Source organism: Pararge aegeria, chromosome 23 (assembly GCF_905163445.1).
Source record: "Pararge aegeria chromosome 23, ilParAegt1.1, whole genome shotgun sequence".
Taxonomy (NCBI): domain Eukaryota; kingdom Metazoa; phylum Arthropoda; class Insecta; order Lepidoptera; family Nymphalidae; genus Pararge; species Pararge aegeria.
The window spans coordinates 5,123,194-5,195,282 of NC_053202.1; the positions used below are offsets into that span (position 1 = coordinate 5,123,194).

The following is a 72,089-nucleotide window of genomic DNA, read 5'->3' on the forward strand; positions in this document are numbered from 1 at the left end:
AATTGTGATAATAGTTGTTTAAGCCCACCAACCTACAATGGTGCGGCGTTTTGGGTCTCTACTCTAAAACCTTCTCTCCTATCAGAGAGGAAGATTATCATCATTTGGTGAGGATTTGGAAAAAAATATAAAACGCGGTCGCGAATGCAGGCGACCGGTAGTATTTAATAATTTAACCTGACAATAATTTATAGGATAATTCTAATACAAGGCATTGCATAATAATTGTCCTTAGTTACTTATATCTCGTTCGAAAATGTAATTTAAGCTATAAATATCGTATTAATTAACTATAGTTTATGGAGGCGACGCTTAATTTATTACTTATATGTAATTATCACATATTTAGCACATATTAATTAAAATTAGTACATATTATATGTCTTTCATCCTCGAGATGGACATAGTTAGGTACTTTTTATCCCGGAAAGGTATCATACTAACAGTGGCGTGCATAGATGGTATGCACAGGGTATGCAGATGATATAAAATGAAGAAAACCTCCAGTAAGAGCTATAAAAAACTTACTTACCTTAACTACCCTTAAGTATTTATAACTCCTCTTGGAGATTTTCTAGACCGATCTTGTCGAAATTTATCATAGAGATAGCGTCCTATGCTAAATTTCCGCAAGATCGGTCGGAAATATGATCGGTCAGGATCGGTTGGATGCAGACATAGGATACTTTTTATCCCAGAACAAATCACGGTTCTTTCTGCGTCCAAGACTGTGGGATCGATTCCCACAACTGGAAAAAAATGTTTGTGTCATGAATATGAATGTTTTTCAGTGTTTGGGTGTTTATCTGTATATCATAAGTATTATATTCATTATTATTCGCTCCACCCAATAATTTTTGGGAGCTCTGCACTCGAAATTGTAGACGAGTATATATACCTAGGACACATGATCCAGTTAGGTAGGTCCAATTTCGAGAAAGAGGTAAACCGCCGAATCCAACTCGGATGGGCAGCGTTCGGGAAACTTCGTGACATCTTCTCCTCCAAAATCCCCCAGTGCCTGAAGACTAAAGTCTTCGAACAGTGCGTGTTGCCAGTGATGACTTACGGATCAGAGACATGGTCGCTAACTATGGGCCTCATAAGAAGGCTCAGAGTCACTCAGCGGGCGATGGAGAGAGCTATGTTAGGAGTATCTCTACGTGATCAAATCAGAAATGAGGAGATCCGTAGAAGAACTAGAGTTACCGACATAGCTCAGCGAGTTGCGAAGCTGAAGTGGCAATGGGCGGGGCACATAGCTCGGAGAACCGATGGACGTTGGGATCTTAAGGTGCTGGAATGGCGACCCCGCACCGGTAAACGCAGCGTAGGTCGGCCCCAAACGAGGTGGACAGATGACATCAGGCGAGTAGCTGGGAGCCGTTGGAGGCAAGCGGCCCAGGACCGTGCATTGTGGAACTCCCTACAAAAGACCTATGTCCAGCAGTGGACGTCAATTGGTTGAGATGATGATGATGATGATGATATTCATTAAAATATTCATCAGCTATCTTAGTACCCGTAACACAAGCTACGCTTAATTTGGGGCTAGATGGCGATGTGTGTATTATTATTTTTAAATGATCGAAACACGATCAAAATATAAGCATATTAAGTATGTCTTTGTTGAAATTTAGCGTATACTAGTGTCAAAGAGGCAGTAGGAGTTTCTGGTTGCGGAGGTCAAGATACTCTTTGGGTTACCAAGCCGCCGAAATTAGCAAGTATGGTCTATTTTTCCTAAAAGGCCAACAAACCGTAGGTGTTTCAGCGCTGTGACGCGTAAGGCTAAGATTTATAGTGTTCTTTCCTAAGAACTTCTTACCTAAACTTGATACAGTTATTCTGTCTATCATCAACATCATTACCTTATAAACCCATTGCCGGTCGACTACAGGGCACGGGTCTCCTCTCACAATGAGATGGGGTTAAGGCCGTAGTCCACCACGCTGGCCCAGTGCGGAATGGCGGACTCCACACACCTTTGAGAACTTCATATAGAACTCTCAGGCATGTAAGTTTCCTCAAGATCTTTTCCTTCACCGTCGAAGCAAGTGATATTTTTAATTACTTAACTCACATAAATTAGAAAAGTTAGAAGTGTGTGCTGGGATTCGAACTCGGTCCCCCGAAATGAAGTCAAGCTTCACCGCGCTATCAACGCTTTAAAGTTAAAACATATTGGGTGTTAATTAATGTATGACAATTTAAAAATAAATTATTTTGTATTATTTTTGATAAACGAAACTCCAGGTCTCTTAGCTCCTGTTTACGTTTAAGATCTTCGCGATTAACTGAAAACTTACTACATTTAACATAATGACATTTTTTGTCAAGTTAGTAAAGATTTCAGCCTGCATGTCTTGGACAGTGACGTGCACATGGCCTTAGACCAGGGTATGCATAAAGCAGGAATCTGGCATTAAATGGAAATTTTTACCTCCAATACGAGTTATATAAAATAATTTAGGTATGCAGTGCTTTTGTGCATGTATGGAGTGCACGCCACTGGTCTTGGATGAATAATCTTTAGGCGCATGACAGTTCAGCCATCTATCAAATTGATACTAATTTGTGTCAATAATCCCAAAAGCAAAAAAAAAGTTGGATATCTGAACTTGTAATTACAGATGAAATCAGTTTTTTTCAAACTCCTACTTTATTCGATTAAGTAAATCTTCTTAGTGAATGAAATCAAATGAATCTTATCATTTATAGGTGTTTCTTTACTTCTTTTCTTTACTTACATTTCTTCGGGCATTACATGCTATTTCAAAATTACATTTCACTGAAAATGTCGCAGTTTTAAGTTTTGTTTACTTAATCCGGGATGTCCAAGCGATATTAATTATTTATTTATTAATTTCTCATAATCTATGGCTTCGACGATTGCATAGTATTTATTGTAAACCAAGAAAGTGTTCGCGTTCTGTTTTTAAGTTTGATACCAAAAATCAAAAATTAGGTTAGGTAAGAACTTATTTATAGCAAACCAAGAAAGATAGCGTTCTATTTTTAAATTTTATACCAAGAGAAAAAAAAATAGGTTAGTCAACATATATACCTACCTCCATGTGCTAACAACAAGGTTTTAATAGGTTTAGGTAAGTTAGGTATGGGGATCTTATCTTAGTTACTAGAAAATAGCACATGTAACTTTTTTTTATTGTTTTCAATCCTTTTATTCTACATAAATAGTTAAACATTTAGTTATAAGTCTGGAAACTTAAATGTTCCCACAATTTTGCCGCTGGTCCCGAAACATAACCTAATACTATCCCGCATCCCTTATAATCTTACATAATCACCTATAATCGCTTGAAAGAGCAACCGCAAAGACAATACAACTTAACTCTTAAGTTGGTTACAGTTAAAAGTTAATCCCGCAGACCAGCAGGCATCGCTAGTGACATTATTGCCTGTAATATTGCACTTGGGTTTTGTGAAAGCCTTTTAGGCCTAGACCGGGCCCCCATGTCTGCTATTATCTATAATTGGCATGATGACAGTAACAAATAAACGCTAAAATACTACATTTATAAAATGATATATGATTCAAGTATGTATAACGTATTTTTATTTACATTCTAAGATAGATTGGTGTTTATTTTTAATAAATAAAACTGCAAAATATAGCGATCCGCCATGACAGATAAAATGCTGAATTTAAAATTATGACGTCACGTCTACACAATTTTGTACCGTTTGAAGTTCGAAAATCTCTGCGTATATCTAGATTTCAAACTATCAGTTGCTAAGTTTTTAGTAATTGATACAAAAATAAATAATATTTAAATTAATAAATAATAAATAAATATACTACGACAATACACACATCGCCATCTAGACCCAAAGTAAGCGTAGCTTGTGTTATGGGTACTCAGATAGGTGATGAATATTTTTATGAATAATATACACTAGCTGACCCGTGCAACTTCGTTGCACCAAATTGGTTATTACCGGAAAAATGACATTTTCTAAAAATGAATCCTAGCTAGACCCCGAAACCCCCTGTATACTAAATTTCATGAAAATCGTATCGTATATATATACAAGAATTGCTCGTTTAAAGATATAAGATAAATAGTTATAATATGCAAATAAACATCCAGACACTGAAAAACATTCATGTTCATCACACAAACATTTTCCAGTTGTGGGAATCGAATCCACGGCCTTGACTCAGAACGCAGGGTCGCTGCCCACTGCGCCAATCGGCCGTCAAATCTTTAGCTATGGGACAAGGACTTTTTAAAGCACTAATTTGCCTATGACTCTGATATATCTGCCTATTCAGCTGGCCAGCTGGTGGACTACGCTTGAGGAGACCCGTGCCCTGTATTGGGTCGGTAATAGGTATAATGATGAACCGAGGTGGTATTTTTTAATACTGCATTTTCTTATTGATTGCATTGTTGTAATAGCAGACGTCCTATGGGCACCCGAGCGATACTGTCACTTCAGCATCGCAGCTCTATGTCGATAAGAAACCGAGAAAATCATATAAATATCGTTTTATTTTTTTTATTCCTGACGTCTCACTGACTACCCAAAAACCCCATATTTCTTGAACATATTATAATCTTTTAATACTTAGGTAATTCCTACAAGAGACCGCTATGTGAAACCGATACAAAACCCCTAACTTTATGACGGATTTCACTAAATTTAGCATTGATTAACGAATGCTGGGATTAAGATAACATAATAGGGTTTCCGTCGGCCCACACACACTCTACTTTGATAGTATTTAGTGACGAATGTTTTTGAATTTTATCTCTTTTAAATTTTAATCCGATTTGAAGGAATACGGATGCGGGTGATCCCATTTCGGTATACTGTTAAGATACTTGTAAACAGATGCAATTGTTTTCTTATAACTGAATTTTGGAATGGGATGAATTATGGAGACTAAAACTGCCGCTTAGTGGAAAGTGGCGATAAAGTCTAAGATGGAAGCGGGAAATTAAATAAAACATGATGATAAACGTTACACCTCCCTTGGAGAAAAAAAATACGAAAATTAAGGCATCGAATATAATCTTAGCCTGCTTTGCCCATAACAGCTCATCTGTAAGGGTAGAAGGTTGAGGTTATAGGCGTGCACTTCATAGATGCAGAGAGGCACTGCTTTTGTTTTAAATAACTGATAAAGGTGGAGAATTTTGCCATTTAAAGATGACAAGTCTTCCTGCTTTATGCCTGTTCGAAAACCCTGTGTAACCTCATTTATTATCATACTTTATTTCCAGAATCAGCTGGTGATGGAGAGAGCTATGGTTGGAATATCTTTACGTGATAAAATCAGGAATTAGGCAATCCGTTACAGAACCAGGGTTACAGACATGGCTCAAAGCTAAAGTAATAGTGGATGGAGCACATAGCTCGGAGAACCGATAGACGTTGGGATCCCAAGGTGTTCGAATGGCGACCTCGCACCGGTAGACACAGCATTGGTAGACCCCCCACGAGGTGGACGGATGACATCGAGCGAGTCACAGGGAGCCGCTGGACTCAAGCGGCACAAAACCGTGGTATTTGGGACTCCGTACCAAAGACCTATGTCAAGAAATGGACGTCGATTGGTTGAATTGATGATGATGATTTAATTTCCCACTGCTAGGCATAAGCTGGACAGAAATTTAAAGGTGACTACCACGTTTGAATCACAGCAATTGCACATATATGTTTAAATATTGTCTTACTTTTACGCATAGGGTACAGTAGTCACGTCATTGACCCATCTCCTTCAGTGCTTTGTATATAGCGACATATCTTTAAAAAAAATCATGTACCAATTACTGGGGGAGGGGGACCTCCCTTCAGCCTTTCAGTCTGTTTCGGACATTACTTCTTATTAATAAAAATGTCGCTATGAAACATCATGATCAAAAAGACTTCTTTGACAAAAGAAAGAGATCCTTCAGGAGCTATAATACATGACATCACAGCCACAGTAACATGACTTTAAAGTTAAATACGTTATACCCCTATTCCACGTTAGGGTATGAAACTAAACAAGTTCGAACGTGTACATACAGCTAAAACTACAATTCAGGTAGCAAAACTTAGCAAAACAAATCTTAACTACGAAATACACCGGAATCCCTCAGACAGATTAACGACAGCCATTTTATTAATATATTTTAATCGGATCACAGATATAATTTACAAGATTTAAAAGAAAACAATAAAATGTTTGTTATTTATTACATACTGTTTCATTACTTCCAAGTTAATAAGAAATTGTCATAGCTTACTACGGACTACAAATCTGTTTATTGTTTAGCGAGTATTACAGGATTAAAAATAAGTCTCTTATTAACAATGGAATTAGTTTGCGAGTGGGCACCAGTAGCAATTTGAGAGACAATTCCAACCATATCTTTGCACCTTTTAGATAATATTGGTCACAGCAAATATACCTAATACTATTCTATTGTGCAGTGCAGTTGTCAGAAATTTTTGAGGACACTCTCTCTAAACACCCTTTTAAAGGCGTGTGACTGAAGACTTTTTTACACACGAATGTAAAAAAGTCTTCAGAAAATATACTCAATTTAAAATGTGTATCGTACTGGAGATTTTCTTCATTTTATATCATCTGCATACCCTGTGCATACCCTCTATGCACGCCACTTTTGCTGTCCGTTCTCTGTAATTTTTTTTTTTTTTTTTTTTTTACTACGACAATACACATATCGCCACCTAGCCCCAAAGTAAGCGTAGCTTGTGTTATGGGTACTAAGATGACTGATGAATATTTTTATGATTAATATACATAAATACTTTAGAATATATATATAAATACCCAGACACTGAAAAACATTCATGCTCATCACACAAACATTTTCCAGTTGTGGGAATCGAACCCACGGCCTTGGACTCAGAAAGCAGGGTCGCTGCAAACTGCGCCAATCGGCCGTCAAATTATTATATTCGCACAACACCCGCGAGAAAAAACTAGGAAGAAAAAAACATATCTAACTTTTTAAAAAAACTTTTATTTCAAGTAGGCCTCATTATAAATCCAGTTAGAAAACAAATAATAATAATTACAAACTAACATATCTTACGGCTTATATTTACAAAGAATATAAGCCGTCTAACTTTTCACTGATGGGCGTGGTACCCAAAATACTGGAGCTGTTGCCCCTTTGGGCTGAATAAGCGCCTGCTCACCAGACGACAAGACCAATTTTCGGGACACGATGTTAATAATATTTTTGTTACTTTTTTGATTGTAACCACTTTTTTAATAAGAACAATTGGTGGATCAAGGACATGGCTCACCTGATTGCAATACCATCGTCGAAAAAGTGCCGCTCTGATACCATGAATCTGAGGTGAAGGTGATAAACCCCATATGCATGTTCTTACATCGGACCCCTTCTGACCAATCCAGTTGAAATAAGCGGGGCGGTAGAAGTTCCCCGTGGCAGATCTCCAACCCGGTGGTCAGATCAACTAAGAGAAACCGGTGCCCGTACCTTCTTCAAGGTAGTACAATTGGCCAAGGACAGGAGCCGATCAAGAGAGATCATATATCACAAGTTTACTCACGTCATGAGAGAGTACTGCCCCACAATACGCTCTCCTTCTACTAAACTGACTATAATATTACGTATAACATTTTACTATTTAACATTACTTAATGTTTTAGCGGCGATAGCCTAGTGGTTAGGACTTAGGCTACAGTTCCGGGAAGTCCAGTTAGAACCCCGGCACTTCTAACTTTTCTAAGTTATGTGCGTTTTTTTTTATATTACTTGCTTTACGGACGAAAACAACTCGAGAAAACCTGCATGTCTGAGAGTTTTTTATAATGTTCTAAAAAGCTTGTAAAGTCAACCAATTCGCACTGGGTCAGAGTAGTATACTACGGCTGTAACCCTGCTCATTCTGAAAGGAGACTGGTTGGTTGGTTGGCTTGGTTGGTTGGACTGGACAGGTTTTTTATTCCATTACAAGTTTGCCCTTGACTGCAATCTCAATTGGTGGTGATTCAGTCTAAGGTGGTAGCGGGCTAACCTGTTGGGTAGTATGGTAGTCATACCCATAATTGGTTTCTTCGCGACATCGCACCGGAACACTAAATCGCTTAGCGGCCCATCTTTATCGGTAGGGTGGTAAATAGCCACGGCCAAAACTAGCTAAGCTAGCTCCCACCGAACCAGACCAGAGAAAATTCAGAAATTATAAATTCCCAGATAGCCCCTGCCGGTCATCGAAACTGGGACCTCCTATTTAAATTCATACTAATGATGATGATTACTTTTTGATACTTTTATATGATTACTTTTTACTTACTTTTGTCATTTGACTGGGACACCTGCAATAGCAAAGTTCGGCCCCACATCCCACTATCGCGCCAGAAAATTCGTCAACACATATAAATCTCTCACTTTTCGATGCATACATCCATATTTTAGTTGAGTACGCAAACAATTCGTTTCTCTACAAGTTCTAATAAAAGAAAGCGATCGTGAACTTTTGCTGCCATTTTCTCACGACCCGACTAAATCTGACGTGACGTCTCGCTTAACATACAAGTTCACATCCGAGGCATATTTGATATTTTGTCGCATTATACTTCCAAAAATAGAAACGCGATGTCGTCGAACTGAATCTATGTCGGGATTGTTTTTCATGGTGAAATGCAAAAGTGACTCGTGGGCGGAAACATTAAGTGTTTTTGTTAATTGATACGTTTGCGACTGTTAATAAAATATATTTTTATTATTTATTTAGTACTAGCTGTTGTCCTAGCGTTTGTCATCCGCTTTAATTACCGTTTACAAATCCCGTGTGAACCGTTAATTTTCCCGTGATAAAATGTAAGAATATTCATTACAAAATAAAGTAATAAAAATACGAATGTTCCTTTACACCAATTTCAGGAATTAGATGTTCTTTATGTACTTAAAGTAACCGACTCAACTCGAATGGTTGTTTTGTTAGAACGTGAATGAAAGGACGAACTTATGTACATAAAATACAATTGGTCCTTAAAACCACCCTTGGGAGTTTGATGTTTTTCCAGGACCAAAAGTAGCCTTTGTCCTTGTCCCGCTGTCCTTTCAAATAACTCAGCGTCAAATATCGAGTCGAATGGTTGGTTATAATAGTTAAATCTTGATTGAAGTACGATCAAATATACTACGCATTTATAATTATACTTAGGCGGTCATCATTATGGCTTCTTAAAAAACCTAATGGGAATCGTTGGTTGTAACTCCGTCCTGTTAACTATCTCTATGCCAATATTCAGGCTGATTGGTTGCATAGTTAGGAAGATAAGGAAGGACAAACAAACAAACTTTGGCATGTATAATATTAGTAAGAACTAACTGCTTCCCGCAACTTACTCCGCCTTTTTTACTTTCTTTAGAACTTTTAGCTCCTGTGTCTGTTAATAAGATGCAATATTACGCAACAATCGGCTTCGCTGTGCATAAGCTAATTTTATTTCCCTAGAGCTTTTTCGGTATAAAAAGTATCCCATTTTCGTCTCCAGGATGCAAGCTATCTGTGTACGAAATTTTATTAAGATCAGCTTAACTGAAACTTATTAACAACGAATTGAAGATATAAACAAAAAATACATTTTTGAATTTACAAAATATGTACTTCTAAGAAATAGTAGAAAGTTAGCCCTTACTTTCTAGTCAGTAACAAATTAACAGTTACTATGTAACAATCCGAAATTCAATCATAAAACACCAAAAAAGGCGTAGTTTTTTCCGCAATAAAAATATTAAAAAAGCCCCTAAAACTAAGCAAAGTATTGCAACCTTTACATTTGCACAACTATCTACTCAAAAACAATCAAATAGACATTAAAAAGACCCTTTGCTAATGCAGTGAGTCGTTTTGTGCCGTTAAAATAACGGAATATTTAATAGTTTATATGTTTAGTAAAGAATAAAATCGCATTTGGCGGCTTTTTCTTTGATTGATTGTAAATTAAGTGATTTTCTATTATTAATTAATCACTTAATCTATTATTTGCTATTTATATCGATGATGGTTATAAATTCTAAGTAAGTCTACAACATATTGCGCGCACATATGTTTTTTTTTTATCAAAAATTAGTCCATGACCCAACACACAACAACAAATCACTGTGATAAATTTCACATCCAAGATGGCCGCCATAAAAAATGGCAATTTACATTGTTTATTTCACAAATTCTCCAAAAATATGAGTATCAAATGATAGGTAGAATAACGTATACTATAGTTAAAGTAGTTGGTTTTTAAAATTCATTCATTCATTCTTGTTCATTGTATATCCATTTATTATTCCACTATTTTTTTATTCCACTAAAAGTTAGCCCTTTCCTGCAATTTCACCTGCTGGTAAGTTATAATGCAGTCTATGATGGTAACGGGCTACCTGTTAGGAGAGCTATATTAAATCCATTCCATAAAGCAAGCGCTGCCTGTGTTATGGATACTGAGATGAGTGATGGTATATCTGACTCCCCGAACTGTCCTGATTGTGGAGTAATTGACGACATCCAACATGTTTTGACGGAGTGTGAACGGGACGCCGTGGAACGACAATAAATTTTTACTCAATCTTTGCATGTAGGTTTGTACAATAGCATCTTGGAATTAGAATAATATCATAGATTATAGGTTTAAAATTAATTACGGGAGCGACATAATCACAAAGTGATAAAGCCCCCTTAAAAATAATAAAGATTTAAAGAAAAAAAAAAAGAGATGAGTGATGAATATTTTTATAATATACACAGATAAAAACCCACACACAAACACCCTCCAGCTGTGGGAATCGAACCCACGGCTTTGGACTCTGAAAGCAGGGTCGCTGGCCACTGCGCCATTCGGCTGCCAAACCGGAGATTATCATCCGATTGGCGCAGTTTGCAGCGGCCCTGCTTTCTGAGTCCAAGGTCGTGGGTTCGATTCCCACTACTGGAAAATGTTTGTGTGATGAGCATGAATGTTTTTCAGTGTCTGGGTGTTTATATGTATATTATAAGTATTTATGCATATTATTCATAAAAATAATCATTAGTCATCTTATTACCCATAACACAAGCTACGATTACTTCGGGGATGGATGGCGATGTGTGCATTGTCGTAGTATATTTATTTTATAGCATATTTATCATTGTTTATAATATTCTATTAGCCAAGCCGTTTAATTTAATACCCATTTTGAGGGAGTTAAAAAAAAAATATGTAATACATCATTTTGTTGCAGCGGCCATCTTGCACTAATTTTCATCAAAATCGAGTAATTTACCTCTCAAACAACAAAAAACAAAATCAATATCGGTTCATCCATTTCGTCCGAGTATGGCAGTTAAATTAAACACATACCTACCCTTAAGGAGTTTTATACGCAGCATCGTACCGGAACGCGTAATCGCTTAGTGGAACGTCTTTGTCAATAGGTTGCTAATTAGCCACGTCTGAAGCCTCTAACCAGATCAGACTACAGAAAATTCAAATTATCCTATTTGGGGGTTATTTAACAACTTATATTTTCTGAATTTTCTGCCGGCGATCAAACCGGGCACCTCCCACTTGTAAACTAAAGCGCTTACACTGGTAACCGCCAGGGAGGTTGTGAAAAATTACGGCCACACCAGTGTGCGTTAGCTGGGGTCAATGTACTTTCGCGATCGGATTGTGGAAATTTTTCATTGAGTAAAGAAATACGCGGTAGTGAAGAAATTTTTCATTCATAATCCATACTTCCTTATTCTACTCGTACCTTACTAATATTATAAATGCGAAAGTGCGTTCGTTTAATTGTCCCTACTTTACGCCCTAACTAAGCAATCAATAAACTTGACTTTTGGCATACAGAAGTTGGGGAGCAGAATATGCTTCTTTTTATCCGTCAGTCCAGTTTAACAATCAAATAAAATCAGGCGTTACTTTGCGGAATTCCACGATACTTTGTGAAAATTAAACATAATTTGCTATACAGGACAGTATATGGTGTTATTTATAATTTCTTCAATCTTTTTACTCCACACCAAACAGATCTTCGGCAATGTACTCTCTACGCACGTTTCGCTCCGACACCGGAATATCTTCAGGAGATGTTGACTTCACAATTATTCATTGTTATTTATTATTATAACGTGCTCTCCGAGTTACGGAGGTTGACACCGCCATTTTCCTAACTCCGGGATTGTACTGAAAACTCTTTAAAAGAAAATACATAACACCAATAATTTTTTCGCGGACTTGGCATTCGAATCCAGAACTTCGTATTTGTGCATGCTAACCACTAGGCCATCGAGGGAGTAGTAACAGGTTAATGTGAAATCTATGTAAAACAAACCATTATGCTGGCCGCAATAAAAATCCGTCAAAGGTAATAAGCCGTCAAAGGTTTTTTAAAAAAGGATGACGTTAAAAAGTCTGACCGTTCCTCGCTGGGCGCAATGAATAGCGACTTTTTATATAAGCGGTAATGAAACATGTTTGCATAACATAAAAATGCAATTTAAAATCACATTTGAATATTGGTGTCCTTGAATGACAATAATTGAGGGGTGCCATGCGAAAAAAAGTTGACAAAAAGTGGGGTAAAAAGTTATATGCCGATAACAATAAATAATTTAAAAGGGATAATTTGACATTTATTTTTCGAAGAGTCCATAGCCTTTTTTTTATTTAATGTTTTGGCATCCGGAAAAATAGCATCATATCACAACAATAGAAAAAATATTGTATATTATTCGTATTGAAAATGCATACAAATCTTTTAGGAATAGAGAAATACGTCCTACAAAGTCAAACAGTCGACTTACTAGAAACGGACATAAATTAGTGAAATCTGCATATCGTCTGAGAAAAGTACAAAAATCCTTTGTGGGGATGAGGTATGCTTTTATTACATGATATCGAAGGTAATAATAGATCTACCTTTACCTAAGTTTGAACAATATATTAAAACACATTTAACAAATCGTGGTTACTACACGATTGATGAATTCCTTAACGACAAGGCTGTTTGGAAGCAGGCCACTCCGCTCTCATCTCTCACAAAACAGAAAAAAATCTATAAAATGATGTCGGAAAAGAGCAATCTGCTGAGGTTTTTGCCAGAACACAAGCAATGCGCAGAAATAAGCATGACAGGAGAACTTCGCCGGTCAAGTTTTGAAGACCTCCCTGGTGCAACGGTCATCGCTGTGAATTTAAGTAGGAGGTCTCGGGTTCGAATCCCGATAAATTAAGGAATTTATTATTTCAAAGATGAGACTGCAGTCAAGGGCTAACCTGTAGTAAAACAAAGCTCTCTCAACAAAAACTTTGCTACTACTGCATCAAAAGAAATAAAAAAGATATCAAAGAATATTAATATTATTCATATTATTCCAAAATATGTTTTGAATCGTAAGTCAGTGTTAAGGTAAATAACACTATGTCAGTGTGTACAACTCTCACAGCCACGTTATCTTAGAAAGCTGGCCCTTCCCCGCTTTCTAATCATAAAAGCTCAAAAAAGGTTGCAATTTTGCGCAATACACGAAAAAAAGCAGCTCCAGCTTTGTTTTTCGCAATAAACCTAAAGATTCTTCTATTGTACACCATTTGGTGTATAATAAAGCCCTTAAGATATACTTTTTACCTGCATGACCCGCGCGTACATTTTTTAAAAGTTTTTAGCACAAACATTACAATGGTTTTAATTGCAGTCAAAAAAATGTGAGAATTCTTACTTGTTTTAGGTAGGTAAATCTTTTTTAAGTTTTTTAAATAATGAGTTTTTTATCTCTTTAATGGGCAAATAAGTCGGTAATTTATTTTTGTAATAGACTATAATATATATATAATATACTTAACAAGTATCTAAATACAAATAGGAGGTAATTGTAAATGATTTTATAATAATGGTTCTTTTTAGTATGGGATGACCCAGAATCATTATCAAAAATGCATGGCGGTTTAATATAACTGCTATACTCCCAACCGGTTGCTGCATCGCAGACTGCGTCATCAGTTAAAAGCTGGTGAGATTGCATTGAAGGGCGAACAGGACTAAAAAAATTAAAAATATGACATTAAATTGTTCTTTTCACATTAGAGGAAGTATGGCGTATCAGGTATATGGTTTTTTTATGTCTGTTGTCAGAACGATAGTTATTTAGTACCTACTTTCTTTTGTTTTTGCATTCATGGTTCTGAAAACGGCATTGGCTTTCTGAATAATGTATCTTTATGAAAGTGTGATTCACAGAAGTTGTACGGAAGTCTACAATCAATTACTTATATGAAAAAGGAAAGAATGCGTCAACAATCGCGACACGAACTTTCTTAAATCTCTTTGGTAGTGGTTAGCATTTTAGATTAAAGATAACAAGATCCTGGGTTCAACTTCTGGACCGGGTCCAAAAATTTGTACTAGATTTTTCAGTAAAAGAAGTCTCAGCACTAGCCAGGAGTTAGGAGATTGGTGATTGATGACCACTCCTGTGCCTTTAAACACAAGTGCTGGAAAAATATAAAGACGGAAAAAATGTGTATATGTGTGTGTGTGTGTGTGTGTGTGTGTGTGTGTGTGTGTGTGTGTGTGTGTGTGTGTGTGTGTGTGTGTGTGTGTGTTTGTGTGTAGCTTCGTGTTTCCCAAACGGATGAACCGATTATGATTTTGTTTCTTTTTTGTTTGAAAGGTGAATTAGTGTAAGAGTAGATGTTTAATGCAATATGGGTATTAAAGAAAGGGTTTGACTAGTAGAACACTATAAACTAAGATGGCCGCCACCTGTTTTCCCACAACAACCTAACTAAAGTACATTTTACAACTACCTAACCAAATCAAAACTTACTTATAATGACACTCTAACACCTAATACACAAAAATGGCACGAACAGAATAACACTTCAATAAAAACTTATAAAGTTTGGCCAACTTACAGTTAGGATAACTTCACCCCTTTCACTTTGATTTACAATCGAACGCATTTACAGTCATCCCTCAGTTCTACAAGTTGACATAACTTTACCGTTAGTTAGTCCAAAAGGTTTAATTATACATTCATAACATGACACTGTCTGTTTAGCTACCGGCGGCAAGCATTGTTTTATTTTATACCTGTCACTCACAATGATCTAATTGTTTCTTAATTCCAGTGTAAGAATTTGCTACTGGCTCTTTGTTGTAGTGAAAAGTCATATTATTCCCTAGTGCAGTTTTTTTTAAGTCAATTTCTCGGTTTGGTTTAATGACTCACTTTGGGATGGGAAATATCGCACGATAGAGAGACATATCGTATCGTACAATATATATCGTAGAATATTTTTCTATTATCCTAGGTTTTTTAACTTGGTAAAAAAGTTATAGGATATATTGTTACGGTAATTTTATAAAGTGGGTAAATAATTAAACTTTTGATAACTATAAATTCATATCGGCACGATATTTTATTAAATTTTTTAGGATATTTAATAATTGTTTTAATTAAATTAATTAATAAATAGTGTAGCGGGCCTGCTGGCGTCAGCGGTTTCGGCGAAAGGCTTGTAGGAACGTTTGTTACCGGCGACAACACTAGCCCACCTTGTACGTTGGTTTAACTGTAAAGTTATTAAACATTTAAAGTTAATCTCCGGTATGCGGTGTCCCTATGCGAAGAAACGTTGGGGTTAACATAGACCAGAGAGAGACCCCCCTCAAAAATTTTTCAAGGAACCATTAAAATTACATTTGATTTTAATACAATTACGGGAGCATTTTCGATACACTTCAGTCTTGTATGAGACTCTAGACGATGCGCAGATACCTCACTGTCTCTTAGTAGTTTTCACTGAACAACAAGTTCAAAAACGTGTTATTTTTTGGACACTCTCCTAAAAATAAGAGCAATGGCTCATTCCTTTCGGAAGGTCATCTAGATAAATGTAATTAAAGTTTATTTTCAATTGTTAATTAACAAGATAAGTTAGAAAAAAAAAAAGATTTTTTCGTTCGACATTTCATTTTGCTTTAAACTCTAAATCCACAGAATCCGTGAACACGACTAATAACCGCTATTGAAGCATTAAAAACCATTCCACTTTAGTAGTGTTTCTCGAATAGATGTTAAGTCACTTCATTCATTTCGCAGTTTACAATAATCATTTTCGCGGTCTGATCTGGTGGGGAGCAAAGGCCGTGGCTAGTCACCACCCTCCAGTCAAAGACTTGTCTAGCTAGCGTTCCGCTACGATGTCGCGTAGAAAGCTATTAACCGGGATGGGTATAATATAATTGCTATACCCTTAACACGTTGGCCCGTTACCATCTTAGAGGGCACTTTGGGTATGTACTAGAAAAACGATAAGGTGGTTATATAATACCGCTACCAATTTAAAACGCATTTTCCGTTTGTTTTCCAAAAAAATAAATTGACATTGATGTCGTAATTTCTATCGAAGTCTAAACTTAGATTAAGATAAATAGACCAAGAGGTGAATATAATTTTTTAAGTTGCTAACTTTTTGTTTTATATTTTGCAAGATGAGTTCCAAAAAGCTTAACTTTATCTAAAAAGAACAATATAAGCATGTCGCTAATGACCTTAATTCTAGATTTTAGATTTGCCTACAGACATCGATAGAGGGAGTTTACTCCAAACCTATCTTCCTATATTTTTTGTGAGATTGTCCCTCATATCTTACATAATAAAAGGTGAAAAAATTTACTCACACGATGGAATATGTGCTTGAATTTCTGTTCGATTTGCCGCAAAATTCTAACCACGCTTTGCCACGTTTTAACTTAAATAGACAAGTCTTTGTAGCTGGTAGGGAATTAAATATTCAAATAGCTGTCAGTTTAGAAACTGTGAACCTAAATATCCAAAAAGGACACGCAGAGGTACCGTTATTTATGATTTACGATTCCCAGCTACTTAAGAAAAGGATTTGAATAGGACTTTTAAGAAATGGCCACCGTTCTTGCCATAAAAGTATATTCAAAACGTTTGTTTTACGGAAAAAACTGTCAAAGTTTTTTTTATAAGTCTAGCGGTTCCGTGAGTACCGCACAGTGGTCCCACAGTGTCGTAAATTAAAAGAAATATAAATGAACCGGGATCATTTGTAAAACTATACAGAGGCGTTTTTTTTATGATTTTGTCTCCTAACGAAAACAAGACGCTGTTGAGACCTTATTTTAAAAGCCATAAGGAGTATAGCTTGGGGTTTAAAATTATTTTTTTCAATGCACACAGATTTGTCAGATGAATTGTTTATTGCTATAAATAATGTTGTTAACTCTTTATTCCAAAAGTATGTTTTCAGTTAATGCCATATTGGAAGGTTTTAGAACATAACTAGAATTTATAATACCTTGTTGGTTTTAACCCGTCAGGCCTAGCAGTTAGCATGCATGACTTCACAAGGTTCTGGGTTACTTGAAATTTGTAAGGTATTTGGGTTTTCTGGCAATAAAAGCACGTGAAGCCGTTGGTGTCGGATCGATGACATTTTTATGTTAATAATCTATTGGCGGTGTCACAGAAAACCGCAAGATGCTCGATTATGCCGGCATGCCCCTCTACGCCAACTACGCAACTCTTTTTGCGAGTATTTATAGCACTAAAAACGTCACTAAAAACGGCATAAAGCCCTCTAATGCCGTCATCCAACTCTCTGTATGAACGTATTTGCAGTAAAATCGACCCACGTGCCGTCACGGAAAACGGCATGACGACCTCTATGAAACCGCTTTCGACTTATATTGATGTTTGACATCTACTTGGCGTTCCGGGGCGGCTGTACTGTTTCTATTAATAATACAGCGACAATATAGTCGAAGCTAAAACAATCAAAATTAGTAATTTTTTAATTGTCACATTATTATGTACTGGATTACTTTTTTTTTATTTGATTGGCCAGCGCTTGACGACAATCATGTCAGTTAGAATGCAATGATGAGGTCTAGGTTGCAGCACGGTTACCTAGTAAATGCTTCTAAGAATGCTAATGCTTCTTAAGAGAGCTTCTGAAATATGTTTAGATATACTCGTATAAGTTCTCCTTGTGCACGTCCTGTCCTTTTCATGTTAATTTTAATTTTCGATACTAAATACATAAATACAATGCATATTCACTCTCGCCTTGAAGGTACTCAAGAATTACGTGGCTGGAGGCACAGTTGCCGGGCGTTCCGGATCTTACTTCCAATATAAATAATGTTCTTTAGTAAGAGACAAATTATAACCTATTTAAATCATTATTTTTGTACTGTAGAGGTTATAATATGTGTTTAATTTTGTCCAAACTGTGGTTCGAGATAGAGGACCGAACTCCTCAGCGTACAGCAGCAAATCCCTCATTCAAGGCTTAGCGATACTGAGTACTTTAATTTTTTTTAGAACTACAACTAAATTTAATGCCAAATCAAAAAACAAAATCAAACGAAGTCGCGGGCAAGAGCTAGTAGTATAAAACATAACCATACTGCACTGTATACTGTCTATAAAGTCTTAGGATATGACAGATTGTTAAGTGAAAGCAATGATTGTAGCTGTTTAGTTTCAATGATGTGCGAAAATATTACAAATTAAGTGTTTAGTTTTAAATACATTGAATACGTTTAATGACCATTTCGAAAGTAGCAGTGGATTATTCCATTTGAAGAGCTTTGTAAATAACGATTTAAAAAAAGTTTCATTCGCGATTAGTGTTGCCTCTAACTCCAGTAGGTAGATAGAGAAATATTAAGTGGTATGGCATCATCATAGCCACCGATGGATGTCCTCTGCAACATTAATTTATACTTTTTTTTACTGATTGCCGACCCACCAACCCTTTAGTTATTTTTTTTTTTTTTTTTTTTTTTTTTTTATTTTTTTTTTTTTTTTTTTTTGTGAACAATAACATATCTTAACCACTAATGAATGAAACGATGATCACTGTAAAAGTATGAAACTGCGTAACAGTGATCACGCCCACCTCCAAAACTTAAAATTTACCACTGTTCACTTGATATTTATCAAAAAATCTAAATACATTCAAAAATATTAATTAAAATAAAATAAGATACAAAAAAAGGGATACATGCAACATGTTAAACTTGATTTCGAGTGTGTGTGTAAGAGTGTATGTATTTTGTGGTGTGTGTGTGTGTGTGTGTGTGTGTGTGTGTGTGTGCGCGTGTGTGCGAGCGTGCGTGTGTGTGAGAGAATCTAATCAATTGAACCTATTTCAAAATAATTAAAAGTTTTTCCGTCTCTTCATAAGATAGTGATTGAAGCCATTTTGAACATTTTAACTTACATGAGTGTCTTGGTAAAGGGTAGATATTAATTTCTTTGTTTAGTCTGTTGTACAGTAAGCAACTCAAAAATGGGTAATGGCGTCTTGCGACTGCAGTGCGGGTTGCCTCCATCCTACATACCATATATGATCTACGCTTCGTGTTTGCTAAGTTAGAGTCATAGCGCATCTCGGCATGTTTACGAAGAATCGCAGATAGGACAAATAGCTGCCTTACCGTCAACACTCCAGTGATTGAGTACAGCTCAGTGGTAGGAAAATATAAAGGTTTAATGCACATAACCTTAAGTACCGACCTTTGAGCTCTTTCCAGTCTCAGCATTACAGATATCCCAGAACCGCCCCAACAGGTAATGCAGTATGTAAGGATCGATTTTGCTAGAGAGTCGTAAATTGTTTTTAAGCAGTTGAAATCAACCACATTCCTCATTCGCCGAAACACAAAGATAAGTTTCCTGAGCCGAGGAACAATAGAGTCAATATGTTGCTTCCAGGTCATAGAACCATCAATTGTTACACCTAAGTACTTGGTGCTCATACAGCGTTCAATTGGTTCACACTTGCAAAAAATATAATTATCATTAAAACAGGAGTGGGCCCGAATGGTGAAGGTACTTTTAAAGTTTTAATATATAAATATGTGACGACTATACACACATCGCCATCTAGCCCCAAAGTAAGTGTATATAAGTTTAAAAGGTTAATAGGTTATATTAGGTTTTTACACTCACTTTTACAATGCATCCTGTTGTACTGATACGAAACTAGCAGAAAAACACCCGAACTCTACTAGAATAATAGTTGTTTGCAATCTATTAATACTAGTATTGACGTCGGTAATTTAATGTATAAAATTAAAAAATTGGGACGTTTAGCGGTAGGCGAATATTTAATTGTATTTTATTGATTTTATATGCGCGAGCGATTAAAAATATGTTTAATGTTGAATACTTAATTTAATGTATGTCAAAACCATGACAACCATGGACACATGATTTCCCAATTTTAATCTATATTTCAAAAAATCATAGCCCTAAAACATTGCTTACGTATTTTTAAAGTAATGAATACTAAGCGAAATCTTTACCGAAATTCATTTTCGAAGTTATTTTCAATTTTAAATAGAGCTGATTATGCGGTTCAAGAAACGGTCATCGGTTTAATAAACAGAAATCGTCCGTTGACTAACAAATTTACGTTATCAATAGGATAATGGTGTATCCAGATATATCAGAGTCAAAGCAGCGCCCGATATAGACGACATAGATAAAAAAATAAAGACGGGTTGCACTCCGGGAGTGCCGGCAGAAGTGAAAACTGTATTATTAATTAACGTTGAGCATGTTTGATATTTTGGAATGGTTAGGGAATAATTTTGCACCAATTGCTTTATCAGTATAAAAGTACTATCATTTATGTGGTAGAATACAATTTTCATTTATTGCGCTATCGTACACAAACATGACAATTTATATTACATTAAAAATTTAACACTTTAAAACTATTACAATTATTTTACATTAAAAAGTTTATCTCTCCGAAAAATCAACTTTCATCCAAAAAGTCGTTGAAATTATTCAACGACTTTTTCACCATCATCATTACCAGAACTATCATCGCCAATCTCTAAAACTGATACAAAATAGTAAATAAATAATAAATAAATAAATAGTAGATAGCTGTCTACTCTCCATCCGTCTTACGCTTTTTCGATCAGGTCACGTGTCCTGACGCGAGTTTAAGATTTTATACCCATTACAGAAAAAGTGCTCAACGCCGCTAAAGAAGTTTTCACTTCAAAAAAATATTACGTTAAAGTCATAAGTCACGACATGCATTTATCTGTGACCTAGCAGCGTTCAAGTTTGCGTCCAGCGTGTAACCAGTAATTTATTATCATTACTCTGTGGCCATCGACCTTAAGGGTAGGTGTTAAACCTCATGCGCCTTTACTAACATCGGTATCTGCATTCATATGGGAACACAGTATCGCAACAACCTGGCTAAGTTTGCTGTGGGCTCGTCTTCGACCAGGGCGCGTTTAGAACTCTTTAGCTTTAGTTTTAAGCTAACGAATGCAGTCACCTAACATTAGTGCTAACATATTAAATGTATGAACGCTTCATAAGTGCCTGTGATAAGGTCTACATGAATAAAACATTTTTGAATTTGAATTTGAAAAACAGTTATTCTTTGTGGGAGTCTTTCCCCGGACAAGCTTTGTCACAAACAGCTATACCACTACTCTGAGTTATAATAACAGACTACATCTAGTAGTTAGCATGTGTAACCACGTATAACGAGGCCTTGAGTTCGAATCCTGGGTCAGGCCAAAAATTAGTTATTGTGTTTTTTTTGTAAAAAAAAAAACCAGAATCAGAGTTAGCTTATTCGCGTTGTCAATGCACATGCCTCGGAGATCAACTTGTGGCAATAAAAGTTAAAGCCCACCAATCCACATTGGAGCAGCGTGGTGGGTATTTGATCTTAATGAATTACCCACTGATGTACGAGACAATATTAATCCTCGTAATATTAAGAAAGAAGTCCTTCTTTTTAAGTCACTTATGATCATTTTTATACACAACATGGTAAACTGGCAATAATGTTCTGTAGTTAACGTACGAGTACCTAGACTTAATTATCTGTTAGCATATATAACAAACCTGGGTGGTTACCATATGCTAGCTATAAGTTTTTTTTTACAAATAAATAAATATGCCAGTAATTGTATAAAATTCTATTACTTGTTTTTTTTTTTATTTAATATTTAGCCTTGAACACCGGCGCAAGGTTGCTTGTCTGGCTGTTTTCTACAAGATACATTTCGGAGAGTGTGCTCAGGAGCTATTCGATTTGGTCAAACCATCTCCTTTCTACCATCGAACTGCGAGGCACCGAAAGAATCTGCACCGTTACGTGGTTGAAATACCATCAACACGTACGAAGCGTTTTGCTTCTTCCTTTCTGATCCGCACCGCAAAGGCCTGGAATGCCCTCCCATCTTCCGTCTTCCCTGATACCTATAATCTGGGTACCTTCAAATCAAGAGTGAATAGGCATCTTCTAGGCAAGCGCGCTTCATCTTAAGCTGCATCATCATTTACCATCAGGTGTGATTGCAGTCAAGCACTTGTCTATATACTTAAAAAAAAAAAAAAAAAAAAAATATTTTACTCATTTCCATTTCCATTCCTTTATCAGTTCCATGGAATAACCCAAATAACAAACACAAAAAACGTTTTGCATTGACACCGTACGAATCATTAAATCAGCAGGTAAAGTCATTTAACGGGTGTTTTAAAAACAGTAGGTACCACCTAAATGAAATTCATTGAACTTTTCGTAAGTTAGACGATTTTTGACCACCTGAATGTTTTTTTTTCAGTCAGCTAATGACAGCAATGTTGATGATGCAGTGATATATGGTATCAGTGTATGACAGTTATATTAAACCTCTACAATCGCCCAATTCCCTTTTTTTAGCGGCAATTTGTAGTTTTTGTGTCTAATGAAAACTATTAGTTTAATACTAATAGTTTTCAAAACTATTAGTTTAATACTAATAGTTTTCAAAACTATAAGTTTAATACTAATAGTTTTCAAAACTATAAGTTTAATACTAATAGTTTTCAAAACTATTAGTTTAATACTAATAGTTTTCAAAACTATAAGTTTAATACTAATAGTTTTCAAAAATATAAGTTTAATACTAATAGTTTTCAAAACTATTAGTTTAATACTAATAGTTTTCAAAACTATAAGTTTAATACTAATAGTTTTCATTAACATACACAGTGACAACCATACGATCTGCAGTGTTTGCTAAAAGGTCCTAGATAACATAAGAACAAAAATTTGAATAAGAATACATACGCATACACATACACGTCAAAATATGCAGTTTCAAATCATTACAATTAATTAGGGTTGTCAATTTTTTGTAGTTTTGTAATCTACTAAAACTGAAGCATGTGTTGTTTGATATATTAGGTAGTTACATTATTGGTAGTATCCAGTAGGGCTAGCATGCGCCCTACGAGATAAATATCTCTACTCGTTACTCATGTTTCTATCTAGGGTGATAACGATATAACGGGTAGACATAACTCGCGTATGCTAGCCCTACTTCTTTATCCTTTCTGATTAAAATGATAAATACATATGGAGCTTATGACTCGACGATGCTTTAAAGTTTCCAACTTGCAGGTAAGTTACACCTACAAAACTCACCTCAGTACGTAGGTACATATTGTTTATCACCGCATAATCATAAGTGAACGAACTGCCTTATCAAACTCATTTGTCATCTCAGTGTCCTATCTTTGTCTCGCTTACGCATATAAACAAAACGGGATGCGAGAGCGGGAGGCAATTAAAAAATTCCATCACGTAGTATGGTGCTAGCCAAAACAGTGGATGCGTTAGTGGTCGCTGACCTTAACTGAAAGTACCTAACTAAGAAACCTACAATATCATCTCAAGCCTAATTAATGTCTGATGTCCCTCTGGCGCAGACATCTAAGGTTTTAAGTGCAGCACCCAACACGCTGCTTTATAGCTTGGCAGGCTTTAACGTATCACATTATTGTGATAAAAACCCTTTACAATTATTAATTGTAAAGTCAAAATCTCCTGAGGATGCTCCGGTTTTGGAGCGAACCGTGCGTAGCAGGTACATTGCTGTACAAAGATCTGTTTGGTGTGGAATATAGCAAATTAAGCTTTATTTTCATAATGATAAATGCCGCCTTATTACGATCTCCGAGAGAGGTGAAGAGAGTCAGTTTTCAAAATTTGGGTTCTGACAGAAAAACCAAATGCTCACTAAATTTTTGCCCGACCCGGAAGGCGAGAATCCAACCTCAGCATCCGTAGTTTTTACAACTAGACCAACGCGGTAGTTCCGATGGCTTAGGGTCCGTTCACACAGACCGGCTCGGAGAGGAGAGCAGATTTTTATCACGTTGGAAACAGTGTTTTGAGTGATTGTAGTAAAGTTTATTTTTGCATTTGCACCTTTTTTGTCATTAAAAATGCCTGAACGCGCTTCGTGTGAAGTAATAAAAGGAGCCGACCGGCTCCGCTTGCGTGCTCTTTCTCGCTCGCGCAGCCGATCGGCTCTGATTGCGTGCTCTTTCTCGCTTGCGCAGCCTGTCGGCTCCGATTGCGTGCTCTTTCTCGCTCGCGCAGCCGATGGGCTCCGATTGCGTGCTCTTTCTCTATCGCGTAGCCGATCGGCTCCGATTGCGTGCCCGCTGCGGCCGCGCCGACCGCCATTTTGATAGCAACATTTGAACGTAATAGTTGTGCGTACTTGTACGAAAAGATGAATGATGAAAAATTAATAATACTCGTGTCAAAATATGAGTGTTTATTTGACATAACCAAGCCATCATATAGCGATCGGATAATGAAAGACAATGCATGGGAGGAAATTAGCAAATGTCTCGGAATAAGTGGTAAGTAAGGTTTTCATTGTTTTACACCTACCCCCAGATACTCAAACGAATTTTAAAGCAAGGGCTTCTTAAACTCGTGCTGCAACGTGTTAGATTCAAAGTCAAAATAGGAATAACATGAGTTTAAATGCGCCCTTACTTTAAAAACTCGTTTGAGTATCTGATCGTTAGAATATACTTATGTAGTAGACAATTTTTATTAAATATAACTTAAGAAACTCGCGTAGCCACTTGATCTTGCCAATCTAAAGCACCACTTGATGAAAAATAATCCTTAAATTTATTCCTTGTGGTTAGAACTGCGTCGCTATTAGAACTGTTTTCATTATTATTGTCTGTTATTGCTGTTAATAAATTTATATTGCTGTGAAATTCATTCTCTTGTCCTGGCGTCCGATTTTCTATTAAAAAATTATGTAAACATGTAGTTGCTAATATAATTAAATCACAGTACTTCGGCTGAATTTTCATTCGTTTTTGATAAATTTCAAATCTTTGAGTTAGCATTCCAAATGCACATTCTACGACTTTTCTTGCCCTGCTTAAACGCAGATTAAATACTTTTTTTGATAATTCTGTTCTTGCTTGTTCTCTTGGATACGGCCGCAATATATTATTGCTCAAAGGAAATGCCTCGTCTCCTATAAAAACATGTGGTAAGCTTTCAGTGGTACTAGGTAGAGGTTTATTTGGGGGCAGCTTTAACTTATTGGTGTTGAGTTTTTTCCAAAATTTTGAATTCTGTAAAATTCCGCCGTCGCTATTTTTACCATATGATCCGACATCAACAATTAAAAAACTGTATTTCGCGTCGACCACAGCTAGTAACACTGTACTGAAAAAGTTTTTATAATTATAGTATAAGCTTCCACTATTATCTGGTGCCTGTATATTGACATGCTTTCCGTCTATAGCGCCCAAACAGTTAGGAAAATTCCAAATATTAAAGAAATCACGTGAAACCTTTTCCCACATTTCTTCATCTGGCATCTGCATAACTATGGGCATCAAAACATCACAAATTACTCTGATTGTCTCATGAATAATTGAATGAACTGTAGAAATTCCCATTCGAAAATTAAATGACAAGTTTTTGAAACTGCAACCAGTGATGAGGAATCTGTAAAAATAAAACAAACACACAAAATAGAAATATAAGACTGCCGTACCAAAACGAACTATAAAATAAAAAAGAGTTATGTTATTAATTTTTCATTTCTGTTCTTTCCAGTGACGCAGTGCCAGGATCGTTGGAAGAAACTGCGAGATAACTTCAGAAAAGCCTATTATAACCGAAAAGGCAAGAGTGGCGATGGTGCAACTACGTCCAAATTGATAAAATTTGAAAAAGAACTTTCTTTTATAATACCATTTTTTCGCAATCGAAACCAAATATCTAATGTAACATTATCATCGGATGATTCAGAGCCTGGCACACCAATACCACCACCATCGACATCATCTAAACGTTCTGACCATTCTGAAGTTGAATCGCTTGCAAGTACTTCTGGCTCGAAAAAGAGACCACGCTTAAGCAAAGATGTTGCTACGGTTTTCGAAGAGTATCTTGAAGAAAAAAGAAATACTACACCCCGTGACAAGGCATTACGTAATTTTTTTTTGTCTATGTCAGATACAGTGGAAACATTCCCAAAAGAAGTCCAAGCACGAATTAAAAGGCGCGTGTTTAACATTGTTAATGAAGCTGAATTAAGTCTGTATGAAAATAGTACAGATTTGAATTATTCTTTGTCTATAAATTCACCGCCATCGACTAATCAATCTACTTACCTAGTGTCAAACGAAACCTATATTCCTCAAAACTATCCAGATCAGACTACTTACGGGTACAATACCAGCACACAAAATACAAAATAATAAACAATCAAAAACAATAATAATTATAATAATAATAATTAAACACACACAAATCTGTACTATTTAATTACATTTCATTAACGTAAATAATGCTTAATAAATGGAGGGCTGTGATTTTGTGATCTATTTAGATGTTTGTGTTATTTAACATGATTAGCATAAGTAATTTACATTTCATTAACGTAAACAATGCTTAATAAATGGAGGGCTGTGATTTTGTGATCTAAATAACATGATTAGTATAAATAATTGTTTTTTATTTACCTTAAAGTTACCGTTAACCTTTCTTCGGCTGTAATGGTGCAACGATAATTTGTAGTCTTTTTTGTTATATGTACTCTTAACAAATCTGTCAATTTCAAAAATTGCCAATATTCCATACGATAATACTCATAAAATTTTAGGCTATCTCTCTTCAATTCCTCGAAAATGGTGTGAAACTCCCCATGGATTAGTCTGTTTTTCCAAATATGTTTTACCCATATTTGTTTCCGCTTGCGCTTACGTTTCCTATGTTCTATTTCAAGTAATCTTGCTAACAAATATATTTCTTCGTCGGAGCTATCTAAATCCATGTTTCGAAAAGCACACGTTAACACACCGAAAACAAAACTTAGACTGCGCGGAATACTGGCACTGCCTTTGTAGTGTATCCACCCGACTCCGAGCGCATCCGACCGGCTCCGAGCACATCCAACCGCACCCGCTTTCAGATCTCTTCCAGCCGGTCGATGTGAAATAGTTGGCGGCTCCGCTCCGGCCAATTCCAAGCGTATACGACCCGGTCTGTGTGAAAAGAAAAAAGCAGGCCGATGCTCTCCGAGCCGGTCTGTGTGAACGGACCCTTAAGGTACGTCCAAGTTACGAAGGAAAAATAAAATCCAATATCGAACCTCTATATAAAAATAACTTCCGCTCTTTTTATTAATAGAGATTTTAAAAATACGCACGCGGTTGATAGCGAGGCTTAAATTGTAAAGATATTATGATATCTACCAAAAATGCCAACATATAATAAACAATACGTAAAACTGGAGTTCGTACGCGTTTTTTCCAGTATTAAAAAATTAACGGAAACCGTTAGTTTTGCCGGGAAAAAGTATAGTCTAAATTCCTCTGGATCTGGATGCAAGGTGTCTCTATACAAAATTTTGCCAATATCATATCAGCTGCGAGGCAGTGCAAAGTAACTAAGGCTATATTTTTGAACGCCCCAGGTGCTTTTGGGGATATAAATTATCCTTCGTCTATCATTATATATACAACGTGTAACAGAATTACGAAATAATTTCGAAGGATGCATAAGTAAATTTCATGAGGAATCACCCTGAATGCAAAAGAAGCAAATTTATTTTTCCATATAAATGAATTTAAATCATTATAAGTGTTTACTTATGACAACCCTATTTAAGATAAAAGACCGACACGCGCACAGTACCTACATTACGCGACGCGTACGTAACTGTATCTGATTTTGAAATACTATTAGGTTTTCGGTGTCAGAGCTAAGCCTCACAGACAGTATATAATTTTCCTCAAAAGCCTGTAAAGCATAAATTCGATTTTCATTTACACGTTGTATATATGTTTAAATATATAGCTTACATCCTGACATCCTGGATATATAATTTATATATATCCACGCTTACATATAAACTTTAAGATCAGTACAGTGATTGATCGTAGGCACATATAAAGAGAGCCAATTGATAGTTATACAGTAGTAAAGCTATTTGTGAGAGAGCTGGTCCGGGGAAGTATTCCACTGCAAGTCCAGCTGTTCCACTGCTAGCCCTTGACTGCTATCTCACCTGGTGGTAAGTTATGATGCAGTCTAAAATGGTAGCGGGCTAACCTGTTAGGGAGTATGGTAGTCATACCTCAGTTTCTACACGACATCGCACCGGAACACTAAATCGCTTAGCAGCAAGTCTTTGTCGGTATGTTGGTAACTAAATTCAAAATTTCTTTATTCATGTATGCCTATCACAGGCACTTATGAAGCGTTCATACATAAATGTTTACATAATTGTAAGGGGATGGTGATAACTTCGTTCGCCAACTTAAACCTAAAGCTACGAGGGTTCCAAACGCGCCCTGGTCTAAGAAGAGCCCACAACAAACTAGCCACGGCCAAAGCCTTCCACCATGCCAGAGCAGAGAAAATTCAGACATTATAAATTCCTAAATTGCACCCCGGAAGTTCCTACTTAATTCACAGAGCTCGCCGTTGCGCCATTGAGGTCATCTTTATTACTGCCTCTACGCATTGCGAAGGCGTGGTTGCCGGTGTAATTACCGGCGCATGAGGCTTAACACCTATGCCTCAGTTTGATGGACACACAGTGGCGTGCACTCAGTGGCGTACATAGAGGGTATGCACAGGGTATGCAGATAATATAAAATGAAGAATATCTCCAGGTCGAGCTATAAAACACCTAAGGATAGGCATTGTCACAGTTATAAAAAGCCTACTCTCAAGTATTTATAACTCATACTGAAGATTTTATTTAATTTTATAACATCTGCATACCCTGTGCATACCCTCTATGCACGCCACTGCGTGCACTTCATATATGCACAAAAGCACTGCTTACCCTAAAATTGATATTAAACTCTAGGAAGATTTTTGAATGAATGAATGAATACACTTTTATTGTACACCACATAAACATAACAAATTATAAGTAAAAAAAATGTAACAAAAAGTATACAATTTGGCGGCCTTATCGCTACATAGCGATCTCTTCCAGGCAACCAAAGGCGTTAAACACAGCTCAAGAAGAAAGGTAGGTGGTACATTTAAATAAACATGCATAAACCTATATATACAAATATAATATATACATATAACCAACTTACAATAAAATATATAGATAGTGATAATAATTAATATATAACTTTATAATTAATATCAATAATAAATATATATATACAATATTGTCAAACCACAAATAAAACAGAAGGGCATGTTAAAGATCCGCAGATTCAGACATAAAATGATATTTGACAAGTTTTTTAAAAATGGTAATAGACTGTGCCTCTCGGATTTCAAGAGGCAAGGCATTCCAAAGCTATATATTTTTGTCATTTATGCAATTTTCCTGATGTATGCATACCCTGGTAAGAAATCTGGATTTCTTACCAGGGTATGCACGCCACTGTGGACACAGGGTGGGATGTTGTAGGATGAGTCCCTTGCATTCCCTGCTAAGTATTGCTCTGTTTATAGGCCCCTCGCAGGAGGCACCCTCGGGTCTACGTCTCCCACTCTCCCCCCGATGACGTCGAGCACTTTTTCTTTTTTTTTTTTACGTGGGGACTCCTCATGGATACCAACACACCCGGGGAGGTGCAATGGTTATGTCGGACTAAACCCCACGGTGTTCAAACACGTCGCCTGGTGACTGGGTTACGGGAACGCTTTCGCACACGACCGCGAATGTCGTCGAATTCTCATGGCGAGCTTTCGCGCTCGCCCCACTCCCCCGGTGACGCCGTAGCAACCCCTCACGTGGTTAGCGGCAAGTGTCCATCCGAAAATCGAAATCGTTTATAGGCGATGGTTTTGCACTTACCATCTGCTTGATCCGTCACCAATCACTAGAAGAAAAAAAAATAGGTAGGTTTGGTTGAACAAACAAACAGACATGTGTCTCTGTTCGTTTGTGTCGCACTTATAATATTAGTATGGATACCGATATATAGGAGATATGATAGTGTTAGCTAAGCGGTAATTAAAACGAGTTACAGCAATAAATTTGAGTTAATATTATCTAATCACTGAGAATAAGGCGGTGGGCTATATAAATTAATTTAAATTTTACTAAAATTAACTTCTACGTCAAGGGACCATGAAGACGATTGTCTTCATTTTGGCAATATCCGTTGCTGCTGTTGCTTGTAAGTTAAATAATGTAATAAAAACGATAATTTTATATACAAATAACAATAATATACAATAAAAATACAAATACAATAATAATATAACGGAAGTAAATAAATAAACGTTCATGGTTAAAAAGTTAAACTCAAGATATATAATAATATATAATACATGGACGACCCTCGGTTGATATGATGATGGTATTTTAATCAACGAAAACAAGATGGTTCTTAAGTTATTATTACAACTGTAATCATTACGAGCCTTTAACAGCGGTTAGTGTAATTTTGTCAATAATTTCGTAATATTGTTCTCTTATGTGTTTTCCAGTCCCGAGTACTAATTTTCTGAATTATATTCAGATACACTTTGTTCTTTTGAACCTAGCTATTTTATTTAGTATCGAAATAAATGGTTTTTAAAAAGTAAATATTAAAAAAAACTAAATTGTTTAACAAAAAAATTTGTTTAAAACCCAAAACTCACAAAAACGATCAAAAGTAAATAAATAAATATTCATAATTAAAAATTTAGAAGATATAAGTTTACACTTCCTTTTATTACAAAATCAATAGATATATAGTAATAAGTATGTGTTGAGGTATTGGATCTCGATATTAAAGTTGTTAAACAAATGATAACCCTTATTAGAAAAAAAAAAAAAATTCGAGTCCGTTCCAATTCAGAAGCTTAAAGAAATATACCATCGCAGCGTTTAACAGTTTCGGGGAGGTTGCATCTCCCAGTCGCACTCCTCGCAGGTAGAATGATATGGCGGCATTTTTGTTCAAGACTTGGACGTGCCGGCAGTCATTTTTGAATCTCTTAAGTGACTTTATCACGGCCCAGGTTTCCACCGAATCAAAGGCTTTCTCATAGTCTTGAAGTAGCTGTGGACATATATGTCGGAGAACCGATGGACAAATGGGTTTCAAGTCGCTATAATGGCGATCCCGCGCTAGTCGACTAGAGTAGTAACAGTGGTAGACCCCAACTTTGTTAACAGAATACATCAAACGCTAGAGACCGTATCTAAGACTTCTACAAACGAACTACGCCCAGCAGTGAACGCGTATTGGTTGAGATGATGATGATGCTGTAATCCACGATAACCGAACGAATCTGTGCGTTTTAATTTATAACTTTTTTATTCATTACTAGCATTTACTTAGATTTTGTTAACCAATTCGAGATTTCCTTTTCTGAAAGTAATTTTTTTTATTGGACATAGGCAATGTCTTTATCTGTGCTCTTTGTGAAGTGTATTCATAATAAAATGTTGATCTTATTTTCAATATAGACTGTTTAACAATGTAGCTACGGAATGCTTTTCGTAATGTGTTCGGTGGCATACGCGCGCTCACAACAGTGAGTAGAATAGAGTCGTTCCGTTTTCCGTGACGGTATATTTCCATATGCCGACTGTACTCTCTTTGTGAAGTGTATTCATAACATTTTATTATGAATACACTTCACAAAGAGCACAGATACCGTCAAGGTGCGCCAATAAATGTTTACCATCAAAACAATTCTTGAAACGACGCGTGGTTTGATGCAGTATTTACGGCTCCCCACTTATTGTAATTTTTGATACATTTCAGCACTCCCACGGCAGCAGGAGCGGATAGTTGGGGGATCAGTAGTCGCGATCAACTCGTACCCGTTCGCCGTGTCCCTTCAGCTTACTCGGAACAATGTCAACTTTAACCACCAGTGCGGCGGCACCATCCTCAACAACAGAGCTATGTTCTCGGCAGCTCACTGCTGGGTGTAAGTCAGCAGCTTTTATTTATTTGATACCAATTCAAGTCGAACGTTGTTAAACATAATTCATAAATTAAAAAACCCCGACGTTTAATATATAGTACACTAGCTGTTGCCCGCGACTTCGTCTGCGTTTGATTTTGTTTTTAAAGTATTCAGTATCGCTAAGCCTTAAATGAGTATAGTAGTATATATATATATAACATGTGACTGTCAATTAATTAAAGACAAATAATTTGCAATAAAATAAAATTGCGACTATAATTAAAGATCTAAGCTATCCTATCTCTTAAGTTGGACCAGAATGCTCACGGTGTGCCAATTTAATTTAAAATCGGTTAAGTAGTTTAGGAGTCCATCGCGGACAAACATCGTGACAGGAGATTTATATATATTAAGATTATTTTACTATTCTAGCACTTTCATTTCGATATCAATATTGAGAGAGTAGTGAAAAAAATTCAATTCGCTATTTTGTAGGGGCGGCCATCTTTTTTTGTTATTATATTCTACTAGTCAAGCCCTTTTATTTTATACCCATGTTGAGGGAGTTGGGAAAAATATGTATTGTGGATATACATTTTGTGGACCGACTTTCGTCATACGTAGCTACTGATTCACCTTTCAAACAATGAATGACACCGATCGCAGATTATACCACCATCGACAGACACTCACACACACCCTAGATTTTGTGTTTTTGTTGTTTGAAAGGTTAGCTGTATCTAACCGTGCGTGCCGGGATTTGAACTCAGTCAAAATAGAAGCCGAAATCCTAGCCACTAGGCTATCACCGTTTATCTCTCTAATATTCTTAATCCATATTAATTTTTGTTATATATTACGGCGATTTAGATAATACCAAGGTCAGGTGTATAAATTTTTATTTTAAGCCCACTTCAAAAACAGATGGAGACAATAAATAGTTTGTTATTTTTGGCGATTGATTAAGATTTGACGGAGAAATAGAAAAACTAAAATTTCCATCATATACTAACACGGTATGTATGCTCGTGTATATAAGTTAGGTTAGGTTAGGTTCGGAGACTCCGGAGGTTTCGGAGAGAGTGATATCCTTCTAACCGAAAAGGGTTATGAGTTTAATGTAACTGCCGCACCCCTAACAGATTATCTCGTTACCAATACTTATTAGCCAGGAGCTAACTTGTGAGGTCTTAAAAAAAAAAGTACCTCTGACGTCACTCTAATATGCATTCTCTTTGTTACAGGACCAATCCTGTTGCAAACAGATATCGTGTCCGCTCCGGCTCAACCAATAGAGGCAGCGGTGGTTGGTCGCACAACGTGGTCCAACTCTTCGGTCACCCGCAGTACAACAATAGGAACCACGACAATGACGTTGGTGTTGTCAGAGTATCACCGGCCTTCCAGATTGGTGCTGCCACTGTGCGTGTTGGAGCCATGGCTGGACCCAATCTCGTTGTACCCGACAACGCAAACGTTATTGCTCTCGGTTGGGGATTAACGAGTGTAAGTTTCTGTAACAGACTACCACAGACAATATGGAAAAAATACTTCTTTCTGATATAATCGTCATTATCAATTCATTACCACCCCACTACAGGCCACGGGTCCTCAGGTTCGGGCTCAGATAGTCTAAACCCGACAACGCAAAAGTTATTGTTCTCGGACGGAGATTGGCAAGCGTAAGATTTTGGAGCAGTCCTTGATTATTACTTTCAAAGCCCTCTACCAGTCTGTGAATGTCTCAACAAGGGTTGAGCCGTTCCAACAATTAATCTCAGCAAACAGACGGATAGCAAAATAACTAAACCAGCTAACGATACTGAGATTATATTATAGCAAATAAAGTTTTTGTACCAAGTAGATGGACCTACATTCTTACATCAAAAATGGCCATAACAGAATACAATTTGTTGCACTCAGTGTTTTAGATCTATTCATTTACCAAATGGCCACAATAATTAAAACAAGCAATTCTTGTTAGCTAGAATTTTCTTATAAGTATCGCATCATGCTACTTTTGTGTTTAGGTATAGATATATATATAATTCATCTTGCTTTTCATTGGCAAAGACCTTTCAGCTCATTCAGCCGAATGTTCTATGGGTTTTCATTCCATTTTAAATGAGCTGTTTGCTGCAAATATCCTTACTAATATTATTAATGTAAAAGTGTTATGTGTTTGTCCTTACTTAATAAGCGGGCCACTCCGCTCTCATCTCTCACAAAACAGAAAAATTCTAACGATTGTTAAACTTTAAAATGATGTTGGAAAAGAACAATCTGCTGAGTTTCTTGCCAGCTCTTCTCAGTGGAATCTGCCTTCCGAACTGGTGGTAGAGTCACTACAAACAGACTGACTTGACGTTTCAAAAGTGCTTATTAATTAGGCCTACTTGAAATAAATGAATTTTGAATGAGTGAATGAATATACTTCTATTGCACACCACAAAAAGTACATAGAAAAAAAAAGTATTACAAAACAACGTATACAATTTGACGGCCTTATCGCTTCATAGCGTTTTCATCCAGGCAAACAATGGCGAAGATAAAAAACAGGCACAGAAAATAGTTAGGTGGTGCATATATACATATAATACATAAAAAACAAAATTTGTAACTAAAGACTTAATAAGTAACTACAATTAAAATATATAATATATAAAAATGATATATTAAAAATAATATAATAAATTAAATATAAAACAAAATAAATAAAATAAATAATTATCCTCAAATAAAAATAATAAGAAATAAAAAATAGAGAAGAAGGAAGCAGTGGTGAAACTTATTGGCTTATTTTTTTATTTTTTTTTTATTATTTTTTTTTTGTTTAATTCTGTTTCAGACTAATGGAGCCGGCTCAGAACAACTACGTCACGTCGGAATTCGGACGGTCAATCAAGCTAGATGCAACGCTGACTTTGGAGGTTAGGCAACATATGAAAATAATATGTACCGGGCTTTTTATATGTAGAATGTAGTTTTTTCGAAAGATTAAGCAGATAACCCACGTGATTGTAAGTGGCCAGAAATTTCTTAAAAAGGGAGAAACTCTTCGCAGAGATTTGACGAACACGTCTCGCAAAGCGCTACACTATGTCCATTTACCTGAGCCCTGCGCCTCGATGACGTGTAGCCTCATGTGCTTGCAATTGGATGGAATTAAAGACCCTTTAGACCGGAACTTGGAACTTCGCTACTACTGAACTACTATTTTACTGCTTTTATCTTATTGTTAGTTTTGTCTGAGTGATTTTTGGGTTTTTTTTGACTTCCGCTGAGTATAACTGCTTCCCCAATTTACAGGTATTATCACTGCAAACATGCTGTGTGCCACCTGGCCAGGTGGTGGTAGAGGCACGTGCTTCGGCGACTCTGGTACCGGTCTCGTCTGGAACAACGTGGTGGTGGGCATAAGCAGTTTCATTGGCTGGGACGGATGCGGGTCTGCGCGCTGGCCTTCCGTCTTCGCAAGAGTTTCCCGATACAATGCCTGGATACGAAACCATGCTTAACCATTCAAGTAAAAACAAAACAGCACGAAAAAAAAATATGTATACTACTATATTAAACTATTCAATAAGAGAGTAACCAAATTTTTTTTTGTTCACTCAACGTTCATTAATTTCTTTGTAATTAGAGAAACAGTATAAAAATTATTGTGCACCGACAGTGTGCATTATAATCCCTACTAATATTATAAATGTGAATGTAAGTTTGTTTGTTACGCTTTCACGCAAAAACTACTTAACCGATTCTCATGAAACTGTCTACACATATTCTTGGAAGTAATATAGGATACTTTTTATCTCGACATTAAGCTCGGTTCCTTTGGGAGAGGGGATGAGTGTTTGACTATTTAACACCATAACTCCGACAAATTATAACCCATTTAAATTATTATTTTTGTACTATAGAGGTTATAATATGTGTTTAATTTTGCCGCAACTGTGGTTGGAGATAGAGGACAGAACTGCTCAGCGGACAGCAGCAAACCCCTCATTTAAGGTTTAGCGATACTGAATACTTTAATTTTTTTTAGATCTACAACTAAATTTAATGCCACAACAATAACAAAATCAAACCCAGACGAAGTCGCGGGCAACAGCTAGTTTGCTTGTTTTCAATAAATACCTATTACTAGGGCCACATTAAATATAATTTTTGAACTCGTTGGCGAAGCGGTGAGTTACTGTTTTTTTAAGTGGAAGGTTCGATCCTAAGCAGAGGCAACTAGATTTTTTATAATTTCTGAATGACGCGGGTATGGTTTTTGGGTAAAAACATTACCACCTTAGAATGCACCAGATTGCAGTCAAGGATTCAACTTGTATAAAAAAAAAGATATTTAAATCTTTGGTTACAAACCGGCCGTAGCTCTAGCTGGGTTAAAGGTAGACCCTATAAAAAAAATGCTGTAATAAATGCACTAGACTCTCCTCACCCTCTCCCTAAACCCTCTTAATAATCTTCATCATCATATCAACCCATTACCGGCCCGCTACAGGGTCTTCTCCCAGAATGAAGTGAATGATACTGAGAGGCCGTAGTCCACCACGCTGGCCCAGTGCGGATTGATGGAGTACGATTGGGGTGTCCAGCTCTACTCGGGTAGGCATGTAAACGCCATGAGTTGAAAATGCTAAAGAATTTAGACGCATAATCAAAATTAGTTCACATACTACGAGAGAAATCCTTTCTTTTGCTGGCTAAGAAACTTTGAGTTATCTTATTTATAATAAATATATCTTCAAATTCAAATTCAAAATTACTTTATTCATGTAGGCCTATCACAGGCACTTATGAAGCGTTCATATATGTTTACATAATTGTAAGGGGATGGTGATAACTTCGTACGCCAACTTAAACCTAAAGCTACAAGGGTTCCAAACGCGCCCTGGTCTAAGAAGAGCCCACAACAAAACTTAGCCGGGTAATTTTTTTTTTTGTTATCACCATCTCACAGTTTATTTATATTAAGCTATGAAGCTAGAGCAATTCACACCCAAGCTTTTTTATCGTTCAAGTAATCCTTAATATTATAATAGGATTTTTCTGTAAGCTTACGTTTTATATAAACTTTGAACTTCCTTGTGGATTGTCAAGTCGTTTTCGAAACCTAAACTCTAGTTTGGAGTCGAAAGTCTTCCTCGATGATGAGTAAGCAAATTATGTACTAATATGTACGTCGGTTATTTCTAAAACCGGAAACCGTCTTCGAAAATCAAGAGTCTTGTGCAAAAAGTTCACATGGACATCGACGAGAACCCTCAAATTTTACATTCATGTTGGTACCCGTGTGTAGGGTGTCTTGTTGAAACTGCTACAGTCAAACTACTTGTCTATTCATAAAACTCATGGTAGGTACAGGCGCAAAAAAATCTTTCTTATATTATCAATGTTTATTTGTTTGTTTTATTGTCTAAGCCGAAAGTGTACTGAACTGGAAATTTTGAGGGATTGTCCGTTTAGTCCAATTAAGTAATACGATGTCGGTTATGTAAACTTTAGTGACGTAGAATACGAAAGAATGACACAAATGAAAATTTTTTGGTAATTAATGAGTCAGAAATGTTACGTTTCATAATCATGATTTGTAAGAGTAGTAACAGCACGGTTTTCGGATGTTCATATTTCAGCCATATTAAAAAACTAAAAATGACAAAAAGCCACTTTTTTTACTGCACTAATAAAAAAAGGTATATCTTTTTGCTGTGACTCTAACACATTGTTTGGCTTGATGCAGGAATAAAATTCTAAACACTGTAGTTTAAAAATTATTATATTTATTCAGTACCAGAAGAAGAATTAAAACAAGAAAAGATGTGGCACAAAACATTAATCTCTCTCTTTCTTTACTTTAACAAGACACCCTAGTCAGAGATTTGACGAGGGAAGGCGAATAGGTAATAATAAAAACTAGGACTTTAACTGTATAGGAAAGCATCGCGAGAACACCTGCATGCCTGAGAGTTTTCAACAAAGTTCTTTAATGCGTGTGGAATCTCCCAATCCACATTTTGCATGATCGACTAAGTTCTTAATCCTTCTCATTCTCAGAGGAAACCCGTGTCCTGTAGTGGAATGGTAACGTGTTGCAGACCCGTCACTTATATGCACAGGAACTCCTTATTTCCCTTCACTAGTCCCTCGTCGGTGCTAGTCGAGCGATGTATATATGATCCCTTTCAAGGATCCTTTTCGAAGTAATCTGAGCAATTAAATGTCACTTGCTTTAACGGTGACTCTCTTTTATAATTCACCTTGTCCATTGATAAACGGAATACATCTTCAACTGGGTTTAAGTGTCTGAGATTTAGATGTCATCGTTTTTAGGCACTCACGGCGTAAAGACAACTCTTTAATAATGGTAGCTACTATAGTAAATAACTTCTATGTTTACATTTTCATGTAATGTACGCATCAAAAATGCCATCTATTATTTCTATTTTAATAAAGAAGTATTTCATCTGTGGTTAAGAGGGAAGAAGGAACAGTTTTAGGCAGAGGGCGCTGTGTATTGGTTATTTTTCAGTTGTTAGCAGTCTAAGTCATTTATGTATCAATAATACACGTTGTTTTTTTACTTGTAAATTATTAAAATAATACATTGTTGTGAACTGAAAATAGTAACGAAAAGTACATTGCAAGGAGATCGTTTGTAACACAAATTTTGCGCCCTCTAGGCGGAACTAATTGACAGTGGTTTTCTCCACTGAGGTATCTGCAATTTTTTAGTTTATATAACCGCCAAATCACGCTGACAGTAGGTAAACGCAAAGTAGGCAGATGTGCGGTCAACGATCCCCTATTACATATTCCCCAATTGGACGCGAGTCTCGCAATCTTTGGTCATCGTATGATAACATGATTGGGCTCTGAAAAAATAACAAGCTAATACATATTATTTCGTTCGCTTGAAATAAGGTTCAATTTTTGGTTTGAAGATATAAAAGTGTGCTATTAATACAACAACTATATTACCTACAAAGTAAAATTCTAAAAATTCTAAATTCTTTTATTTCAAGAAGGCCCAGTTTATAAGCACTTCTGAAACTTCAAGTCAGTCTGTTTGTAGTGACTCTACCACCGGTTCGGAAGGCAGAGCCGGCAAGAAATTCAATAGATTGCTCTTTTTCAACATCTTTTTACAGTTTACAATGAAAAATATATCTATATAATAAATCTTCTACCTTGTGAGAGATGAGAGCGGAGCCTGCTTCCAAGCAGCCTTTCAAAAAATAAACAGAGGAGTCCAATGAAAGTTCAAAATAATTTTCTATAATCCGCGAAAAGCAGTAAGGTATAATTTATAATTTCTTCAATATAGGGACTCCATATGATACAGATCTTACAATAGGTATGTAATGTATACGCCCATTGCGCTCTGAAACCAAAGCATCCTCAGGAGATGTTGACCTAATAATATAGCAATTTTATTCATTGTAAAGTTTTGTCACACATTTGTATAAAATGTTACATTTGTGTCATAAATTTGTTAAAGTAAAAATGTGTAACAAAGGAGCTGGCTCAGTATAGCTGCATTCTAAAAAGCGCAGCACTGATTTTCAGCTAGCTCCCTTATATTCGTCGTTGTCACTGAATCCTCGCGACTAAACAATAACAAAATAATCATAAAAAGGTAATGTTAAGTCAAATATTTTTTGTTACTTTTCCAATTATTCACTGTAAAGTCAACATCTCCTGAGGATGCTCCGGTTTCGGAGCGAAACGTGCATAGAGGGTACATTGCCGAAGATCTGTTTGGTGTGGATATTACCATACAGATTCTCCTGCTTTTCGCGGAGTATAGCAAATTAAGTTCAATTTTCATAATATATCGTGGATTTCCGCAAAGTAACGCCTGCTTCTATCCAAGACATCACAACATCGGGACTGGTAAAACTAAATAAAACCCTTGTTATGCGTCTTCGAGAATAAAGAAAACTATCACGTTTATTAACTTGATAATTTGTACTAGGAGCACATAAAGCAAGCTGTCTATATGTCAGAAAAGTGATAGAATCCAATCAGGTTTGATAGCATGATAGCAATCCAACGCTAATCTTATCATACTATCTATCAAATATTTCTTATCAGCTCGCTTTCAAAAAAAAATCACGTAAGTACTTTAAGATAAAGCATACAGTTTTTCGTATCAAGATTATATTTTGTGGTGTACGTGGTTTTAGTCTACCCATTGCCGCTTCCTCACCCAAGGAAAATGATATGGTGTTTCTTAAAAAAAAAAATTAAGAACCCATAAAAGTCAATAAGTTTTGTACCATTTCTTACACTAATTACAAAGAACTTACGTTTATCGACCGCCGATTGCCGCAGTGGGTAGCGACCCTGCTTTCTGAGACCAAGGCCCTAGGTTCGATTCCCACTACTGGAAAATGTTCCAGTTCATTGTTCATATCTTAGTACCGATAAAACAAGCTTCGCTTACTTTGACGATGTGTGTATTTATCGTAATATTTTTATTATTATATTTTTTTTTTACATATTTGTTCCGCTTCACGTGAAGGCTCTGGGGCCTTCAGTCTAAGTGCAAAATAATTCTTGCGAGCCATTACAGGACAGTTGATTGCCTCATCTGGTGATAGAAAATCTCATTTTTTGCGCAAAGAATCAGCCTGGCTGTTCAGCCCGGCAGCGGCGGAATGCAGCCAGCATTCTTCGCACACATAGACCAGGAGTAGTTTTGAACCCGGAAAAAAGGAGATTACCGCGGTATTTTTAACAACCCAGAACTAAACGCGTGTGAAGTCACAAAAGCTAGTCTATTATAAACACCACCAAAGTACCCATGTCCGCGCCACGTATCTGCCCTAACCACTTCAATATAAACCACACCTTCAAAGGCCATTCAAAATCAAACTATAAGCCGCCAAATGAAAACGCGCATGGTCTTTTATTCGCATTGCTCTTGGTGTGATACCGACTGTTCACGGTCGCGATGCTTTTAGGCAAATTAGGTGAAAGGTGAACGTACCCGCCGAATCATTTCCCCGGCCGTTGACTCACAGACTGTGCGATTACACTGCTATCATTATTGGCCGAATTTCTAACGGCGGCGTTCGGAATTCGAATTTGACGTTTCGAATTCGAACAGCGTCTGCAAGGAGTTTTCAAATGGAAATGGGATACTCGTAACGAAATGTCTGTTACAGAATTCATTATTTTATTGAATCGAGTACCACGTTACTATGCGGTAGCTCATGTTTTAAAAAGAAAACCCACCAATTAATTTCGCGGCCGTTGACTTACAGACTGTGCGATTACACTGCTATCGTTCATTGGCAGAATTTCTAATGGCGACATTCGAAATTTGAATGTGACTTTTCTAATTCGACGTCTGCGTTGAGTTTTCTTATGGAAATCAGATGCTCGTAACATACTATTGGATAGATTTACCACATTACTATTCGTATGATTTAAAAAAATAAACATATATATTTCAGCTATTAAGTGACTTGGTAAACAAACCCACCAATTAATTTCCCCGGCCGTTGACTCACAGCCTGTGCTGTTCGTTACACTACTGTCACTATTGGCTGAATTTCTAATGGTGACACTCGTAATTTGAATGTGACTTTTCGAATTTAGACGGCGTTCAGTGGGCCTCTGCAAAGAATTCTCTTATGGAAATCGGATACTATAAAATAGTTTAATTATAAACTAGTATTTAAGGAATTAATTGTTTAATGTTTAATCGGGACGGAAGTCGATCAAACGTTGTCCATAAATAGGGTCCAAAAAAGGTTTAAAACAACACAGCCTTTCGAAGCGTATTTTCGTAAATAAGTCAGCTTTAAATTAAAACATTTCTTTTCAATTTTGGTAATCATAAACGCATTTTTTCTGTAAAAATCTGTGCGATTTCCTTTAATGCAATTAAACGGTTTATCCCTACGTAGCGATCTCTACCAAGCAACCAATTAGGGAAATACAAAGTTAAAGAGCTTCTATGATCCGAATTATGCATGACGTAAATTAAGTACGTCACAAATGATGTTACAAAATACATTGATATCCTCACAATATCACTGCTTACGTTCAACTACTTTAGTTACGAAACTTCAATGTCATGTCACCGTCTGAGTCATGCGTTTCCACTTTCCTCATATCTTTTATTTCATTCATTGACTGGATTAACGGATGCGTAAGCTCTGATAAATGTTGATGTTATTCCGCGAAGTTTTTGGAACTGTCTCAAAGCTCAAAGGCCATATCGAAACTTTCGAATCTTCTAACTTTCTTATAAAATTTGTCTATAACTGGTCTGGGCATGCCAATAAAGTGAATTCTTAACTCTATGGTAATCAAGAATTATTATCTGTACAATATCATAGAATTTCAGAATTATTAAACAAAACTAGCTTTTGCCCGCGATCTTTGTCCGCTTTTTTGAGATATTTTACAAATTCCGTAGGAACCGTTTGTTTTCTTGCGATAAAAAGAAGCCTATTCGACTTTTAAACTAACTCTGTTCCAAAAATTAAGTTTATTGGTTACTCAGTTAGGGTGTATAAAAAGTACAAACAAACACACTTTCAAATGTAGAATATTAGAAAGTGTGATTTTTTACCTTTATGCTAATCAAGAATTTTTAGCACTGCCTTAATTTAGAATATTTACAAACATTATTAATGCAAAAATCTTTATGAATGAAAATCCGCTGTGATTTCCAAATAATCTTTTCCGAAACAGTTTTATCAATTTGCATCTTTAATTTCATCATTTCATTTCAGTGGGTCAGATTAGGGTTCAGACTAACTGTTGCACTATTTTGTGAAGAAATATGCGTGAAATTATGGTTTATCAAAGATATTAAATATAGCAATATTAAAAATAAAATTCCAGGAGGTCATTATAGGTAAAAAAAACTTATTTTAAACATAAATTTAAAGGAAAATAGTGCCGTAGTTGCCAGTTGTCTCGCGACGTTTCAATTTTTATACTTGGTTACTTATACTCGATTAAATATTACTGTTTTTTAATTTTCCAAAATTTTGTTTTAATCTCTGGCAGGACAATACCTGTCTATCGGGTGGCTCGTAATTATTCTAAAAACTAAGTCTGAAAAATTCTCACGAAAATCGGAATAAATATAATATACATACATAAACTTCTAAAACATGATTCAAAATATTTCTGGACATACCAACGCAACGAACTTACACCTTATTACAGCGATAGCCTCGCTATAATAAGTGTGTAAATTCACAATTATTGATGAATTTCATAGTGACAAGGTTGTTTGGAAGCAGTCAGCTCCGCTCTCACCTCACACAAGGTAGAAAAATAATTGAATTGATTGATGAAAAAATTGAAGATTTTCTTGAAATTTCGCTGGATACATTCTGCCTTCCGAACCGATTGTCACTCAAAACAGAAAGACTTGACGTTTAAATAATGCTCATAGAATGTCTTTTTGAAATTTTCAATTTAAATTGAGTCTTGATTGGTTTTCGCCATCGAAATATCATTTGTATGAGTTTTCATGTTCTTTTTCTATCGGAAAGTGACCATCCATTTTCCGCTAAGCAACACGTCGGACCGTCACGTGTACACCACCCAATCACGTGCAGAGGCGCCAATAAACATTATCGCTACCATCTCATCTCGCTCAGCATTTTAATGCACAGCACCGTACGAAAAAAAAATGCCAAAAATGTGAAGGTAGGTCAGCGTACGGTACCATCTTTGGGTGAGGTAACTGGCACGATGAACTCCATTTTTTTCCGCTCAGTTCGTGTGATAGGTGGTAACTTGGTAAGGTATCAACAGATGCGCCGACATGTTGTATGCCACGGCTGATTTATTATAAAAAGTGATAACAGACTTCACCAAAGAGACTGGGCTTAGAGCCTGTACCAGCCTCGTAGTTTTTCTTTCAAGATGACGAATTTAGTTATCGCCATCACCTCACTTCTATATAATATTTCACATGTAATGTACGCATCAAAAGTGCCATCTATTTGAATAAAGAAATATTTGACTTTGAATAGAGAGTTTAAACTTATGTCAAAATGTACAATTGCCGTTGATCTTTCCGTCTGTCTTTTATTTTTTTTTATACTCAGGGAAGCTTATGGCATCCAGATTTAAAGAATCCAATAAAAAAAAAACACAATGTTTTTTTTTAAATCTAGCTTTATAAATTATAGACGATTTGTAATGTAGTTAAAGTAGCTATTTTGAAATGTATTTGGTCCCGGGATGTATATCAGAAACCGCTTTATAAAGGTAGGATAGTGTACGGTACCATTTTTTTGAGGTTACTGGCACTATGAACTCCATATTTTCCCGTTCAGTTTGCGTGATAGGCAGTGGTAGAAACAGATGTGCCCAACATTTTGGATACTGAGTCTTATGTATATCAGAAACTACTTTATGAAGGTAGGACAGTGTACGGTACCATTTTTGGGTGAGGTTACTGGCACTATGAACTCCATATTTTCCCGTTCAGTTTACGTGATAGGCAGTGGTAGAAACAGATGTGCCCAACATTTTGGATACTGAGTCTTATGTATATCAGAAACTACTTTATGAAGGTAGGACAGTGTACGGTACCATTTTTGGGTGAGGTTACTGGCACTATGAACTCCATATTTTCCCGTTCAGTTTGCGTGATAGGCAGTGGTAGAAACAGATGTGCCCAACATTTTGGATACTGAGTCTTATGTATATCAGAAACTACTTTATGAAGGTAGGACAGTGTACGGTACCATTTTTGGGTGAGGTTACTGGCACTATGAACTCCATATTTTCCCGTTCAGTTTACGTGATAGGCAGTGGTAGAAACAGATGTGCCCAACATTTTGATACTGAGTCTTATTTATACCAATGAAAAAAACAGGTAACAGTGTTATAAATACCTTGGGCAAAATAAAAAGTTGTCCGTCTATCCATCTTTTACCTTTGGTATAACTTCCAAAACCAAATTTACTAATATTTGGAAATATTGTAATAAATTGTTATTTAAGAAATTAAATTATAAATACAAAAACGATTCCCCATGCGATACAATCATATTTTAAAAGATGGTACGGTAGTAAGATAACACAGTTGATTTATCTTAATGGTTAAAAGTGACGACCATGCGACAAAGACGTTCCACCCACACAAGTGGTACCTAATAATAATTAAGAAAGTTCGATTCGATCGCCTACTGATTGTTGTAACTTAAATTGTATATTTCATTGATATGTGGAGAGGTTTCAGTCAATTGGATTCAATTGGATAAGGATGATAAACAAGTGACAGCTCTCCAGTTGGCGAATCTAAAGATAATATTTTTCGGTATTTCGATCTCGTGTGAAAATCGCCCGGCCGGTCCGCGTGTACCAGGAGAAAATGAACGAGAGAAAGGTGAACGGAATTTTTGGCCTCGTAGAAAGCTTGTTTACATTGCTATTAGTCAGGTGAAACGTTGGCGCTTTTTTTTCTCTCTCATTCGTGTCAAAATTAACTGGGTCGTTTGTTGACTTCTCGAATGTTGTTGATCTTTTGAGAGGTGACCAATTCGCGTCTTATGGTGGAATAAGGAATACCTAACAAAGAAGGTGTTAAGTTTTTGATATTCATACTTGTTGCATAAACGGATTTGCTTGATGAATCTGAAAAGGGATGTGAACGTCTGATGTGAGTCAGGGAGGTGTATGATGGATAACCACTAATAGAGTAGCTTCATTTATAAATATCTTAGTTTAGCTTTGGTGAGAAAAGTATATACAAATAAATGATAAATATACTTACTACGATAACATACACATCGCAATATATCCTGAAATTAAGCGAAACTTGTGTTATGGGTACTGAGATGACTGATGAATATTTTTTATGAATAATATGCATAAATACTTATAATACACAGATGGCCCGGACACTAAAAAGCTTTCACGTTCATCACAGTCCTACTTGATACAGAGTATATTTGATATCGTCGTCGTCGTCTGTGGTTTTAGGGCTCGAAGTTAAAAAAAAACTAAACATTATGATGTGACTTTATCTATTTAAATACTGCATTGCACTGAAATATGGAATAGTTTTTTTTAGTAATAATTCATGTACCAAGTATATGACTTACCTGGTGGTAAATTGGAAACCCATCGTCTACAAACAGAGCAAAACTTCGTAGGGTATGCACGTTCTGCAACGTGCCGCTCTGGGTCCATCAACCTGAGGCTTCGGTGATAATACTCATGTGCCTGTAATAAGGCAGTGCTTTAGCGGAAAAAATAAGCATGGCAGTAATACTTCCCCGGACGAGCTCTGTCACAATCTCTACTGCATTCATTTTTTATTTATAGCTTCGGTTAGCGTTTCACAGCTTAGCTGACCTTAAGAAAACGAGCTTTTTAACTTCCATGTATATCATGTACACGATCGTTGCAAGTTCACGTCACTAACCGTTAGCTAACCCGAATATGCCACAGTTCAACTTCCGAGAAGTCGGCTGATGTTTGAAATTAATCCTTGACGTTAAACGCTTAGCGTCCGTAGGTATAATGCGTTTTTGATAACTGAATCACGCTATGTATCTCAGAGAAGTATCAGGGCCAAGAAGAAATAAGAGTAAATAATTATAGGAAGAGTTACAATAACATTTAGAATGCTAATACAGCTATACATACTGGAAACCGAGGAAATTCCCCGGGTCAGGCAAAAAGTTATTTGTCATTGGATTTTTCTGATAAAATTTCTCATTACCCACCCCGACTTAGGATTGGTATCCACTCCGGATGAACAAACTCAATAAGAGATTCTTCACTAAACCTATGATTGATTAATCATAATATGGTTAAAAAACGATCGATAAAAAAAGACATCCGTCACGAAATAAATTTCAATGTAAGTCAAATGACGCCTGATTCTTAAAACCGGCATTGTTTATGGTATTCCCCTATAGGTGACGAATTTTTGACGTATAGGCATGCATCTAAATGCCCTCAGGTAATAGTCGACTAGACCGGACCTCACCTGAAAGTTCACCTATGCAATATAATATCAATTTTAATATAATATCTCAATAATAATATTGCAATATAATATCTCGGGCGTAGGTGGAAAATCTGCATGGGAATTGATCACCATAGCCGAAATCGGTCAAGGAATCAGTGGCAGTGAGATGATGGCGATAACTATATTCGTAAATTTAAGACTTAAGCTACGAGGCGCCCTTGTCTAACAAGATGCCCAGGTAATTCTGTTACTTACCATATTAATCTTTCTTCATTGTTACTAAGTCACTTTTTCCAGGTGCTGGAAAGGCAGCCAAGTACTGGTAAGCGCAGCGTTGGTCGACCCCCAACGAGGTGGACAGACGACATTAAGCGCGTCGCAGGTAGCCGTTGGATCCAAGCGGCTCAGAATCGTGGAACTTGGAACTCCCTACAAAAGACCTATGTCCAGCAGTGGACGTCTATCGGTTGATGTGATGAACTAGCTATTGACCGCGACTTCGTCTGCGTTTGATTTTGTTGTTTTTTGATGTGGCATTAAATTTAGTTGTAGTTCTAAAAAAAAATTAAAGTATTCAGTATCGCTTAGCCTTAAATGAGGGGTTAGCTGCTGTCCGCTGAGGAGTTCTGTCCTCTACCTCCAACCACATTCATCAGATCTACACAAAGTTTGGGCAAAATTAAACACATATTATAACCTCTATAGTACAAAAATAATTATTTAAATCGGTTATAACTTGTCGGAGGTATGGTGTAAAATCGTCAAACACTTTCACCCCCTCTCCAAAAGGAACCGAGCTTAATGTCGGGATAAAAAGTATCTTATATTACTTTTAACACTTCCAAGAATAAGTGTACAAAGTTTCATGAGGTTCGGTTAAGTAGTTTTTGCGTGAAAGCGTAACATTGGCATTTATATTATTAGTAGAGATAGGGATAGGGATAGGGATTGACGGATCAAGCAGATGGCCCACCTGATGTTAAGAGGAAAACCATCACCAAATAACAGAGTAACAGTTCATAGAGCATGCAAAGATCACGTCCTGCAACATGCAGCCCTGTGTCCATCAATTTGAGGCGTAGGTTCTAAGTCCCATGTATCTGTAATTACACCGGCAACGACGCCCTTCAGACCGGAACACAGCATTGCATCTTGTTACTTCTGACCACTGTTCCACATACGTTTATATGCAGTTTAAAGACAGTCACGCAGCCACGCCAAGCGATGCATCCCACTCGGTGTTTTACCGATCCATGCTAATTCTGTTATACTTTTATTTTCTATGCTATCCGGATGCTTTCTGCGCATACATTATGAATATCAATGGTAACGCATCACTTGCATCTTTATGCAATAAACCACTGGAAGATATAATAATTTGAAGCCAGCTCAGGAGCATTTGTCACGACATGTTTTAAATAAATATTTACTACGACAATACCTACATTGCCCTCTAGCCCCAAAGTAAGCATAGCTTGTTTTATGGGTACTAAGATGACCGATAAATATTTTTATAAATGATATGTACATAAATACTTTAAATATGCAGATACTTTAAATAGACACCCATACACTGAAAAACATTCATGTTCATCACACAAAAAAATTCCAGTTGTGAGAATCGAACCCACGGCCTTTGATTCAAAAAGCAGGGTCGCTGCCGGCTGCGCCAGTCGGCCGTCAGTGTGTGTGCATGTCTGGGGGATCTTAGCGCCCGAACCGATGAACAGGTTTTGATTTTGTTTCAATGGTAAATCAGTTGGGATCGTCAAATATGGCCGCCGCTACAATATGGCGGTTTTTCGATGCTATTTATATTTTTTCACAACTCCCATAATATGGGTACAACATTAAAGGGCTTGCCTAGAAGAATACAATCCACTATGACAAATTTCAAATCTAAGATGGCCGCCACTACAAAATGGCTAAATATATTTTTTTCATGCGATACGCTCAAAATGTGAAATGTTTTTGACTCACCGCGCTACATCTTAGTTCGGGCCGAAAAACTAGTATATCTCGCGATATAAAACAGACCTTCGATCCCGGCCATATGTAGAATACGCCTGTACGGATGGCCCAGCTACTTATCATGCCGGAATAATTAGGAAATTAACCGCTTGCTTGTTTCACAAATTATTGCCACTGGTCTGTATGTAAAAAAAGTGTTTTATTTCGCTTCTACGGGAGTGAGTGAGCCTTCTTCGGGATATGGAATCATTTGAACGAGTTTAATACTTACTCCACTTAATGCTTTATTCCTGGTGGTAGCAAAACTTTGAACTTTCTTTTGGAAAGGAACCGCAAATGAAAATGTCCTGCCAACTCGTATTAGACCTACGTGGTGGGTATATGTTCTAAATCCGTGAGCTTTTCTTCCCCACGCACCTGGAAACCTGTGCCCAACAGTGGGCCCTGTGCCCTGGCAGACGCCGGATATGTGTTTAAAAGTTCTTAAAACAGAGGCAGCTTATTTGTGTGTTAGCGCTACTTGCACGCAGCAAGAGAGAATTGGTATGTCGTGATGTTCTGCTCAGACTCTATTTTTAATCGAACGACTGAACTAAAATGGTGGTGAAATTTCCGGTTTTATAATAATGAGCCTAAACATAATAATAAAAAAAATCTTTATTAGGCACCGAAACGCAACTTTTATTGGAATGAATGACACATACAAAATAGTTTTACCTAAATGACAATCTGGGATGGTCATAACAAAAAAAACACCAAGCTGAGTTTGTTGTTGTGTGTCTTCGCGTTTCGAAACCTCGCAACTAGGTGAGATTGTAGTGAAGGGCTAACTTGTAGTAGAATAAAAAAAAAGGATCAAGAGTGCCATCTTTCATTTTTTGAATAAATAACAATATGACTTTGACTTTGACAGCAACGCGATATCAGCAGAGCAATAAAAACGGTTACGTATATCTCTTACCATCTGGAACATGTATTAGCCCCTATAAAGCCTCGGTAGGTAGGCTGCGGTACGAAATAATGTGATCTGATCAGTAACGGTACTGATATTAGCGAGGCCTCGTGACCCACTTCGGTATACCGTTGCGCGTTGGACGATGACATATATGGCGGGCAACTGTAAATAAATTGTTTACAATTATAATTTATACCTAAACGCTGACATAACGAGATAGGTTGTGTTTTAATCTGACTCCGGGGATAACGTTTCGCCTTTACCGTTTCACGTGGTAGAGCCATGAGATAACATTAAAGTAATTCAAAATGGCGAGTTTTTCACAAAACAATAAATCGAACTTTCATCATCATATCAACCCAATGTCGGCCCAATACAAGGTCTCCTCCCATAACGAGAAGGGGTTAAGGCAGTAGTCCACTACGCTGGCCCAGTGCGGATTGGTGGACTTCACACGCCTTTGAGAACTATCAGGGATGCAGTTTTCCTCACGATGTTTTCCTTCACCGTTGAAGTAAGTGATATTTTAATTACTTGAAATGCACACAACTTAGAGAAGTTAGAGGTGCGTGCTCGGATTCGAACTCAACCTCCCGAACGTAAAGTCAAAGTTCCTAAAGGGCTTTCACCGTTAAAACTTTGCAGTTTTTTGTTAGGTATTCTTAATATCGCTAAACGTTGATAAAATCCTACCTAGCTACCTTACCTATCATGTATACCTTTAAACGAGAAATCCTTGTATATATCTTAATATATATAAATCTCCTGTCACGATGTTTGTCCGCGATGGACTCCTAAACTACTGAACCGATTTTAAATTAAATTGGCACACCGTGAGCAGTCTGGTCCAACTTAAGAGATAGGATAGCTTAGATCTTTAAGTAAAGTCACAATTTTATTTTATTGCAAATTATTTGTCTATAATTAATTGACAGTCACATGTTATATGTATATACAACTATACTCATTTAAGGCTTAGCGATACTGAATACTTTAAAAAAAAAATCAAACGCAGACGAAGTCGCGGGCAACAGCTAGTGTATTATATATGTAATCTGAATCTCAGATACGGCTACTAAATCGATCTAGATAGGTTTAATATTTAGCAAGCGTTGTATCCGTGTTTACGGGCGATGAAAAACTGTTGATCAGAACAGAATTCAGAAATACAGAAGACCCCGGTTCGAGTCCAGGCGTTATTTTTTCCAAGTTATTTAGCTTGTTATTTTTTTCTCATTTACCAAAAAGAGCAAAGAAGTCATAAAGGTATTTTTTTTTTAAAATAATAAACCATTAAATTTTATTTGCTACGGTTAATCGGATGTCGGAAATATTGTGATGTAAAAATTCTTCATTACGGATCATTTTGTGAAAACGTTTCTCTTTGAAATAACTGCTGTATACTTCCACAAAATTTGAAGTCGAGCTAAATTGGAATTAACGAAGGGTTACCCCGAACTGAGAATTTTATAACAGAGAAACCGATACCCTATTAAATTTTATATTAAACTTGAGAATAGTGGCGTGCACTGGGTTTCTTCCCAGCGTATACACTAGGAAAATTCCATAAAACGTCACAAATTCTCCTCCTATACGAGCTACATCAATGTTAGGGTATGCAGTGCTTTTGTGCATGTATGGAGTGCACGCCGCTTGAGATTAAGCCCTTTAACGTATCATGGCACTTTCATCGACTAGAGTAATACTAGTCAATCAGGCTTACTACGAAACTGTTGGGGAAGTCATGTCAATGATGACATTTTAGCAGTCGTATAGCTAGCTCCATGTGTCAGCTACTACCGCTATGTTTATTTCAGCTGTTAGTCCGTCCGTTCTGAAGTTTTTGGATGCCAATGTAATTACAGACACATGAAGCTTAACCTCGCTTGAATAATACACTAGTATTAATCATGCTTAATATAATAATATTAGTTTAAAAAAAAAAATAACACCCAGCTAAGTTTGTTGTGGGCTTCTTCTTAGGCCAGGGCGCGTTTGGAAACCTCGTAGCTTTAGTTTTAAGTTGACGAATTTACTTATCGCCATCGACTCACTCCTCTGCATATTTTACATGTAATTTACGCATCAAAAGTGCCATCTATGTGCCTATTTGAATAAGGGGGTCGGAGTTGCTCGCGTCCGTAGGTTATACCAAAACTAGGTCCGAAACCTCTTTACCCTACACGTGACCCCTGGGTGGTGCCAAACGAGCAACATAGGTGGTAGGCTTCGGCCGAGGCTAGAATAACCACCCTGCGAGCAAAGCCGCGTCGCCAAGCGACTCGTCGTATTCCGGTGCGATGCTCGTAGTAGCGTTTTTTTCAAGGGGTATGGGTATGTACAGTTGCGCTGAGTTTTAATGACAGGGCCCAATTTGTGAGGTGTCTGCGCTGGACGTCTGGATTTGGAGGCTAGCGGGATCCGAAGCACGGTGCACCGCTGGCCGACCGCAGTTAGTAGGGGGCCCAATTAGTAGGTTCGCCACCTATGAAAGGCTGCCCCGCCAACTAGCGAAAAATCCTGGGATGGCCTCCATCGTGCCGGTTGGCGACCGGAGAGAGGATCCGATGGCAATTCCCAGGGGGGTTCGGGCGTCCCCGCAGTCTCCAGTCGAGCCTTCCTACTGTGCGGTCACTTCGTAAATCGTGGAGTCAATGAACTTAGCGCCTCGTACAGCTGTCATTCCCCTTCCTATTCATCCTTGCATACTATGGAACCGAAAAAAAAGAAGAGTAAGTTTTCACAGCGGTTGCACCTCCTCTCGTTAAAAGTGCACCTCTCCAATATCAGAGGACTGCACTCTAATCTCCTTGCAGTCCACCACCATCTGGAGACTGAAAGGCCGCATTTACTCTTCTTGACGGAGACGCAAATCGGAAGACCAGCGGATATAGCATACCTGCAGTACCCCGGATACACGCTTGAGCATAACTTTAGATCACGTGCGGGGGTATGTTTGTTTGCAAGAAATGATATCTGCTGTCGGCGTCTTCGCAACTTGGAGGTACCCGACTTTTCTATCTTGTGGTGCTTATTGGATACGGGCATGGAGCAAATCATTTATGCGTGTACCTATCGGTCGCACAGCGGTGATATGGAGACAACTCGAATGTTCGAGTACCTCAGCGAGACGGCTGATGCCGTCCAGTGTCGATATCCGACTGCTAAACTGGTTTTCTTGGGGGACTTTAATGCTCACCACAAGGATTGGTTGTTCCCATACCAAAATACCGACCACGCCGGGAGAGAGACGCTGAAATTTGCCCTGGCGTTTGACCTCTCTCAGCTAGTCCACGAAGCAACTCGGATACCTGACGTTGACGGTCATTCTCCTAACTGTCTTGACCTTCTGCTGACCACCGACCCAGACCGGTTTTCAGTATCAGTTACGGCCCCTTTGGGTACTTCTGATCACTGTGTAGTTAAGTCGGTATCGAATTATCATCCTCTGGACTCTGGTTCCTCCGGAACCAGGCGGGTGTGGCGATACAAGTCAGCAGACTGGGATGAAATGCGACACTTTTTTGCATGTTATCCCTGGCGACAAACTTGCTTCTCTTCTGATGATCCGTCGAACTGCGAGAAAGCCATATCGGAAGTGATACGTCAAGCAATGGAGTTTTTTATACCTTACGCTGACGTATCGCTAGATAGCAAGATTCCACGCTGGTACAATGCAGAATGCGCCCAAGCTGAAGCTCGTAAGAACATGGCTTTTGCTGCATGGGCTGACGCGCGTGCCCAAAAAGCTCCGGACATCAGTACGAAAAAGCGAGCCTTTAATTATGCCGCCAAGTCCTACAAGAAGGTTCTTAGGAAGGCTCGTTTCAACCGCACTAATCGAATTGGGGCCAAATTAGCATCATATCCGCGTGGAAGTAAAGCCTTTTGGTCTCTTTCGAAGTCGGTGGAAACGAACTTCTGCCGTCCTTCGCTGCCACCTCTGCTAAAACCGGATGGGGCGCTGGCTTTTACTGCAACAGAAAAAGCTAACATCTTAGCGACTCTGTTTGCTGAAAATTCACGTCTCGATTCTGGAAGCGCCTCTCCACCTACCCTTTCACCCTGCGACTCCGTCATGGCAGAGATAAAGATTCGCCAAGGTGAGGTTTTAAAAGTGCTGCGCAATCTAGACGTGAATAAGGCCAGCGGCCCAGACGGGATACCAGCAATAGTGCTCAGAACCTGTGCTGCCGAGCTGTCTCCAGTACTAACACGTTTGTTTCGCCTCTCGTTCAAAAATGCCCGAATCCCGAAAGCTTGGAAGGTTGCCAACGTACAACCGGTACCTAAGAAGGGTAGTCGTGCAGACCCGGCCAACTACAGGCCTATTGCAATCACCTCCATACTTTGCAAAAGTATGGAGCGTGTATTGAACCACCGGCTCCTGGCATACCTCGAGAAAAATGACCTTCTGTCGGATCAACAGTACGGCTTTCGTCGTAATAGATCGACGGGGGATCTTTTAGTGTATGCCACACACATCTGGGGCGAGGCCATTGACAAACATGGTGAAGCGCTAGCCGTTTCCCTTGACGTGTCAAAGGCTTTTGACCGGGTCTGGCATGAAGGCCTTTTAAATAGGTTACCTAGCTACGGGATACCCACTAGTCTCATCAACTGGATATCTGATTTCCTGAGTGGACGATCTTTTCGAGTTGTCTTAGATGGCTCCTCGTCAGATCAAATGGCAATCAATGCCGGTGTCCCTCAGGGGTCTGTTCTCTCCGCTACACTTTTTCTGCTTCACATTAATGATCTGTTGAAACCCGGTATCTTTGGGTACGCAGATGATAGCACTGTAACGGAGAGATATATGCCCGGTCCCCGTGCTAGTGGTGCTGAAATTTTAGGACACAGAGAGGCTTTGGTGGAACGCATTAATCTGACCTTAAATGAGGTGTCTGATTGGGGAGACGCCAATTTGGTCAAATTTAATGCTACCAAAACGCAAGCGTGTTTATTTACTACCAAACGGAGCCCATTTCCTCTGACTCCGACTTTCCGAGGTATATCTTTGCCTATTACCGACAGTTTAGAGCTTCTAGGTGTCAATATTTCATCCAACCTCAACTTTGGACAATACATCGAATCCAGGGCAAAAACAGCTGGCAAGAAACTTGGCATCCTCAATAAGGTCAAGCGGTACTTCACGCCTGAACAGCTTCTTACCTTGTACCAAGCTCAAGTTCGATCGTGCATGGAGTACTGTTCCCATTTATGGGATGGCTCTGCCAAGTATCAGCTTGATGCCCTGGATTCGGTTGATCGCCGTGCTAGAAGGCTCATCGGTGACCTAGCCAATAAAAAACTTAAGAGTTTGGAACATCGTCGCAAGGTTGCCTGCCTTTCGGTGTTCTATAGGATATATTTCGGAGAGTGTGCTCAAGAACTATTTGATCTAGTTCCCCCCTCGCCTTTTTACCATCGAACCGCGAGGCACCGGAAGGATCTGCATCCCTACGTGGTCGATATACCGCGGACGCGTACGAAGCGCTTCGCATCTTCGTTTCTAATTCGCACCGCTGGGATCTGGAATGCTCTTCCAGCTTCCATTTTCCCCAGTTCTTACAACATTAGTACCTTCAAATCAAGAGTGAATAGGCATCTTCTAGGCAAGCGCGCTCCACCTTAGGCTGCATCATCGCTTACCATCAGGTGTGATTGCAGTCAAGCGCTCGTCTATAAATATAAAAAAAAAAAAAAAAAAAAAGGAAATATTTGACTTTGACTTTACTCCGAAACTTTTTAGGAAGTCATGTCAAAGATGACATTTTATTTTATTTATAGCTCCTTGTGTCAGAGCTCGTCTCGAGAATTACTACCGCTATGTTTATTTCAGCTGTTAGTCCGTCCGTTCTGAAGAGTTTGGATGCCATTGTAATTACAGACACACGCCTGAGGTTGATGGATACAAGGCCGCATTTGATAGGACGCGATCTATGCGTGCTCTGCAGAGCATTGCTCTGTTTATAGGCAATAGTTTTCTACTTAACATCTACTTGTTGCGTCAATTAATTAAATAAATAAATATCAATATACTACGACGATGTGTTATGGGTACTAAGATAGCTGTTGAATATTTTTAATGAATATATTACACATAATAATAAAATATACATAAACTAAGTCTAGCTATTCAAAGGGGCAATAGCGCCAGCATTGCAGCATTTTCCAGTTGTGGGAATCGAATCCACGGCCAAGGACTCAGAAAGCAGGGTCGCTGCGCACTGCGCCAGTCGGCCGTCAATTATTTTTAATATAAAAAAAAACTCGGTAGTGGTTAGCATGTCACGAGGCACGTGATCACGAGGTTCAGTTTCGAATCCCGGGTCGAGCCGTATTCATTATTTTCTATCAAACAATTTTCGATACCAGCCTGGAGTTGTGAAGTTGGTGGTGTCAGCCCCCGTTCCTCGGAGAGCTCATAAAGCCGTCGGTCTCGATTATTATTCCTTAATTGAAGTAATAGTCGTTAAAGCCCACCATTGGAGCAGCGTGGTGGGTCTGTGCTCTAAAACCGCTACTCCTATGAGAAACGAGGCCTGTGCCGAGCGGTAGGACGTTCATAGACTGCAGATTATGTAACTTATCATGTGAGTTTCTGGATGCAGAGTCCTAAAGTATAGTCGTATAGATAAAAAATGTTTAAAGGGTCTTTTTTAACAGCTGCCAATTTAGTTTCGCTAAGAGAGCTATTTAAAGTATTTGCACCAATGTATGAAACGTTCAAAATTAAGTAATAAGTACAAAGTGATGCAGATCAGTTAACACTGCGTGTATTTCGCGATACACATTCTTTGTCTCTTTTTACCGTTATGTGGGCTAAATTAAAATCTCCTTTAATTCGGGGATCGCATGAGAAATTGCAAAACAACTTCTGACAGAAAAGATTCGTTAAAATTTATTAACCTGTCAATAAGATTTTAAATATAAATCCCAACATTCAAAACTAAGTTATTTCAAGTTCATGTAAACAAGCACTATCCTATAAAATTGTAGCGCGTATAGGAAGCGAAGCAGAAAAATGCAAGTGAGTGTCTCTGGTTCTCATAAGAAGGCTCATGGTGATGGAGAGAGCTATGCTTGGAGTATTAAATCATGAATAACGAGATCCGTAGAAAAACTAGAGTTACCAATAGAAGTTACTCAAAAAGTCGCGAAGCTAAAGTGACAATGGGCGGGACATGTGTCCAGGCCATTGCCACTTTAGCTCGGAGTTCCGATGGACGGTGAAAAAAGGTTTTTTTAATTTAAAGTAATTAAAATGTAGCTGGTTAGCCCGCTACCATCTAAGACTGCATCATCGCTTACCACCAGGTGAGGCCAACTATTAATGGAATCAAATAAATAAATAAATAATTTATGTACACACATCGCCATCTAGCCCCAAAGTAAGCGTAGCTTGTGTTATGGGTACTGAGATGACTGATGAATATTTTTATGAATAATATACATAAATACTTATAATATACATATAAACACCCAGCCACTGAAACACATTCATGCTCATCACGCAAACATTTTCCCACGAACCCACGGCCTTGGACTCAGAAAGCAGGGTCGCTGCAAACTGCGCCAATCGGCCGTCCGAAAAATAAATAAAAACAAATCACTTATTTTAACGGTGAAGAAAAACCGGCTTGCCTGAGTGTTCATGAGGCGTAAATCCGTGCGAAGTCTACCAATCCGAACTAGGACAGAGCGTTACACTACAGCCTAACTCCTTCTCAATCTGAAAGGAGATCCGTGCTCTGCATTAAGATGGCAAAAATATATGGTATATACGGAATCCTTTACTGCCCGAAGTCATTATCACTTCGCGGATTATATCAACCAGTTTGAATGCAAACGTTAAAATGTGTATAAATATAATACATCCGGTATTTAGGTCGCGCAGGATGCGGTAAGCGCCTTTTCAACTGACACACTTATTGAGGCAAAGCTTTTAATAAGCGCTGGCTACATTCTTCTCTTCACATTATCGCTTATAGCAGCCATAACAGCATAGCAGCTTAAAACAGAAAAATAATACTATTCCGCTTTAAGCGGTTTTTAAAATGAAAAATTTTGTATGACATACCTTGATATTACTGAAATAATCATTCTAGTTGGTAGGGGGCTTACTTCCATCGCTTAAAGCAGTCTAATTATAAAATGAGAGTTTATTCTAGATTCTTCAATAAATGTCTATTATTATATTAACTATTAATTAAACTATAAAAAAAGCTTGAGTTTGAATTGGTGTAACTTAATAGCTTAATATAAATTGACTGTGAGATAGTGATAACAAAAAAAAATATTATCGATTATGATTCTTTAAGACGAAGACTACGTTACAAACCCTTAGTCGCTCCATACGACACCTGCGGGAAGAGAAGGGTTGGTTTAAACTGTATTTTGATCTGCAAGCAATTATAAATGCTCATAAATAACTCGTGTGCGCTACCTTTAAAAGTATATCATAAAAATACCATCACATTGACGTCTGTATATCGATTTAGTATATAAAAAATCCCTCGTGATTATACCTACGTGTCTTAATTAGCTTACTGTTAAGATACAGCAGATATAGACGAGTGAGTGTAAGATCCGTAAACGCTTCTAGCAACACTATAATGAACTACAACGCTGAGGATTTAACTGGAAACGATACTTATATATTATGAGGTATTATTGTAGTACCTTTTTAATTTCTTGTCGGCAATATTAAGCTTAGCTACACCTGAGCGTATAAAACGCTTAGACAAATACCATTGAATTTCAAAAAGCTGATAAACTTAGGGTGTTGAGTGCTGTTAAATTATAGGTTGAAAGAACTTTTACTTTTTATAATCTGCAGTAAGTTTATCTATTAATAATAAACAGTACCTAGCGGTTCTTCTCATCAAAAAAAGGTTCTTGTATTCCTGACCATATTTCTGACTAAATTGTTGTTCAATTCACGATTCAGAAAAAAATCTCGATAGTAAAAAATTACAAAGCCACCTTTAATGAAAACATGAAAAACATGAAAAACGTTTTTCTTAGTTAATTATAAATTGGGACAAAATAAAAAAGTTGATACTATATACGTGGACGTTATTAAGGAATGTTTTCCAGTAGGAATCGTTCGCTTTCCAGGGACAAAAAGTAGCCTATGCTATTTTCCGTCCTTCCAACCAACTCTATGCCGAAAATAAAATGTATTGGTTGCTAAGTAAAGGCGTGAAGGAAGGAGAAACGAACACAGAAAAAATATACAAACTCACTTTCGCATTTATAATATTAGTAAGGATTTAAACTAACACTTCCTCCCAGTATAGGTGAGAAAACATAATGAATGAATGAATGAATACACTTTTATTGTACACCAAAGAAAAAAAAAAATAGTTACAAAGATATAAATACATATCAAGAGAGTACAATTTGGTGGCCTTATCGCTACATAGCGATTTCTTCCAGGCAACCAATGGCGTAAAAGGAAAAAACATAGAAAATAGGTAGGTGGTGCAATAAATAAGATTTAAAAATTATACAAATATATAAATATAAATAAAATATATATATATATATATATATAAATATAACTATAATATATATATATATATATAAATAAAAATATAAAATTTAATTTGAGATGTACTCTTAAACTCCTGAAAAGCATCAATGCAAGGTTGTTTGTAACTTGCCTTAATCATAGTACTGAAAATATTATCTAATCTGTCGTCAGTACCCGCTCACCACAGCTAATGCCACCTTCTAAACGCAGTAAATCATTTATCTGTCGCAGATAATAATTATTAGAGTGATGTTTCAATCACATAAATCAGGCTACGCCGCAAACTAACAATATTATTATTTGAGGCATTTCCAAATTTTTGGAAGCTTGTTTTAAAGCAAGCTTTGGACTCACTCAGCATTTCTGGTACTCATCGGGTGATGGCGAGAGCTCTGCAGGAAGAATCTCTACGTGATCAAATCAGAAATGAGGAAATCTGTAGATAGATGTCTGATAGACAGTGGGGTCCCAAGGTGCTGAAATGGCGACCCCGCACCGGTACAGGCAGCGTAGGTCGTCCCACAACTATGTGGACGACGCTAAAAGGGTCGCTAGGAGGCGCCGGAAACAAGCGGCACAGAAACTTGGATTTTGGAAAAGACCTATGTCGATAATCGGTTGATAGTATAAATTGGTCACTGGTGCGGCATGTTGCTCAGAAAGTTTTTGGACGTTGAGTTCGCTAGGTGCTATAGTGGAATACCCGCACTGGAACACGTAACGAAGCGAAGACCATTTGGTAGGCGACGTCAAGTCACCTAGACTTCGAGAAGATGTATCCAGCGGTGGACGTCTATCGATAAAATGATAATGAAGCATGCTTCGCTATCAATTCTTATTTCGGACTCATGACGTGTAAACAAACCCCTAAATCTTGGTAATGTTTCACAGTTAATCCAATTTCAACAGGTTTTAAGGTTTTTTTAATGGTCCATTGGTTAATTTTGTAAGCATCTATTATTAGAGCTTCAATTTCTATACGTGGCATCGAACCGAAACGCTAAATCGCTTGGCGAAAGTAGGGTTGTAACCAGCGACAGCCGAAGTCACCTGACCTGAGAAATTCTTACATTGTAAATCCAAAAATCGCCGCTAAAATCGATCTTAGGATCTCCAATCATAAAACCACTGCACTTACAACTGCACCAGGGAAGTTATAAATTAACAAAAAATAGCTTACCTTTAATTTTTTGTAACATACTTTATGCACCATCTACTTTCCACCTTTGATCGGCTTCGCACGCTCAGGTTGCCTTTAAAAGATCACTTTTAGTGATAAGGCCGCCTTTGCACCCTACCACTAAGTACTATAATAATAATATTAAATGCTTTTAATTTAGGCCAAATACTCATATGACACAAACGACATAAATTAAAACAAAAATAACAAAAATACTGTGAAGATAAGCAAATATGTACAGACTACGATCTTAAATCAATACTAACTCAAATCAAATTTAAATTGCAAATAATACAAAAAAATTAAAAACAATATTAAAATTTAAAATTTTAATAAATATCAAACTACGATTACAAATTTCAAAAAACTAAAAAAAAAATCTATTACTGGGTTCCTTGTGTTTTTCCTATTGTGTTGCAATAAAGTTTTTCTATTCTATTCTTACCATGATGTAAGCGCTTTTGAAACGTCTAAGTCTATCTGATAGTAATGACTCTACTACCGGTTTGGAAGGTACATAATACCGACAAATCCAGCAAGAAACTCAGCAGTTATTCAGTGCCATAGATAAACTTTATTTTTTATAGTAATAATTGACGGACCAAGAGACGGCTCATTTGACAGGGTTTTTCCTTACCATAAGGTGAGCTATATTTTCTAATTAAAAACTCCATCTGAAAAAATATTTTAGTTTCAAAGGTGCTTTTGATAATCCAATTGGAATATAATTTATTTATTTTCCGTCTTAGGACCGTCCCAATGTTAAAGTTATGTGGACTATATGTAACTCGTTGGCAATGTAAGCTGCTAAAGTTGCCAGTATATGTGCATACAAATATATCGGCGAAGTCTAAAGAAAAAAAACGATTCACCAACTCTTAGGTGATAACTATTAGTGCTAGGAATCTCGTTAGATTAAACGTTAGTATTAAGGCATTGCTTTGTTCGTCGATAGTGAAAACGGGCATTAGTAGTTCAATCGATATTGACGCACCTTTGTAACTACGACCAAAGCGTCCGACATTATTAAATTCCCTAATTGCCCCTACCGGTAATCAAACCCGAGACCATCCACTTGAACCTCCCCCTCATCGCTGCTCCAGGGAGGTCTTCAAAGTGGTCGCGAAATAAGAAGCGAAAATGGTAGACATAATTTTTTTTCGACCAGGACTACATACGCATCCTGTGGGATGTCAAAAATGAGGAATAAACACGGATAAAGTGACGGGCATTAGCTAGTAAAAAATAAGAGACTCTTCTTGATAAATCTGCACCGAGATCCTTGTTATAAGGCCGTGTCCAGACCTCCGTTATCTCGCCATCCGAGTTCCGAGAGGCTCCATATCAGGATGTTAGGTGTAACTGTTAGCAACTTGTCAGGTAAGCCGATCTGGGTCAACCGTTATGATAGTTTAACTTAATTTATATCATAGAGTCGTTGGGTGATTCATTTGTGTCGACTACCCGTTACTTCCGGGTTGGGGATAGTCATTTTTTTACCCCTGACTTATACTTTGTTTCAAGGACAATAGTTTGTTTCATTGTAATATTTATTTATATTCTTTGTTTGTACACCACATGAAGTAAAATATATCTGTACTTGTAATAAAACTGTAACTGGAAGATTTCTGTACATTTGATATCTATATTTTGAAAATTATGACCGGGGGAGGCTTTATAATCGATACTGAGTCCAAAACCAATTGTTATTTAATTTTTGTCTGTTAACTCTGACTGTCTGTCTGTCTGTCCGGACATCACGTGAAAACTACTGAACGGATTTAAATAAAATTTTGTATAGTAGTACTAGTAGCTGATATTCCGGGTCAACATATAGGATACTTTTTATCCCGATAAACAATAAGTTTCCTCCGGGAAATAGGATGAAATTTTTTATTAATTTTACTTCATAGCTCCGTTAAATTTGAGCGGATTTTAATAATTATTTTTTTATTTGAAAGTGTATGAATGTATGTTTGTATTTAACAACTTAAATAATGACAACTTACTTACTCAGTATACCGCGTAAAATAATGGTAGTTAGTTAGGTATATGTAGCTATGGCTAGCCACGATGATTTTGATGTCCTCAGATTTATTGTAGCTTCTCGATTGACTCATACGCGGACGAAGTCGCGAGGGTCCGCTAGTATCCAATAAAACAGAAACATAAAATACTATATGTTTACGATTTATTAGTAAGTAAATTAATATAAGTAAACTTCTGTCTTTCGCTGTGGAATTGATTTATATATTAATTGTGAATTTCAGTTACATAACTTTTTTTCCACCCTCCACGTTGGAAAGTTGTAATTTTTTTTTATTTATATAAAATAGAAGATAAGGCAGTCTGTTTACTCATGGACTACAATTGAGGAGTCGTTAGGGAAGAGAGCAAACGGGGGAAGCAGGTAAGATAACACAATGTATGTAGCTTAGCAATTAAAATATCGATTGATACAATTTATTTTATGTCTCTGGATAAGGGTTTCAAGTATTTAAAAATATAATCGTTAAGAATTATTTGGATGCAAGAAAATTATATTTTCGATGTCCAGTATGCCAGTACGCCAGTAAGCCATACATTGGCGTGCACAAGGTTTTAAACCTGGGTAGCCATAATTCAGAAACTTGGCAGAACATGGAAAAATCATACTACTTATAAATAAAAAAAATATTTTGATATAATTTTTTACGGTAGGCAGTGCTTCTTCGCATGTATGAACTGCGCGCCACTGAAGCCATGTAGCCCAGTAAGCCATGATGTACTCATATAAAAAGTTTTCGAGTATCTATATGTATTCTGGTTAAAGTAGATAGATATGTTTCTTGTATCTTCAGCATCACAGTCGTGCAGTCTGCGAGCCATGTTCAGAACAAGACATAGGTACGAAGCAAGTACACTTAGCCACGACGCAATGCATCTCTGTTTACTATTGTTTTTTGATAAAGTAATAATATATTGAGTAAGCATAGCCCTCCAGAAAAGGGGAAAACCACTGCCTATAAACAAAGACGACCTCGCTGACGCAGATGTGAGCACTGTGCTTTTAAGTTGGAGGTCCCGGGTTCCCGGGCAATATGGTAATCCTTAATTTCTTAATTTTCTCTAGCCTGGTCTTGTACGAGGCTTCAGCAGTGGCCAGTTACCACCCAACCGACAAAGACGTGCCACTAAGCGATTTAGCGTTCCGGTACGACGTCGCGTCGACCGATATAGGTTATATAGAGGGGTATAATATTAAAAAAAAAAAAAAATATATATATATATATATACTACGACAATACACACACAGCTATCTGGTCCCAAAGTAAGCGTAGCTTGTGTTATCGGTACTAAGATGCCTGATGAATATTTTTTTTATGAATAATATCCATTAATACTTATAATAAAAAAGCGATATCTGCCAGGCAACCAAACTGCAGAGGACATAATGAGTTGCAGGGTGTTTATGGTTGTTACAGTGATATCTTGAATATATATTTGTACAAAAATATATACATACATATAGACATCCAAAACGAAGAGGATAAGTAAGAGGAAAAACAGGTAAAAGCTCACAGTCGCCAAGGAATATAATAAATATACACATCACCATCCAGCCCCAAAGTAAGCGTAGCTTGCGTTATGGGTACTGAGATAGCTGATGAATACTTTTTTATGAATATAATACACATAAATACTTATAATATACAGATAAACACCCAGACCATAAAAAACATTCATGTACATCACACAAACATTTTTCAGTTGTGGAAATCGAAGCCACGGCCTTAGACTCAGAAAGCAGGGTCGCTGCCTACTGCGCCACTCGGCCGTCATATAGATAAGATGTAGTGGAAAAGAGGTAAAACCAAACTTAGCGAGTAAAGAAGTGTGCTCTGGCTAGTTAGCTTTAATCAGCTAGGTATTGAGCACCTAATATGGAGAGCCAAACATCAACAGAAAAGTATTTAGAGTAGAAGGAAGTTCTATGTGCTTCAATCTTTAAGATGAGGTTGTCCTCAGGTCGAAGAGAACAGCTGTGAGTATCAAAAATAGGACGATTACACGCACAAGGCGAATCGGGAGCTACTTGAATTCTTCGCGAAATTCAGAAAAATGATCAAATTGTCTCTAAATCTCAAGGAGTTATTTGATCGACTGGCGCAGTGGGCAGCTACCCTGCTTTCTGAGTCCAAGGGTTCGATTCCAACAACTGGAAAGTGTTGTGATGAACATGAATGTTTTTCAGTGTCTGGATGTGTATCTTTATTATTAGTATTTATATAAATTACTAGCGTACCCAGCCCGCTTCGCAAGGCTAGATTTTGCTTTATTTAATTTAAACAATAAACTTACATCATTAAATTTTTAATTTAAGTCTCATAATATATTAAATCGTTTATTGTTCTCCGTATTCATTCTTTTCTCGAGCGGGTGAAGATCATTATCTACACCCATATACACCCAACAATAGAATATCATCATAGTAAATAAAAGCTGTATCTGATCGTCACCAAACTTTACAGGATTAGCCAGGTCAATCCGTGGATTCCCTGAAAGATTCATTGAAATCGGTCCAGCCGTTTCGGAGCCTATACGCAACATACCCACACACTTTCTCTTTTATATATATATATAGAGATTCATAAATATACTAATCAGTCAACTTAGTAGTAGTTATTATAACACAAGCGTCGTTTACTTTAGTGCTAGATTACGATGTGTGTATTCTCGTAGTATATTTATTCAAATTCAAATTTCATTTATTTCAAGTAGGCCTAATATAAGTACTTTTGAAACGTCATGTCTGTCTGTTTGTAGTGACTCTACCACCGGTTCGGAAGGCAGGTTCTACCGAGAAGAAGCCGGCAAGAAACTCAGCAGTTGCTCTTTTCCAACATCAACAATTTACATTTTAACATTCATTTTTCTATCTTGTGAGAGATAAAAATGGAGCCGGATGCTTCCAAGCAACCTGGTCATTATTCAATTTTAACATTAAAGAACCTGAGCGACACTGTTCCAGTCCACATATTATCGGTATCGACTGTACGTTAGACAGTTACGGCGTATTGATCGGTTTGTGGGACGACCGTTACCAAACCTTTGGACCCGGTGTACGTACATGGCTTCATCTATCCATCGATTCCGCATCTCTCTGGGAAGTGGATAATTGCGCTATGATCGTGAGCTTTTTCATCCAAGATCCTGATACGTAGAGCCCTAGTGATGCGCTCGACCTTAATAATAGGTAGATCTTCCTAAGAGCTGGCTTTGGAAGATTTTTTTACACAACAAGTGAGCTGGTGGTTTTTGTAAAATTCAAAATTCATTTATTTCAAGTAGGCCTACTTTATAAGCACTTTTGAAACGTCAAGTATGTATGTTTGTAGTGACTCTACCACCGGTTTGGAAAGCAGATTCTACCGAGAAGAGCCGGCAAGAAACTCAGCAGTTGCTCTTTGCCAACATCAACATTTGCAAGCATCTTTTTATCTTGTAGGAGATGAGAGCGAAGCTGGCTGCTTCCGATCTGCCTTGTTCAGGAATTCATAAAATGTATAGCCTCGCTGTATTAGATGTGTTTTTACACGTTTTTTGAATGTATGTATTGGTAGGTCAAGAATTATCTTAGGATTCATGTTGTAAAAGCGTATACTCAACCCCGCAAAGGAGTTCTGCACCTTTCGCAGACGATATACGGATATCACTAGTTTATTTCCGTTTCTGGTAAATCGATTGTTCATATCAGCTTTTTGTTTATAAAGAGTAACATTTTGTCTCACAAAAACTATCTAACATATAAAATTATCGTATTATTATAAATATATTGCGAAGCTACTGTAAGTATACATATTTGTTTAAATTTTTGACGAATCGATTCGCGTGATCCAAGTTTATATAAGGATGCGTAGTCCGATGTCGCGTAAAAACCGATTAGGAGTATGGGGTTTTTTTTTATTTTATTAATTACAATACTCCTGAAGCGGTGATAGCGCATTGGGCAGGAGCTCGAATACCCTTTCAGGGGGCCGACTTCCGGTGAACGAAAATATCGTGAGGAAACTTGCATGCCTGAGAGTTCTACATAATGTTCTCAAAGGTGTGTGGAGTCCACCAATCCGCATTAGGCCAGCGTGGTGGACTACGGCATTAACCCCTTCTCATTGTGGGAGGAGACCCGTGCTCTGTAGTGAGCTGATGTGAGGGTAGCGGGTTGATGTGATGATGTTGATGGTAATGCCCCTATCAGGTTAGCCCGCTTCCATCTTATACTGCATCATCACTAACCACCAGGTGAGATCACCGTAAAGAGCTATGTGAGAAATGCGAATGTGATCAAAGAATACACACTTTACGTTTAAAATATCTACCTTCAGCCGTTAGGAGTACAAGTTGTCTGTCTGTCAGTCTGGGCAAATCCTTTTGTAGTTATAGATTACGACTGTGACAAAATTAGCAACAGTATAATGCGTCATACATACCAAATTCATGATCCAAACCAGTGGTTCCGTATTCAACGATCGGTGGTATTGACAATAAACTTGCCGAGGTCACATGCGCGCCCGGTATGTAGGTCAACCGTTTCTAAGTACCGCCGCAATGCCAGGGCTGGCACTATGCAGTGAGTTTTTTTTGTATATATATGTATAGTAAGTTTTGTATATATATATAGTTAAAACGGAATTCAAGGTGTAGCTTAGCTTAGGACTTCGGCTTCACATTCGGGGAGCCGAGTTGGAATCCCAAGCAAGCGACTCTAAGTTTTGTAAGTTATGTGCGTTTTAAGTTATACAAATATCACTTGCTTCTAGTGTAACTCTACTTTGAAACTAATTTTTATATTTTAGCTAATATATTTACAATTTGCACCCTTTGATTATTCTGATATTTAAGCTAACTGTAAAATTTCATCAAAATCAGTTCAGTAATCTTTACATGAAAAAGCAACAAACACCCATCCATCCATCCATCCATCCATTCATTCATCCATCATGCAAACTTTCGCATTTATAATGTTAGTAGGATTAAATCCAAACGCGCGTACGACGTACAATGTTTTATAACGACAAACACTGTAATTCAGTTTTCTCCTTTACCTTGCCGGTTTGTATAGCCCTTAGTATCAATTACATAAATCAGAATAAGAAGGTTTAAACCATATTTCATACTACTGATAGTTAACGTTATCACCTCGTTTCGAATATTACAAATGAAATAAGCAGTAAATGATTTATTTGTAATTCAGATAATTATTTAAATTCATCAACTCTTCACAAACTCACAGCTTACTTAAAAATAATCACAGCATAATTGGAATAGTCTAAATACTTACTATTTTTTAATAATAATTTATCTGAAATCTTTAAAATTGAGAGCTCATTTCTTCAATCGATACTTTAATATAAGTAATTTTGTGATGCAATATTTGATATTTTATATCAAAAACCGTAACTGGCAGCCCTGATCTGATGATGCACACTCTAATTTAACTCTTAAACCCTTATGATAAATACCATACTCGATTGTGCACAAATTTCAAAAAGAACAAGTATTAGAATCAGCAACGCTAATATCACAAGACAATATGCTATGGGATATGGGACGCAAGTGACAGACGCTTTTGTCTGGCCATTGTTCATCTTTGGACATTACGGATAACGGAGTACTTTTGTCTGGCTGAGTGGTTGTAATGATGATTGTGACCGGATTTAAATCCGGATTCATTTGTTTTTATTTTTCTTGTTATATGTAGTAGTGGTAAAGTTTTTTTGTGATAACAGAGCTCGTCCGGGGAAGTACTACGCCGTCTCAGGTTTATGGTTATAGGGAAATACTTTGCAGGATGTGTTCTTTGCGTGCGCTGCGAAGTATTGCTCTGTTTGCAGGCATTTTTTTTTTCTCAGTTGGTCTGTCAATAATTACTATGCATAAAAAAGAAAAACAAACAAATGAGTAAAAGAAAATAAAATAATTAGGTAAAGGTAAAATATAACATCATCACTATTACTAGTCTTTTAACGTTGCACTCATGGGCACAGGCCAACTCTCTCATAGAAAATAAAGTTATAGAGCATAAGCCCACCAGGCTGCTCAGATACAATTTACCTGCTCAGTATCAGCTTAGAGTTAGTATGTTGACGATTACACGTCCGTATCTTGGAAAACACGTTTAACCTCCTTTACGGGTTATTATCAAGTACTAATCGCCAAAGCGCGCCAAACCGCACAAGAACGCAGTCAACGTCATCTTCTAGATCACTCTTTCACATGAGAGTAGTCATGTTCACAATAGTGTCAAGTTAGTGGTAAGGAAAAAATAAAAAGATGAAAAATAAAAAACAAATAAAAAACAATTAAAAAGTTATTCCCGTACCGGGAATCGAACCCGAGCCTCCTGGGTGAAAGCCAGGTATCCTAGCCACTAGACCATACGGGAGATGACTATTACATCGAAAAACCTCTTTCAGTTTTACCAAAACAAAATAGAGAATTATCCATAAAAAATACACTATATTTATTAAATGATTAGCTGTGATCGTAACCGGTATATTTTTCAGATATGTATTTGTGTATGTTCATTTGTCCCATCATACGGTCAAAACGATTTTCATAATTTGACAAATGAGGCATTTTTGGAAGGAGTTTTTATTTCGCCGGAGGATGGAAAGGTATGTGACGTCACATTAAATTAAATATGGCACCCAATTAAATTAAATAGTGAACAGTTATGACAAAAGAAAAATTAAATGATAGCGTGTTTGGTATTCAATGAAAGAACTAAATAAGGGCATTTCAAAAAGATAATTGTAATAGCAAATTAATTATGCAAAAGTTAGTCATAAACTAGAGTAAAAAACTATATAAAAAATAGTTAATCTCATTACAGCTTGTATTTTGTCAATACACGATTCGCACTAAAACTAAACGGATTTAGTTTTATTATCCCGGAATGAATGGAGGATATGAGTGTGATTACTCCGATGATAAACATTTTAGGAAATTGATTAGTTTCCGGGATACCCCTACATCCGGTACATAAACATCCGGTTTAATCCACCTGTGGAAAATCCACTGTGATCTTTTTAAAGACTACTTTAAATAGCATATAAAGGAGATGTGTTCTATCTATCTTTCAAAAATATTTTTTGTATCTATATTATTTGGATATATATCTAGATATAGCTACACTAGCTGTGTCTCGCAATTTGACCAGCGATAACGTCGTTTATTTGTTTTCAACATAAAATGCGTTCATACAAAGCAGATGGTTATTTGTTTTCTTTTATTCCCCTACAAGTTAGCCCTTAACTGCAATCTACCCTGGTGGTAAGTGATGATACATTCTAAGATGGTAACAGGCTAACCTGTAAGAGAATATAACAGTATTATTTAACGCATACTCCTAATCTGTTTCTACGTAACATCGTACCAGAACGCTAAATCGTCTAGCGGCACGTCTTTGTCGGTAGGGTGGTGACTAGCCACAGCAGAATCCACCCAAAAGACTAGACCAGAGAAATTTCAGAAACTCCCAAATTCCAACTTAAAACCATAGCGCTCACCGCTGTCCCAAGGAGGTTGCCAGCGATTACGTAGCTTAAGTTTAATACAAATTTCGAACTTTTTAAGAGATCTCCAAGAAGTCAATGGGTAGTTTATTGAAAAATTTTATGCAATTTCCTTTAAACGAATTATCAATTTATGTAACCTAGTATGTTTAATCGGCAGTGCCCTGTTATCATACCTACAACTGTCCTTAGTTTAACCCGATTTATTACGTCCATTATAACAACAAAAAATGCATTCACAACCACTCTGCCATATATATAAATAAAGACTGTTTTTAACAGATATGATGTCATTAATACCCACACAAACCTTAATGTTATTGTCGTAGATTTCTCAATCGGCGCCGTTCAACATTTCTTTGGGATTTCTCTTTAATCGAAACTACGATACAGGAAATCTAGATTTATATGCATTTATTCATAAAGGTAGTTTCAGACTTATGATAAACGACAAAGACACCAATGACGACAGACACTGAAGTGTGTCGAAAATGCACCCGTATTTATATCACATTACCCACCAACTCAATGTCATGAACATTGGTTGTTAATCAAATATAATGTCTTTATTGTTTCTTGAAAATTATATTTTAACTAAATAATAAATAAATAAATAATAAATATACTACGACAATGCACACATCGCCATCTAGCCCCAAAGTAAGCGCAGCTTGTGTTATGGGTACTAAGATAACTGATGAATATTGTTTATGAATAATATACATAAATAATTATAATATATGATAAACACCCAGACACTGAAAAACATTCATGTTCATCACACAAATATTGTCCAGTAGTAGGAAACGAACCCACGGTCTTGGGCTCAGAAAGCAGGGTCGCTGCAAACTGCGCCAATCGGCCGCCTAAAAAAAAATACTTAAACTGTCCAATGTTTGCATATAATTTGTATGAGCTCCCTGCACATATTATCCGGAAAGTTAGGTCCGTTCTAACCGAAATCTAGTTCTCAATTACGGTCTTAAACATAGATTGACGAATACATTAAAACCTTTTCTTAGCTGGATTCCCATTTATTAATACAGACTTAGTGTTCAGGAGCAAGCCCTGATGGACACTGTCAGTGCGATCCTGCGTGAATAGGAATATGTTTAAGATTTGCAATGAAAAATTCTGAGTGCATTTAAAGGGAATTCTTGACCAAACAGTAACAAAACGCTGATGGAAATTTACCCTGATTTCTGAGTAGGTCTCATAATATAACTGTACGGTTGAGGAACTGGAGCCCTGTCCATTGTGTCTGAAAACAGCCTTATGTTTAGCTTAACAGTTAAGCTATTATAATATATTCTGTTGTTTAGTTAGAGAAACATAATATAAAGATTTCTTTTCACACGACACCAAGGTATCAAATATCAATCCAAAACTAAAATACTAATTGAATATCAATAAATTAGTATTTAAAGGATATATTAAAATATTTTTCTCATATCTATCTTTAAATAATTTGTTTTGTTTTTTTTTTTAATAGCAGGCAAACGAGCAAGTGGGTCACCTGATGTTAAATAATCACCGCCGCCCATAAACATCTGCAGCACCAGAGGAGCCACCGATGCGTTGCCGGTTTTAAAGGAATTTGTGTATCCGCCCCTTGAATAACCCTAGATTGTAAAAACCTGGATTGTCTGGCCGTGGCTAGTATACGATGC

General features: G+C 37.1%; 3 protein-coding genes and 1 non-coding gene across 5 annotated transcripts; 2 read left to right on the forward strand and 2 right to left on the reverse strand.

Annotated features, from left to right (window-relative positions):
• The first annotated feature begins 24,236 nt into the window (after positions 1–24,236).
• LOC120634291 lies at positions 24,237–26,748 on the forward strand. The gene is made up of 2 exons (XM_039904782.1): positions 24,237–24,726; positions 25,958–26,748. The coding sequence occupies exons 1-2, from the start codon at positions 24,594–24,596 to the stop codon at positions 26,602–26,604; spliced, it is 780 nt and encodes a 259-aa protein (XP_039760716.1). The 5' UTR covers positions 24,237–24,593; the 3' UTR covers positions 26,605–26,748.
• Positions 24,812–27,442, reverse strand: LOC120634290 (protein ANTAGONIST OF LIKE HETEROCHROMATIN PROTEIN 1-like). 2 transcript variants are annotated; one of them, XM_039904780.1, is made up of 3 exons: positions 26,869–27,442; positions 25,690–25,846; positions 24,812–25,561 (listed from the first exon to the last, which is right to left on the reverse strand). In XM_039904780.1, exons 1-3 carry the CDS (start codon positions 27,177–27,179, stop codon positions 25,511–25,513), a joined length of 519 nt encoding a protein of 172 aa, XP_039760714.1. In that variant the 5' UTR covers positions 27,180–27,442; the 3' UTR covers positions 24,812–25,510. The 2 variants fall into 2 exon arrangements, with proteins under 2 accessions (XP_039760714.1, XP_039760713.1); XM_039904779.1 differs by having other exon boundaries at positions 24,812–25,846.
• Positions 27,443–30,458: 3,016 nt separating this feature from the next.
• Positions 30,459–35,757, forward strand: LOC120634080 (trypsin CFT-1-like). Its single transcript, XM_039904473.1, has 5 exons — positions 30,459–30,507; positions 32,092–32,260; positions 33,484–33,745; positions 35,088–35,169; positions 35,549–35,757. Exons 1-5 carry the CDS (start codon positions 30,459–30,461, stop codon positions 35,755–35,757), a joined length of 771 nt encoding a protein of 256 aa, XP_039760407.1.
• Positions 35,758–69,215: 33,458 nt separating this feature from the next.
• Trnae-uuc lies at positions 69,216–69,287 on the reverse strand. The gene has a single exon. It is a non-coding gene; the product is annotated as a tRNA-Glu (tRNA).
• Between the last annotated feature and the right edge of the window lie 2,802 nt (positions 69,288–72,089).

Excerpts from the sequence above, each read along its gene's own strand:
- LOC120634080 (XM_039904473.1), top strand. The coding sequence starts at position 30,459 with ATGAAGACGATTGTCTTCATTTTGGCAATATCCGTTGCTGCTGTTGCT. Across the intron at positions 30,508-32,091 it reads ATCCGTTGCTGCTGTTGCTT|CACTCCCACGGCAGCAGGAG; the intron begins GTAAGTTAAATA and ends GATACATTTCAG. Across the intron at positions 33,746-35,087 it reads TCGGTTGGGGATTAACGAGT|ACTAATGGAGCCGGCTCAGA; the intron begins GTAAGTTTCTGT and ends ATTCTGTTTCAG.
- LOC120634291 (XM_039904782.1), top strand. The coding sequence starts at position 24,594 with ATGAATGATGAAAAATTAATAATACTCGTGTCAAAATATGAGTGTTTA. Across the intron at positions 24,727-25,957 it reads CAAATGTCTCGGAATAAGTG|TGACGCAGTGCCAGGATCGT; the intron begins GTAAGTAAGGTT and ends TGTTCTTTCCAG.
- LOC120634290 (XM_039904779.1), bottom strand. The coding sequence starts at position 27,179 with ATGGATTTAGATAGCTCCGACGAAGAAATATATTTGTTAGCAAGATTA. Across the intron at positions 25,847-26,868 it reads AGGTTAACGGTAACTTTAAG|ATTCCTCATCACTGGTTGCA; the intron begins GTAAATAAAAAA and ends TTATTTTTACAG.